The sequence below is a fragment of the Silurus meridionalis genome, chromosome 3, assembly GCF_014805685.1.
Source record: "Silurus meridionalis isolate SWU-2019-XX chromosome 3, ASM1480568v1, whole genome shotgun sequence".
Classification (NCBI taxonomy): Eukaryota; Metazoa; Chordata; class Actinopteri; order Siluriformes; family Siluridae; genus Silurus; species Silurus meridionalis.
In genome coordinates, this window is record NC_060886.1 from 8,103,696 (window position 1) to 8,175,784 (window position 72,089).

The 72,089-nt window shown below is 37.7% G+C and overlaps 2 protein-coding genes and 1 long non-coding RNA gene across 5 annotated transcripts; 2 read left to right on the top strand and 1 right to left on the bottom strand.

Annotated features, from left to right (window-relative positions):
- The first annotated feature begins 523 nt into the window (after nt 1-523).
- Nucleotides 524-28,399, top strand: LOC124381408 (nectin-1-like). Its single transcript, XM_046843016.1, is given in 10 exon segments — nt 524-668; nt 1,305-1,421; nt 1,424-1,645; nt 6,333-6,638; nt 9,805-9,913; nt 12,442-12,587; nt 13,680-13,790; nt 13,877-13,919; nt 14,008-14,037; nt 27,718-28,399. Coding segments are annotated over 7 exon segments (1,155 nt in total). The 3' UTR covers nt 13,790; nt 13,877-13,919; nt 14,008-14,037; nt 27,718-28,399.
- Nucleotides 28,400-33,317: 4,918 nt separating this feature from the next.
- LOC124380206 lies at nt 33,318-36,353 on the bottom strand. Its single transcript, XR_006924628.1, has 2 exons — nt 34,744-36,353; nt 33,318-33,484 (listed from the first exon to the last, which is right to left on the bottom strand). It is a non-coding gene; the product is annotated as an uncharacterized LOC124380206 (long non-coding RNA).
- Nucleotides 36,354-50,690: 14,337 nt separating this feature from the next.
- Nucleotides 50,691-60,489, top strand: LOC124383388. 3 transcript variants are annotated; one of them, XM_046845990.1, is made up of 8 exons: nt 50,691-50,787; nt 51,379-51,615; nt 53,392-53,718; nt 53,796-54,131; nt 54,227-54,358; nt 56,668-56,745; nt 57,829-57,857; nt 58,006-60,489. In XM_046845990.1, exons 1-8 carry the CDS (start codon nt 50,712-50,714, stop codon nt 58,090-58,092), a joined length of 1,302 nt encoding a protein of 433 aa, XP_046701946.1. In that variant the 5' UTR covers nt 50,691-50,711; the 3' UTR covers nt 58,093-60,489. The 3 variants fall into 3 exon arrangements, with proteins under 3 accessions (XP_046701946.1, XP_046701947.1, XP_046701948.1); XM_046845991.1 differs by having other exon boundaries at nt 58,009-60,489; XM_046845992.1 differs by having other exon boundaries at nt 50,692-50,787; nt 51,384-51,615; nt 53,651-53,718.
- The last annotated feature ends 11,600 nt before the right edge of the window (nt 60,490-72,089 follow it).

Below are 72,089 nucleotides of genomic sequence, written 5' to 3' on the forward strand. Positions count from 1 at the left end.
TCCTGTATGCCCTTCTCATGTCATGCTCCGAGATGGTGAACGTGTTTACATTCCCATGTCTCTCAGCGTGCATGCTGTTTGTGCCGCTAGCGTGGTTTGCTGCAGCCTCGAAGCGATCGTAAAATATGTTTAGCTCGTCTGCCAGAGAAGCGTCCAAATTCCCCCCCATTCTGGAAGATGGTGTTCTGTAGTCCATGGTTGTTCTTAGTCCCTGCCACAGGCTCCTAGAGCCACCATGTTGGAACTGTGACTCCAGGTTCCTCCTTCAACGCTCTGCGTACACTGTAAGACGCAGCCTTGTACCCGTCCATGTCCCCGGTGGCGAGCCCCGTGTTGTAGGCAGCGAAGCGGAAACTCAGAGCGTCACGGATGGTTTTATCCACCCACGGTTTCTGATTAGGAAACGTTTTGATAGTGGTTTTCTGCAGCGTAACATCCGCTAGCTTCCCGATAAATCCCACAACCGATTCCGTAAATATGTGACGTCATCAGAGCTGCGACTGAACATGTCCCAATCTGCGTCATGCAGAGCGGCCACCGATTGGCCAGTCCTGTGCGCGAGCCTCTGAATCGGAGCTTCCTGTTTCAACCTTTGTTTGTAAACAGGCATGAGGAAGCATCGCATTTCCCGATTTCCCGAACGGTGGACCTGATTGTACCTTGCAGCTGTTTCTAGTTGCTGTTCTTACCTGTGAGAAACGCTATTAAATGAAAAGAATACATTATTGGGGATAAAATAATACTTATATTAAAACGCAAATCAGTGAGAGAAGCAGAAAAGACTTTGCTGGCCCTGACGGCTAGTCACTGATAAACAGTATGGGAGTGACCAATTTCAAAATGCAAAGTCTCAAAAAATGTTTCAGGATGAACTAATTAACACGTTTATTGTGCATAATTTAAGATCAAACGATCTTTAAAAGTAGAATAGTCCAATCCAGATGGTGGCGGTAATGCACTTTCTAGATCGGCAAACCGCAATAAAAAAAATATATAAAACTGCCGCAGTGGAAAAAGCCTGTAATTCAGTAAAATATATCGTGCAAAATGTGTTCTTGCGTGGCGGATTGGCGAGTCATTTTGTTTGTTATTTCATCGTGTACCAGAGTCAGAGGTAAAAATACTTTCTAATTTACACAAAACATCATCACGATTTTTCTCAAATACGCGCGTGCATTTTGCACAATATAAGTAATTATTGAGGGTTTTATCAACCCCAGCTATTAGGGTTGCACAAGCCTTAGTGCCGGTCCCAAGCCCGGCACTATTTGATATTGATGTTTTGTATTCTGATTTTTTATCAGCTATAAAAGTCATTGGTCAGGACGTGAATGTGACAGAAGGAGATGATGCACAATTATTCTGTCAAGCGGTTGAGACATCAGATAAACTAACAAGTATCACCTGGCAACGACGAACAAATGAAAACCGGGAAACAAAGACTTCTTTGCTGTTACTTCTGATGGGAAAGAAAGACAATTGAATGGATTGGGGGACAGAGTTAAATTCACAGGAAGCATCTCAGGACTCGACGGCTCAATTATTTTAGGAAATGTTAGTGTTTTAGATGAAGGAACCTACACTTGCGTCTTCAGCGTATTTCCAAGTGGACCATATGAAAAAGAAATGTATCTCACAGTACAAGGTAAGAATCGCTATACTACTTTAAACTAAAGCTGCATTGTGTAAAACATGAAACATGTAGTGCAGTTTAATGTGATCTTTTCCACTCTAGGTTTGGGTCACACAGTGTGATTAAAGCCTTTGTGTGGTGAATGTTAGATGTATATGTGAAGGATAAACCTAAACCAATAATATGAATATGTACATATTTAATATACTGTGCCAAAACATAATCGAGTGGAGCAATGATTTGCCTTGTGATGAATAAAGAACAAAACATTAATTTACACGGTGTTAAATTATACTTCATGTTATAATGCACATCTCAAAGGTGCATATAATAAAACCACAAATAATTCATGCATTTAATTATTCAATTTACTTCCTGGTGGTTTGTCTCAAAATTGATCAAATAAGCTGCCAGTTTATTTCAGTTTTAACTGCATGGTCTCTTTAGCAATAGACATGAAACAATAGACACATGAGACACAAAACAGCTACAAAATATTAATGACAGATCAAAGCTTCTAGCAGTGGGTTTTGTTTCAATTATTGTCGCATAATGATGTCATCTTTAGGGTAAAAATGTCATCACTGGGCTGACTAAACAGAACCTGAAGCAGAGCAGGAAAATCTAGACATCAGTCTGGAACAGACTAACTTGTACAGATTTAACACACATGCACAGAAACACGAACATATTCGCTTAACAGAACACTGCATTTTGTAATAGTTGGGATTAAATTAATACATTTAATAAACTTTCTTAGTACAGGCATCTAGTAAAATGTGAATGATGAATAAAGTGTTTACATGAACTTGAGTTTATTTGAGGTATACATTGACTTTTGCCATCTCATTCGTTACTTTTTAGTCATGCAAATTCAATAAAGGAATGAAGTTAAATGTATAAAATTTTAAAGTCTAATTTAGGGTGTTTTCATATATAGTTCGTTTTAAAAGAATAAAACCCAGTTCACTTAAAGTGAACCAGAAAGGGAACAAGCCGAATGTGACCTTTTGGTGTTCACAATCTAGAGAACTCAGTTCTTTTTTTGGTCCTCTTCAGCAATGAAGAGATCTCAGACCCTTTCTTGTTCACACCACAAATTTATAAGAACTCAGACCCCAGCTTTCTGTGCAGCAGTGGATTTTGGGGATTCTTATTATATTGGGGATTCTTAATATATTTATTTAACCCAGCCATTAGGGTTGCACAAGTTAGTGCACTTCAAGTGCCAGTCTCAAACCGGACAAATGGTGATGGTTGCTTTAGGAAGGGCATCCAGCGTAAAACATGCCAAATCAAATGTGCGGATCATGAAAAAGAATTTCATACCCGATGGGTCGAGGCCCGGGTTACCAACGACCGCCACAGGTATCGCTAGCCAACAGGGTACTTGTGGAAATTGGGCTACTGTTGGTCAAAGGAGGAGAAGGAGAGGAGGAAGACGTTTACAGAGACGGCAGGGAAAGGAGCAGTGTAGGAGAGTGGAGGTTCAGGTTGGTACTTTAAATGTTGGTACTATAACTGGTAAAATGAGAGAGATAGCTGATATAATGGAGAGGAGAAAGGTAGATATGTAGATATGTTGTGTTCAGGAGACCAAGTGGAAGGGGAGTAAGGCCAAGAACATTGAAGGTGGATTTAAACTGTTCTTTCATGGTGTGAATAGAAAGAGAAATGGTGTAGGGGTGATTCTGAAGGAAGAATACAGTAAAAGTGTAGTGGAGGTGAAGAGAGTTTCTTATAGGGTGATGAACATGAAGCTGGAAGCTGAAGGGGTGATGATAAATGTCATCAGTGCTTATGTTCCACAAGTGGGTTGTGAGACTGAGGAGAAGGAAACATTCTGGAGTGAGTTAGATGAAGTGATAGAAGGTGTACCTAGGAATTACTGATTGGTGATTGGGGCAGATTTAAATGGGCATGTAGGTAAAGGGAACAGAGGTGATGAGAAGGTGATTGGTAGGTATGGCTTTAAAGAGAGGAATATGGAAAGGCAGATAGTGGTAGATTTTGCTAAAAGAATAGAAATGGCAGCGATGAATGCGAAGAACAAGAAGGAGGAGGAGCATAGGGTGACGTATAAGAGTGGAGTAAGGTGCACACAGGTGCAACCTGAAGGAGATTGGACACTGTAAGGTGTTGGCAGGGGACAGTGTAGCTAGACAGCATCGGATGGTGGTCTGTAGACTAGTTTTGGAGGTGAAGAGGAGGAGAGTGAGGACTGAAAGAAGAATAAGATGGTGGAAACTGAAGGAGAAAGACTGTAGTGTGAGATTCAGGGAAGAGGTCAGACAGGGGCTCGGTGGTGGTGAAGACGTGCTGGATGATTGGGCAACTACTGCTGAAGTGATAAGGGAGGCAGCTAGAAAGGTACTTGGTGTGACATCTGGAAATAGAAAGGAAGACAAAGAGACGTGGTGGTGGAATGAGGAAGTGCAGGACAGCATAAGGAGAAAGAGGTTGGTGAAACAGAATTGGGATCCACAGAGAGATAAGAAAAGTATGAGCAGTACAAGGAGATGCAGCAGCAGGTGAAGAGGCATGTGGGGAAAGCCAAGGAAAAGGCATATGAGGAGCTGTAGTTGGAGAAGAAAGGAGAAGTTGGACACTAAGGAAGGAGAAAAGGATTTGTACCGATTGGCCAGGCAGAGGGACCACTCTGGGAAGGATGTGCTACAAGTTAAAGCAATAAAGGATGGAGATGGAAATGTGTTGACTAGTGAGGAGAGTGTGTTGAGAAGATGGAGGGAGTATTTTGAGCAGCTCGTGAATGAGGAAAATGAGAGAGAGAAGGTTGGATGGTGTGGAGATGGTGAAGCAGGAAGTGGATAGGATTAATAAGGAGGAAGTGAGAGCAGCGATTTAGAGGATGAACAGTGGAAAGTCAGTTGGACCAGATGACATACTGGTAGAAGCATGGAGATGTTTAGGAGAAATGGCAGTGGAGTTTTTAACAAGATTGTTTAATAGGATTTTGGAAGGTAAGAGGATGCCTGATGAATAGAGGAGTGTACTGGTCCCAATCTTTAAGAACAAGGGAGATGTGCAGACCTGCAGTAACTACGGGGGAATAAAGTTGATCAGTCACACCATGAAGTTGGTGTGGGAAAGAGTAGTGGAAGCCAGGTTGAGGGAAGAGGTGACCATCTGTGAGCAACAGTATGGTTTCATGCTGAGGAAGAGCACCACAGATGCATTATTTGCTTTGAGAATTTTGATGGTAAAGTATAGAGAAGGTCAGAAGTTGTTTGTGGAGCATTGTGTGTTTGTGGATATAGAGAAAGCATACGACAGGGTTTCGAGAGATGAGTTGTGGTATTGTATGAGGATGTCAGGTGTGTCAAAGAAGTGAAGATGTGAAGATGGTGCAGGACATGTATGAGGGCAGTGTGCAGTAGGAATGGCAAACTGGTTCAAGGTGGAGGTTAGACTGCATCAAGGATCGGATCTGAGCCCTTTCCTGTTTGCAGTGGTGATCGACACGCTGACAGACGAGGTCAGACAGGAGTCCCCGTAGACTATGATGTTTGCCGATGATATTGTTATTTGTGGTGAGAGTAGGGAGCAGGTTGAGAAGAGCCTGAACAGGTGGAGGTACATGCTGGAGAGAAGGGAAATGAAAGTCAGTAGGAGTATTGAGAGGGAAGGCAGTGGAGTGGTGCGGTTGGAGGGAGAAGAGGTGGAGAAGGTGGAGGACTTCAGGTACCTGGGCTCAAAAGTGCAAAGTAATGGAGAGTGTGTTAGAGAAGTGAAGAAAAGAGTGCAGGCAGGGTGGAGTGGGTGGAGAAGAGTGATAGCAGGAGTGATTTGTGATAGAAGAGTATCTGTGAGAGTGAAAGGGAAAGTTTATAGGACTGTGGTAAGACCCGTGATGTTATATGGTTTAGAGACAGTGGCATTGAGTAAAAGACAGGAGGTGGAGCTGGAGGTAGCAGAGCTGAAGATGTTATGGTTTTTGTTGGGAGTGATAAGGATGGACAGGATTAGAAATGAGTTTATTAGAGGGACGGACAGTGCATGTAGAATGTTTTGGAGACAAGGTGAGGGAGGTGAGATTGAGATGTTTTGGACATGTGCAGAGGAGGGACATAGGGTATATCAGTAGGAGAATGCTGAGGATGGAGCCACCTGAAAGGAGGAAAAGAGGAAGGCCAAGGAGGAGGTTTATGGATGTGTTGAGGGAAGACAGGTAGGTAGTTGGTTTGAAAGAGGCAGATGTAGAGGATAAGGGGGGTATGGAGACAGATGATCTGCTGTGGCCACCGTTAATGGGAGAAGCCGAAAGAAGAAGAAGATGATTCTTAATATATTTATTTATTTCCGTAGACTCTCCACTGTCCATGTGCTCATGTGCTTCTGGCACTTGTTTTTATGGGTTGAGGAGAGTCGGCGTTTAATGTTATCATCTTTCCAAATTTCAGTAAGTGCACAACACTACTCTTGGGACCACAGAACTCCATGACCTGCCATAGTGAAAAGTTTTTTCTGTTGTTACAGCAGTGATGTACAAACGGACCCACAAACGAACTGCACTCAGACCATCTCCGGAGGTTCGCTTTTGCTTGCTTTTAGGGGGGTCTGAGATCACCTGTACACACTGAACTGCTCTGAGAGCGTTTGAAAGGGTTATATGAACTAGGTGTGAAAACACACTTAAACTCAACTGTTGTCATGCTTCTTAATTTCTTAATTTTTTAAGTTGCTCCTGTGGTCAGTGTGGGTACAGATGTCCATCCTGTTTCTGGTCAGACTGAGGAGATTTTAGCAACCTGCACTGCAGCCAATTCAAAGCCTTCAGCAGAGGTGTCGTGGAATCTAGGTACTTTAAGAGACTCTTTTAAAGTACATACTAATCACACTGTGGACTCTGAAGGAAGACACACTGTTACTAGCAACCTGATTGGCACTGCATCCAAGGAGCTAAACCAGAAGAAGGTTCAGTGTTTGGTCTCACATCCTGGATTAAAGGAGAAAAAACTACTGGAATACACATTGAACATTTACTGTAAGTTACCAATTTGCTCGCTTTTTTCAAATCAGAAACTTAGTCACACAAATGAGTACAAAGCTCTTCTTATTCTTTTCATGTTGTTCGAAGTAGTAATATAAGTGTCTGTTGTACAGGCAGTGTCAGACAGATTGTCTAAATATATTTTTGTCACATGCATTAGCATAAATAGTACAATTTGCAGTGAAATATTTTTAAAAATGGTCTGTGACATCAAATGGAAAACAATGAAAAAATTAGTGAATAAATTTTCACTATGAGTTTACAATATAATAAAATATAGAATTAAAGTAGTGCGTCTTTAGCCAAAAAGCAGTTTGAGGTACTGGGTGTTGTGGTATGTGGTATGTGGTAGAGGGTGTGGAGGTAGATGGTGTGTGGTCAAAAAATTTAGTTTCTAGTCATTGGTTCACTCTCCTGGATGAGGGCATGTATTTCTCACAAAAAGAAACTCATCATTCTTTGTGGTTGCCTTCAGGGACCAGAAGCATTAACCTGACCCCCCCACAAATATCTTATTTAGTTGTTTGGAAGACTTTGGTACTGTCTTTCAGACTTGGCCAGCACCACTTGTTGCAGATAGACTGCCGGTTAGGAAGCTCAGTGTGGATGTCCATCATTTGACCGTCTTCATAAGAGTGTTGATGCGACAAAAACGACATGTCCAGCGTGCTATTAAAACCAAGCTATTGAAATCTGTCTACTCTCTGTGAAGTAGAGCAGTTTCCAGTCTTGAATTTCCCTCTGGAACTTGACTCAAGCCCTAAAGCTATCAGCATGTAGGATCATGGCACCCAGTCAGTATTTCTTTACAACTGAAAATCAGAAGTTACCGTAATTTCCGGACTATAAAGCGCACCCATATATAAGCCATATATAAGCAAACTGAATTTGACAAAGATTTTTATTTTGACCATAAATAAGCCGCACCTGTCTATAAGCTGTGTCTACACTGAAACTAATGAACTTTACACAGGCTTTAATGAAAGTCTGTTAAACGGTGTAACGTGTGAAATATGTTGTGGCTCCTTTAAGAGCAGAGTGGCATTTTGGGAATAGCCTGCCGCCGCATTTTTTCCGGTATTACTGCATGTGTGCAAGACCCAGGAATATGTCCTTATTATTTTCTGATGCTCATTTCTAAGTTTCTTTGACTAACCCTTAACGCTGTTGCCAAGAAAAATAAAAAAAGCACGAGTTTTGGAAACCTGTATGTGCTTATATGATTTCTGTTGCAACTGGAGTTAGCGAGCTCTCCCTTCACCCAGACTCAACTTGTTACAGCGGCTTGTATCTAAACAGTAGCCTACCAAAAAAGTAATTGTTTACTGTCTTCCTCCTCCTTTCACAACTATTTCTCTCTGAGGTTTATGGATGTGGTAAAGGAAGACATGCAGGTAGTTGACGAACCATAATGGGAGAAGCCGAAAGATGATGATGATTCTTAATAAATTTATATTTATTTCCGTGGACTCTCTACTTGCTAATGTGCTTCTGGCAAAGATTTTTCACTTTAATGTGGCCTTGTAGTGCGGTTCTGTTAATATCCCCTTTCTTTCAACAAAAGAAACACTTGTTTTTATGGGTTGAGGAGAGTCAGCATTTAATGTTATCATCTTTCCAAATTTCAGTAAATGCACAACTCTTCTCCTGTGACCACAGAACTCCATAACCTGCCATGGTGAAATGTTTTTTCTGTTGTTACAGCAGTGATGTACAAACGGACCCATAAACGAACCATACTCGGACCACCTCCGGAGGTTCGCTTTTGCTTGCTTTTAGGGGGGTCTGAGATCACCTGTACACACTGAACTGCTCTGAGAGCGTTTGAAAGGATTTAAGAACTAGGTGTGAAAACACACTTAAACTCAACTGTTGTCATGCTTCTTAATTTCTTAATTTTTCTTAATTTTTTTTAAGTTGCTCCTGTGGTCAGTGTGGGTACAGATGTCCATCCTGTTTCTGGTCAGACTGAGGAGATTTTAGCAACCTGCACTGCAGCCAATTCAAAGCCTTCAGCAGAGGTGTCGTGGAATCTAGGTACTTTAAGAGACTCTTTTAAAGTACATACTAATCACACTGTGGACTCTGAAGGAAGACACACTGTTACTAGCAACCTGATTGGCACTGCATCCAAGGAGCTAAACCAGAAGAAGGTTCAGTGTTTGGTCTCACATCCTGGATTAAAGGAGAAAAAACTACTGGAATACACATTGAACATTTACTGTAAGTTACCAAGTTGCTCGCTTTTTTTCAAATCAGAAACTTAGTCACACAAATGAGCACAAAGCTCTTCTTATTCCTTTCATGTTATTCGAAGTAGTAATATAAGTGTCTGTTGTACAGGCAGTGTCAGACAGATTGTCTAAATATATTTTTCTTTGTCACATGTATTAGCATAAATAGTACAATTTGCAGTGAAATATTTTTAAAAATGGTCTGTGACATCAAATGGAAAACAATGAAAAAATTAGTGAATAAATTTTCACTATGAGTTTACAATATAATAAAATATAGAATTAAAGTAGTGCGTCTTTAGCCAAAAAGCAGTTTGAGGTACTGGGTGTTGTGGTATGTGGTATGTGGTAGAGGGTGTGGAGGTAGATGGTGTGTGGTCAAAAAATTTAGTTTCTAGTCATTGGTTCACTCTCCTGGATGAGGGCATGTATTTCTCACAAAAAGAAACTCATCATTCTTTGTGGTTGCCTTCAGGGACCAGAAGCATTAACCTGACCCCCCCACAAATATCTTATTTAGTTGTTTGGAAGACTTTGGTACTGTCTTTCAGACTTGGCCAGCACCACTTGTTGCAGATAGACTGCCGGTTAGGAAGCTCAGTGTGGATGTCCATCATTTGACCGTCTTCATAAGAGTGTTGATGCGACAAAAACGACATGTCCAGCGTGCTATTAAAACCAAGCTATTGAAATCTGTCTACTCTCTGTGAAGTAGAGCAGTTTCCAGTCTTGAATTTCCTTCTGGAACTTGACCCAAGCCCTAAAGCTATCAGCATGTAGGATCATGGCACCCAGTCAGTATTTCTTTACAACTGAAAATCAGAAGTTAATTATGATTAATATAAAAGTGACCATGTAAAACAGTGCAGTACCTTAATTTATGTCATGTTTAGTAAAAAACAAATTAAAGTATTGATTTTTTCCAGACCCTCCACAGTTGGTTTACATTAATTTAACAACTTCTCAAGGGGAAACCCGTGAATTTCAGTGTGATGTAGATGCCAATCCAAAACCATCACACTTTAATTGGAGCAGGTAATGGAGCTGAATTCCTTTGTATTTGTTTACCAGAAAGACTGCATTTGATCTATTTTAAGGACCCATATTAAATGGCTTTTCAGATATAACAAAGCAGTACCTGCATGTTTTGGAGACTTCCAGCAAGGTTATTTAATTTAACTGTAGTAACAAGATTTTTCTATATACTTTTCTTGAATTCTAGTATTATTTTGAAACAGTATGCTAATAATTATATTTTTAATTATTTATCTATATTAATAAAAATCTGAACCAACCAAGTGTGACCTTTTGTAGTCAGATCACTCTGTACTCTGTCTTCTGTGGGTAATGTAGTATTACAAATAAATGTATTGTCCTTATAGAGACAAGATGATAAAAGCCACTGCAAAGTTGCTGAAGAATCTGTGCAATAAGACGTCTAACAAAATATTTAACTTCAACATGTCCTTTTCATTATAAATGAGTATATTGATGCAGTTTAAAAGTTATTTCCAGTAAACAATTTACAACACAAATATTTGAAACACCAGCATTGTCACCATCACTCTGCCTATGGAACTGTCTTGATCAATGATCTCCCATCAATGTCATTTTTTTTTCAATAATATTAGCATTCTTTTTATTTGTGTATTTCTAGTTAAATGAAAACTGATGTTACACTCATACTTGAGTGTTTGCTCAGTGTTAAATGTGGTAGATGTTCCTGTAGGAATGAAGAGCCAAAAAATAGGAGATTAAACTTAAAAATGTAAAAGGCGTAAAATTGAAAGTCTGTCAGATTAGCTTAATTCACAAGGCACATTTCTCATCATTGCTTCAATACTTCAACTGCAAAAACTGCTGGTGGTGTAGCAGAACTAAAGTTACCATATACAGTATACATTACTCATAATCTTACACTCCAGTGCTCATGTTAGTTCTCACTCTCCAGTGTTCTGTATTGTTTAGACTATAATCACACTCTTGATGTCACCCAAATGAGGATGGGTTCCCCTTTTGATTTTGGTTCCTCTCAAGGTTTCTTCCTCATAACATCTAAGGGAGTTTTTCCTTGCCACAGTCACCATGGCTGCTCATCAGGGATAAATGCACATTGTTCACCTTTTAAATTCTGTAAAGCTGCTTTGTCTGTTGTGAAAATGGCTATAGAAAGAAACTTGATTTGACTTGATAAAGGCTACTTTAAGCAGAAGAAACCTTGAAATGTGTGAATTGTCTATTCACAATGGGTCATAGTGTTATTTAGAGTTATATACAGTGCCTGTCAAAAGTTTGGAAGCAAAAATGTTTATTGTTTTTGAGAGACACATGCATGTTCCTTTTGTTTAGATGCAACAAACTAGGTAATTTACAGTATGAAGATTTTATTTGACCAAACTAATATATACAGTCCATTTAGAATGTATTCAGACCAGCTTCACATTTAAAGATCGTATGTTGCAGCCTGATACTACAATTGTTCAAATCCATTTCTTTCTCATTCATCTACACTCAGTACCCTTTAGTGACAAAGTGAAAACTTAATTCTTGAAATTTACAACACAAAAAAACCCGAGGCTGTAATTGCTGCCAAAGGTGCTTCAACTATGTACTGAATAAAGGGCATGTACATTTTTTATATATACATGCCCTTTATTCAGTACATAGTTGAAGCACCTTTGGCAGCAATTACAGCCTCGAGGGTTTTTTTTGAGAAATACTTTACAGTTCTTCTTTTTAAAACATGCCAAAGGTCTTTTTTACTAGTTGGATATTTCTATCTGACCTTGCGATCCAGTTCATCCCAGAGCAGTTCAATAGGATTTACATGCAGTGACTGGGCAGAGGTTTCTGTGTTGGACACGATTCCAGCTAACTGTTTGCTCTCTAAATTACGCTTGCACAGACTGGACATATGCTTTTGGTCTAGCCTTAGTCTAGAATAAATTGCATGGTGCTGAAATATGAAGTGGTAGCCATGTTGGTTTAGTATTTCTTTATCCAGAATAAATCTACAACCTTTCCTGCTCCAAAACAACCCTAAACTATTAAGCTTTCACCTGTATCTTTGACTGTGGTTGTGGGTTTTTTTTTTCTGTTGTACAAATATTCTTCTTTTAGAACCATAAATGTCAAATTTGTTCTCATCTGTACACAGAAATTTCTTCCAATCGTACAAGTTCTAATTATTGTGTTTTGCAGTTTACCTTTATTTCTTGCATATAAACAAAAAGAACATGCATGTGTCAAAAAATATATATATTATTTTGACAGGCACTGTGTTATTATTTGTGAGTGTGTTTTCAGCAGTACACAGTCTAGTCACTTTGCTTTAATTTGAAAATGTATGTTTATTTAAATGTATTTGGGGAATAATACACAGCAGTTTAAATATAATACATGGTTTGATTTATTACATATTGTATTAATTATTGAATAAAATAAATAAAATGTAGAAGGCAGTTTCTCACAGCATAATGCTTGTCTTCATACTACTAAGAAAATCCCACCTACACTTTTATCATTCTCTTAATTTATCTTATTTTAACATTACTCTCTTTTAGAATTTCTCCAGTGAGAGAGACGTTTTCCAACGTTGATAACAGACTGATTATTTCAGCAACCCCTGAATTTAACGGCCATTACTTGTGTATTGTATCTAACCAATATGGGGACGCTATAGGTTCCCTCTATGTGAATGTTATACCAGGTGAGTATGTATACAACCTGTAATTTCTTTAGACATTTAATAATTGTAATTGTAAAAGTCATTTGAATCGCTGTTCACATGTGGTTAACTTAATAAATTCACAGTTGAATGAATGCGTGCTGGTTAACCAAATATAGTTTTAGTAACTACTTACACACGGACAGACTACATTTATTCTTTTTTTAATTTTATTTTATAGAACCTTTTAGTTTAAAGGACCAAAAGAAAACTCAATATGCTTTGAGCACACATTAATGCTCAAAAGTGATGTCTGGAAATGGGGTATGCAAAATATTTGCTTTTTATGACCTTGCAGATTCGAATAAACCATCAAAAGTTGTATATTGGGAAGAAGAAAACACTAATCTTGGTTAAGGTATTTTATTAGCAATATAACAGCAAAATACAAGCTACAGCTATACAAACAGATATCAGCAAATACAAATTTTAACATGAAATCTGGTTTTATTCTAATGTGCAATGAAAAGCTTACAAATATGTCAGAAATCTAATATAATTTTAAGCAGTTCTTTAATATTTAGTTGGTCTTCAATTGTTTTTGATTACAGCAACTGTTTTCTTGGGCATTGACTCGATAAGATTTGCACATGTCATGCCTAATTTCTTGCTGAGCCTCCTTAAATTCTTTCCATAGCTGAGCTTCTTTGCATGATTCGCATGATTATCACAATCAGGGTTTAGAATTCCTAAAGATTTCAGGGGACTAAGGAGAGCACTTCAGGATTTTAAAATGCCAGGCAGCAAGAAGCAGCCACAAGTGTGTAAATTCTTTCAACACCTGCCACAGACATGCATCCCCATACCATTACAATTCCTCCACCATGCTTAAACAGAACAACTTTTGGAGAAGTACATTTTCTCAGGTTGGTCATCACTTTTGGGCATTACTGTGTGTGTGTGTGTGTGTGTGTGTGTGTGTGTGTGTGTGTGTGTGTGTGTGTGTGTGTGTGTGTGTGTGTTACGAGGGTTAACCAAATACAGTTTGAGTAACTACTTACTAAACTGCAACTAAATACAGTTAGCTCACGTTAAATGTAAGCTAATGTTTTTTCTTTCTAAATGCCATTGCAGCTACAGAAAGCAAAATTTGCTGGACTCTGTTCATCATAGTCCTCATCGCTCTGATTTGTGGTTTTGTCGTTTGGAAATTTCAGTTGCATCAACACATTATAAAAGACTGAGGTGAGTTTAGTAATTTTAGTAATGTAGTATTAAGGGCAGATTATTCACATATAAAAAGTTTTTTAAGCGAGTTTTTCCCCACTTAGGCTTAATAGCAGTGATCCTGTGCCGACTGATTCTGGAGAGGAAGTGAGTATTTTTATTTAAATTCTATTTATTGTGCTTTCTTCACTTAATTTGCTGGTGGTTAAATCATTTTCTATTTTCTATTTTCTAGATGAGCTGATGTTTGGGATCAATATTAAAGGTCAGTATAAAAATCACAAGGTCTATTGGCATGTCTGCTGTCATGAAAATGATTTTAATTACATGACCTCAAGTCATCACAAGTTGAGAGTTAAGATAATGACACCTATTCTGTTTCCCACTTTATTGATAGTTATGCACAAACAACTTAAATATTGTTTTGTTTGAGGTTTGTGTAAGCATCTTAGTAGGAATTAAATTTTTATTTGTGTGCATTTTGTTGCTTTATCTGTCTGTTTATTTTTTATTTCTTTTTTTAACGTTATTGTAATTATTAATTTACAGTAATTATATTTTTGTAAAATTTAGGCATATGCATGTTGCCTTTTCCTAAATCCTCCACTGCCAAGCAGCAAGCAAAACAAGTTTAAAACAGAGCGCACACTCTATATTAAAATATGCATTGGTGTACAAATGCATAAGCATACACTGAAAACCACAGCAGTGACTAAGATGTACTTGTTTACTGCTGCTCTTATTTGCTGCTTTCAGATTTTGTTTTTATTCGCACCGTTTTAATTGAATCATTACAGTAACGCAGAACAGATCCAGTGTGACTGCAAAAATCAGTTTACACAATAGCACTTCATTCAACTATACAGTTTTCACAAGAAGAGGATTATACAGTTTTTGTTTACCATGTTGATATTTTGCGATTAAAAAAAAAAAAATAAATAAAAATTATGTCCTTGTGCATCAGTGTGGTACTTCCATACTATACATCTTCGTTTTGCATAACTTCCAGGTACAGTTTCTTTGCGATTCAGTTGAGTTTAATATAAAATGCTCCCATTGCCTTGGCTGACTTAGGACGCACACTTTTTCTTGCTGATGGTTGACTCTGTGCTATTTTCCCAAGCGGCTGTATCTTGCCATCACCCTCACCCACAACTTGAGCAGCCCAACTCATCGGTAACTGCAACAGTGGAACACATTTTTGATTGTTTTTATCGATTAGTTGTTGCAGCCCTAATTAAAATACCAAACTAATGAAGAAATCTTGCTGTCAGGAGATGAGGGAGCAATTCCTTTTTATTGCAATTGAGCTCACAGGAGAAATCTCTTGATAAATGCAATAGGCATGAGTCAGCTGTCACATACAATATACATATATACACCTTTTCTTTGTATTTCTTCTTTTCTTTTATTTATCCTTATGTCTATTTTCTTTTTGTTTGTTAGTCTTCCTGTCCTCTGAGTTGATATGCTCATGCTCAGCTTGTATACCCATAAACGTTCTATTTCTTGTATTTTTTTAACATTGGCTTTACAACCATCTGTCTGATTGGACACCTCTTGGAGCACACATATTGCACTTGCTGTTCATTTGGCTGTGTACTTCATTAATCTTAATACATTTCTTCTCTCATCCTTTTTCTATTCTCGGTTTCAGCTCTGCTTACTTGATGAGTAGCATTGACTAGTCAAGATTTCGCTAGGGATGTGTAAAATGTGGCCATTGTTCCCTGCAGTGATCTGACTTGACCTGCACCAGACATCCAGCTTATTGTGAAAAGCTGTTTCACATGGAAAATCACTACTGCTTTGTCTGCATGTCACAAGATTGTAGGCATAGATGATGAGGCAAGGACAAGGCCACAAAAAATGTGAATATCATGGGAAACATTGCAAATATATGGAGTCATGGGTTATGCCTGCAGCATGAGCAGTTGCTTTAAAACTACACAGGAAGCCATGATTTTACTAAAATGTCATTACAATGTAGCATTAAGGTGTATTATCAATCAATCTGGATCATTTAGATTGTTTCAGTGAATTAAGTTATTGAATATCTGAGCAGTTTTGTCCTATCATTTAATTGAACTGTTTCAGCACAGTCTGTGTGAATTATTTTTTTTTTTTAACCTCCAACACAGCATTTCTTTATCTCATTACAGTGGGATAGATAGGTCAGCTCTTCTGCAGTTAGTTCTTGTAGTTGGAAGAGGTATAATAGGCAAGAATAAGGATCTTTTGACAAGGACTAATTGGCTGGACCATTTGTTCTGACCAATATGGCAGGTCTTGTTTAATGTTTCTGTTTTGTTTTGTATTTTATTTCTGCACTCTTCTTATAAAGGTGGATTGTGATACCTACACCTTTGCCTTGTGGAGTTTTACATTATCCAGAGCAACATAGAGTGGTGGTTGATCTATAAACTTGACCAGCTCATCCTATGTTTTGGCAGTTAGTTAACTGATCAGACCAAATGAGATTTTCCAGCAGGGTAATTCATGGGGGTTTCATTGGCTCTTATCTCGTGATATCTAGTTTCTCTTAAGTATAGTTTGAAAGTAACTCCATAATAGGCAGCTGAAACACAATACGTTATTCAGCACACAGACATAGCTTTGTTCGGTTGTAATCAAAGAGAAGGGACTTTCCAGCTGAGCAGTTTTTACCATTAATTTAAACTCTTAAAATTCTGTAAAGCTGCTTTGAGACAATGTCTGTTGTGAAAAGCGCTAACGAAATAAACTTGACTTGACTTTTTGAGCATTTGTGTGGGATATAATGTTGCAGTGGTGTATACGTATTTATTTTGTACAGACCTACTACTCCCAATCTTTTTCCCTTTTCCTCTTTTTCTTATGTAATATATTAGTCTGTACATATATTGTGTATATTTCTGTTTACCTTTGTGTATAGACAATGTATAGAAATGTAGATAGTGTGAGAATGGAGTGGAACATACAATAGACAAGCTACCACATTAACTTGTCCACAACCGTATACAGAGTTAATCATCTGTTAAATAGCAAATGGTTTATTTATTTATTTATTATTATCATTTTTTTTAATTGTTCATTCAAAAATGAGTTAAGTCAAGTTTATTTCTATAGCTCTTTTCACAACAGACATTGACTAAAAAGCAGCTTTTATTATTAGTATCATGGTGTCATGAATAGGGATTTTCCATTATAAGATAAACATTTGTTAGATGTCTGTGACACACCCCAACAGACGCCACACCTTAATAGAACCCATATTTTATATCAGTTACCCACACCTGCTTACAAATAAATTCCTGGCTTGATCTGTGGAAACAGACGTTTCTTTTGAATGTGGCGCTAAAAATAGCTTATTTTTTAAACGATTATAGTTCTTTAGGGCTGGTTTGGAGCTGGAATCATTAGCTTTTTTGCTTTTCATAAAACCTGTTATAAAATCTTTAACTATTTAAAATGTACAAAGTTTTTTGTCTAAGTGCTAATAGCTAAATTTAATCCAAATGGTGAAAGACTACTCAATATATAATGGCATGAGCTAGGTTTTTTTTTTTTTGACTGATGGTGTTTTTAGAACATGACCTAGTGAATTAGCATCTGGATGTATTTATTAATAGAGACTTTAAAGATCTTCTGTATGTTGCTCTAGATAAGGATGTCTGCCAAATGCTGTTATCCATCTAATTCAAATAGTGTTTCAAACTATCAGGAGTATGAATGTTTCACACATTAGTTAGTGTGAATCAGCATGTTAATGACTTTTGATCGTGTTAACACATCTGTCACAGTGTTTATATTACCACTACATTGTTGATGAATTGATCAGTATTAGAGTGTAGTTTCATTAGAACATTTCTTCACCTCTCATATACATTTTTTTCAGACTTTTTCCATCAAAGCTCGTTTCACATGCATGCAAAACAGATTTTTCCATATCAAATGCAATCAAATTATGTGCAAATCTTGTATAACACAGCAGAAGATTTGAGCAACCACTCCCAATAGATTTTGTGGTCATGCATGGTTTCATCATGGAACCTATGCAATAGATTATTATTATGCAACACAAAATGTGTCAAACTAAACTTAGTGCAATACTTTTCAGATGCCTATTTGCCACTTGGTAAATTATTACCTAATCTTCTAAACTCAATTATGGTGCTCCATGAATTACATTTCAAATAATGTCTTTCAGCTTGTACATATCCAAGAGTACCTAAAAAAAAAAAAACATTTGCATACAGTGTTATGTTCCTGAATTGCATATAAATAAAACTTGATTGTCTAACCCTTTGAATGTGCAAAAAGTACATCGAGACATCAGAAAGGTGAATGGCGAGCTGTTAAAATGATGGCTGTTGGTCTGCAGGCTCTTCAGATTTGTTTTAGGTTCTGTGCCAACCAGTTGTTTCTCTGGTTTCCGGTGAGTGCTATCAGTCATTGGCAGAGGTGGCAAAAGTACACACATCCTTTACTTAAGTAGAAGTAGAGATACTCATGTTTTGAAATACTCTGGTAAAAGTTGAAGTAGTGACTACACTATTTGACTCAAGTTAAATTAAAGAACTTTGGGCTCAAACATGTGATTAAGTAAAAAGCAGCCATTACTACTACCTGTTTTAGTGTCCCTGTGGTAACTGGACCTCACGTCATATTAATATTAAGGCCGTCAATCAATTAAAACATTTAATCGTGACTAATTGCATGATTGTCATGAGATAAATCACGATAATCACAACTTATTCGCACATACCGGAGGAACTGTACCTCTTCTATTTTTCATACAAATAACATAATCATACCATTATGCTGATCAAACATATCATAATTTGTTTATTTAAAAGTAGACATTTTGAATTTACTGTTCCCGCGTTAGTGCCGTTAAATTAATTTGCGTTAACGTGTTCATTTTGACAGCCCTATTTAATATATTGATGCAAAACGAATTTCAAATTATGTTTTTATCTAAGGAATGTATCCATCCTGAACAACCACCATATAGAGCACAAGCAAAGAAATAATGATCAGGAATGTCTCTATTCTGTCATGTTTACATCATTAACTCCATCTATCTCATGCACGTTAACCCCAGACTTCGTTGCCTTTCGCAATGCACGTATTTCCTTCCGTAAACTAGTCTGGGTCTATGGTGGTAACCAGGAAATTACACACCAGTGGTAGATTTTAAAAGTCACGCAATGACCAGAAATATGTTGATGGGCTGAAAACGGTGCGCAGTGAGAAGAAAAAAAATAGACACTTCACTAAATAGATTAAAACTAAAGTCTGGTTTGAAAATGTACGCGGTAGAAAGTACAGATATTTGTGTAAAAATGTAATGAGTGAAAGTGAAAAGTTGTCAGAAAAACAAATAAATAGTGGAGTAAAGTACTGATACCAGAAAAATCTAATTAAGTACAGTAACAAAGTATTTGTACTTCGTTGCTTCCCACCTCTGGTCATTGAATTAGTTAAATCAGGAACCAATGTTTGGTGAGGAGGTCTGAGGTGTTCAGTTGGGTTGAGGTCAAGGCTTTGTGCAAAACACAAGTTATTTTACTCCAACCTATTTATTTACAGGGTCAGTACTTGGGCACATTGGCAGCATTTGGAGGCAAAGACAAGAGACTGTCTAAGTGTATAAACCCCTCAAGATTATTTTGTTACCTGAAATAATTTTTCTTTGCCACTGTCACCCTTGTGATTATTCATTTATGTGTAATTGGTCCAAAGAATTATTATTTAGTTACTGGAAAGAAATTGAAATTGTTGAGACCCTGTATCTGTGATGATGTGACCTGCAGATTAATGGAAATACAGCTCAACATCAGTGGGTGGGAGGATAGGTAGTACTTGTTAATTAATGACAATAGGATTAATGATGCGCAAGAGCAGGTAGTGGTGACCGCAATGGATAAAAACTTGAAAAGGACATGTGCAAACTCTCCTGGTACCTGGACAAAATTCTGACCCAGATGAAGCCCCCAGTATAATTGATGGGCAAGAAAAGTATAATTGGTGAGATTTAAAAAATTCGATTACAGTTCATTTGTTTGGATTTACTTTACTAGGGATCTGACTGCATCGAGTACATTATACATGCTGTGTGGAGGAAAAGCTATCCGCTATTGCCATGGCCCAAGTAGGCTTAAACACCATGTTCATATGACACAGACATCATTTCAAAACAATAAATGAGAATGAATGAGAGAGCTCTCAAAGCTTGCTTCCTAGTAGCTGAACTTGTAGCCAATGCGTAAGAGATTAAATTGTGGTTATGCTGTATTAGTGTCATTTTGTGCAGTTTTTGGTTGGTTGTGTTCCATGCCTCAAAAACGGTTGAAAAACACTGATGTAATGCAATTAAATCGTGAAAAATGAACAGTGACAGTGATTTTGTTTATAGTTTCCATGGTGGGCTCATGCTGATGGTTTGATGCAAATGCAAACCATGTTTTTATACACCTCACTTTGTGCACAGGTGGACATGCGTTGTCATGTTTGAACAGGTTTAGAAATACGGTAGGTCAAAAATGATGATCCAAGTTTAAAGAAAACAAGGTTGTTAAGAGAATTTGATTGGTATGTTCATAGAATGGAAATGCAGCTTTAACTTGATCAAAATAATGGAAATTTGCATAACATTTTAATCCATTGGTCGCTCAAAAGAAGTATCTCGTGGTCAAAGCTGACACAAAAAAAAACAGTTAGTCAGTCTTTTATTTATAATCTCACAGTTGAGGATGGGTTCCCATTTTGTGGCTGTTTAATTTTAAGTTTTGTTCCTCATACCATTGGCTTGTTCATCAGGAATAAATAAACGTAAATTTAAATATGCAGTGCATCTGAAAAGTATTTGAAGCACCACTTTTTCAACGTTTTACAGCTTTATTCCTAAATAGTTTAAATTCATTATTTTCCTCAAAATTCTACAAACAATACCCCATAATGACAACGTGAAAAAAGTTTTTTTTAAATCTTTGAAAAAAATCTTTTTTATTTTTTTTAAATCACATGTACATAAGTATTCACAGCCTTTGCTCAATACTTTTGGCACCAATTACAATTCAAGTCTTTTTGAGTTTGATGCTACAAGCTTGGCACACCTACTTTTGTGCAATTTCTCCCATTTTTCTTTGCAGAACCTCTTAAGCTCATTCAGGTTGGATGGGGAGCATTGGTGCACAGACATTTTCTAATCTCTCCAGATATGTTTAATCGGGTTCATGTCTGGGCTCTCTTTGGGCCACTCAAGGAAATTCACAGAGTCTTTCCACAGCAACTCCTTTGTTATCTTGGTTGTGTGCTGATGAACCGTCACCCCAGTCTTAGGTCCAGAGCACTCTGGAGCATTATCAAGGACTTCTCTGTACATTGCTGCATTCATCTTTCACTCAATCTTGACTAGTATCCCAGTTCCTGACGCTAAAAATCATCCCCACAGCATGATTCTGCAACCACCATCCTTCACTGTAGGGTGGTAGTGGCCAGGTGATGAGTGGTGCCTGATTTCCTCCAGACATGATGCTTGCCATTCAGGCCAATGTGTTCAATCTTTGTTTCTCATGGTCTGAGAGTCAGTCAGGTGCCTTTTGGCAAACTCCAGCCGGGCTGTCTTTTACCGAGGAGCGGCTTCTGTCGGGCCAGTCTACGTTAAAGGCCTGATTGGTGGAGTGCTGCAGAGATGGTTGTTCTCGTTTGGAAAATTCTCCCCTCTCTACAGAGAAACTTTACAGAGGAGCTTTATTTATTTATTTATTTATTTATTTTTTTTTGAGTGACCACCAGGTTCTTGGTCACCAACCAAATGGAGGCCCTTAACCCCCCTGATTGCTTAGTTTGTCTGTGTGGCCCACTGAGTTAGGGTTAGGGTTCAGGACTCCACCAGGTTGGAGGTCAGATGACCCAATACTTTTGAAAATAGAGTGTATAAAAAGAATAAACTGCTCTGTCTGAAAATGTTGTTACATTAAGGAAGTTCTGTTTGCGGTGTTAGAGACTGTGGCAGTTCTGTTTGTGGTGATAAGAGACCGTTGCTCCTGAACAGACATCTGGAAAAGAGCCAATAAAGAGTTTTTTCAAATGTCATGCACATAAAAAAAAAAAAAAAAATGCATTTTATACCTTATTTCTTTCCCTATTTTAAAAAAGAAATGCCTTTTTTTGCCATTTTTTCACCTTTATAAGTAAAATGATCTTTAAATAAATCAGGAGATAAAGTGTAACAAACTGCTGATCTCACAAATTATGATGCTGAATTTCTCAAGAACTTTATCATTTAATCATCTTTAGCTGTACATAATGGACATTTGCATTCCTAAAAAATACATACAGAAATTTCCGGACTATAAAGCGCACCCTTATATAAGCCTTATATATGGCTTATATACAAATATTTTTATTTTTAACATAAATTAGCCGCACCTGTCTATAAGACTAAGTCTATAAGCCTATAAACCTGTCTACACTGAAACTAATGAACTTTACACAGGCTTTAATGAAAGACACTAAATGCAATATGTTGCGCTTCTATTAGGAGCATAGCAGTATTTTGTGAATAGCATGTCACTGCATACTTCCAGTATTACTGCGTGTGTGTGCGTGTGAGACTGAGGATTATGTCCTTATTATTTTCTGATGCTCATTTCTAAGTTTCTTTGACTAACCCATAACGCTGTTGCCAAGAAAAATAAAAAAGCAGGAGTTTTGGAAACCTGTATGTGCTTATATGATTTCTGTTGCAACTGGAGTTTTAGTGAGCTCTCCCTTCACCCAGACTCAAAGCGCTACAACGGCTTGTATCTAAACAGTAGCCGACCAAGTAAGTTATTGTTCACTGTCTTCCTCCCTCCTTTCAAAACTACAGTAGTACTTTAACCTACGAGTGCATTAATGTACGAGTTTTCCGAGGTACGCGTGGTCACTCGGTCGATTATTTTGCTTTGTTACGCAAGCAAAAACATTTGAGGTACAAGCTCGAGACGCCGCTGCTAGATGGTGAAGAGAAGCCAGAAAGCGAAGATTGTGACGAAAATTAAGATAAGCAAAGAAGAAAAAGTAAAAATTTTAAAGTTTAGGGATACGTAGTGTACAGTAGTGATAGTAAAAAACGAGTTTTCCCTCTGCCTCCGCTTATCGAATCTACCCCCCTCTACCCACACACACCCCACTGGCGTTTTCGTTAGCTCAAGTTGTCTCATCTTCAAGGAAAATACACTGAATAAAACCTTATTATATCTTTACATACTCTTTCTATTATGTTTTATACAAGATTTGTTATTAAGAAATGTATTTTCCAATTTAATAACATGAAACATTTAAACGGGGTGTCATTTTGAGGGTTGGAACAGATTAATGCCATTTTAAGTATTTTCAATATGGAAAACTGATTTGATGTGTGAGCAAATTGAGATACGAGCTTGTCCATGGGGGTCAAGGTACGAGTTTGTCCATGGAGGTCAAGGTACCACTGTATTTCTCTGGGGAGTTTATCTTGTGTCATCGTCGTGCGCCACGGTTGGAAGTTTATTCTCCCGAAGCCGTGCAGCTCAGAAAACAGGTGAAGTGCGTTTTTTTTTTTTTCATTTCTGTTCGGAAATTTCATTGGTCTAATGTGTATGTCGCTCAGTTTTTTTGGCTTAAAGTTTGTGAAACCGGGAAAAAGCCAGGAAGAATCCATAAATAAGCCGCAGGGTTCAAAACGTGGGAAAAAAGTAGCGGCTTATAGTCAGGAAAATACGGTAAATAAAAAATAGACAATTGTTAATATATTTGCTAAAAAGTGTTATTTTTTACTGCTATTTTGTAATTTTTACAGTTGCTATAAGTCAAGTCAAGTTTATTTGTATAGCGCTTTTCACAACAGACATTGTCTCAAAGCAGCTTTACACAAATCAACAGTGATGGTGAATGGTGTGAATTTGTCCCTGATGAGCAGCCGTGGCAAGGAAAAACTCCCTTAGATGTTATGAGGAAGAAACCTTGAGAGGAACCAGACTCAAAAGGGGAACCCATCCTCATCTGGGTGACATCAAGAGTTTGATCATAAATCTTTCAACAATACAGAACACTGGAGAGTGAGAACTAACATGATAACTGGAGTATAAGATTATAAGTGAATATAACTCGATACAGCCAAAATAACTGGCAACAAAAGTGCGTACACACTGTGTGATAACAGCTGTACATCATGTAACCAGGCAAAGCCACATGTCCTATTCATCCTGTTCATGTTTTTGTTCCGCTTGACAGAACCCTACAAATTTGTGTATCTTGTATTAGAGCAGTTAAAATTTGGTGCTTTGAGTACAATTCTCTCATACTGACCACTGGATGTTCAATATGGCACCTCATGGAAAAGACTCTCTGAGGATTTGAGAATTAGAATTGATTCCCTCCACAAAGATGCTGAGGCTATAAAATGAACACCCTGAAACTGTTACAGTACATTGGCCAGGGTCATATAGAGGTTTTCCAAGACGGGTTCCACTCGGAACAGACCTCACAAGGGTTCATCAAAGAAGTTGTGTCCTCGTGCTGTGCATCAGGTGCAGAAACTGCTTCGAAAAAGAGACGCATGTGTGCTAACAGCTTTGCTTTAGAGGTTGCAGAAGCAGAATGTCTGCTTGTCAGTGCTCAGACCACACACCGCACACTGCAACACGTTGGTTTGCATGGCTGTTGTCCCAGATGAAAGCCTCTGCTGGTTCACAAGAAAGCCTGCAAACAGTTTGCTAAAGACAGCCTGTCCAAGATCATTAATTACTGGAACCATGTAAACTTGTTTGGCTCAGATGGTGTCCAGCTGGTGTGGTGATGCCCTGGTGAGTAGTTAAAAAAAAATTGTGTCTTGCCTACAGTCAAGCATGGTAGTGGTAGCATCATGGTCTGGGACGCATAGATTGCAATGTGTGACATTCTGAAGCAGAAAATGATGCCCTCCCATCAGAAATTGTGCCAAACGACAGTTTTCCAACATAACAACCCCAAACTCACCACCAAGATGGCAACTGCCTTGCTTGGGAAGCTGAAGGTGATAGAGTGGCCAAGTATGTTTCCACACCTGAACTCTATTGAGCACCTGTAGGGCATCTTCATGTGGAAGGTGGAAAAGTGCCTTTTAACATCCAGCAGCCTTTACCACAATCTGCATATTGACTAATTTAAAGTATATCAAATTTCCATTTCTATAGTATTAACTCTTGAGGACATATAATAAAATAGTTGCAGAAATATTATGTTCGTATTTGCTTTTGAGAGATAATGTAAATTCTGAGCAGTGATTTAAATGTGGATGTGCTTAGGCACATTACTAACATATAAAGATCATATTCTACAGTAGTAGTTTTATTTAAACAAAATCCCCTTTTCTAGCTGAATTTAAATGAATATCTGCTTATAGCAATTCCTGCATTTCACTCATTATACCTAATCATCTGATCGCAGCAATTCACTGATTAACAGAATAATGTGAGTGAATTGTCTGAATTGCTATAGAGTATTAAAGCAGCACAGTTCAATCCTTATACAATATTCTAGATCAGGGGTCACAAAGGTTAACATTTGTTATCTGATTAGTATGTAAATGGCCTATTTTGCATGTGTGTTTTAGTCAGTCAGTCATTCATTCATTAATGTACAGTTCTTTACTTTGCATCATTATCAGCTTCAGTTTTGCTGTCACCTCTGGTGAAGTGGATGAGAGAAGCATTCAGTCAACAATGTGTATATCGGCACAATTCACAGACATAATAATTTGTTTCTGTCGCGCCCACTGTCTGTAGCCCAGTGTTTTTTTTTTTATTACAGCCTTTTGGGAGTATGGTATTATGGGATTTGGGGCTTACCCAAGGCATCTGTAATAGTCATCTTAATAGCATGCTGCATCACACAAAAATACAGGCTTGATACAGGATTCTTTTAGATACACCACAAAAGATAATACAGTGTGATAGTTAAATCTACAGCAAAAAATGATCTAGACTTGTCTTACTGTTGATATCAGATATAGTTAGTGTTAACTGTAACACAAATATTTGTCTATTCCCATTTTTGATTCAACTTAAAAAAAAAAAAAATAAATAAAACAGTTTAAGTTAAATACTGTAGAATTACATGTTTAATTTGTTCCTACATTAAAAAAAGCATTAAAGCATCTAACTTCAGTTCAGGTTGTAACAGTTTAGTAACGCACAGTTGAGTGAGTGTGTGCATGTGAGTTTCAGTTACAGTTTAGTTCTGTGTATTGAGCAGCCTGATGTGTTGAGGGAAAAAACTGTTGCACACTCAAGATGTGAGGCCCAAATGCTTTAAAACTGCTTTCCTGATGGTAGGAGGGTGAAGAATGTGTATGACGTGTGTGTGGGGTCGTCCACAATGCAGTTGGCTTTGCGGATGCAGTGTCTGGTGTAAATGTCCATGATAGATGGGAGAGAGACTCTGATGATTTTCTCAGTTGTCCTCGCTATGTAGAGTCTTGCTATTCGAGATGGTGCAATTCCCAAACCAGGCAGTGATCAAGGTGCTCTTAATGGTTCCCTCTGTAGAATGTGGTCAGGATTGGGGGAGGAAGATTGGCTTTCCTCAGCCTTGCCAGGAAGTAGAGACACTGCTGGGCTTTCTTGGTGATCAAGCTGGTGTTGAGTGACCAGGTGAAGTTCTCCACCAGATGAACACATTTGGTGCTCTTGACGATCTATACGGAGGGTCCATCGATGATCAGTGGAGAATGGCCGCTCTGTGCTCTCCCATTCCTTTCGGTTTTGTCAACGTTCTCAGCCACGTCTCTGTGAAAAACAAAGATGCAGCAGTGTCTGTACTCATGCCGAATAGCTTTTGCTGGAGTCTGATGAAGTCCAATGTAGTCAAGTCAAGTCAAATTTTATTTATATAGCGCCTTACACCAACCAAAAGGAGCACAAGGCACTTTCCAGTAGAAAATAACAAAAAAACAAAAAAAAAAGTGTATTTGTAATACAATGTATTATCCAGAATGCAGACATTTGCTTGCAGGATGGATGTAGAGCTGGCCAGCTAGGGTTAGCCTTTAGCCTAGCAATGGCCTTGCATTAATTAATCAGTCACTGTTTATCTAAAGCACAACAGTTGCAAAGAGTTGCTGTAAAGAGAGTGCTCCTGAATGCATGTTGCTGAGCTACACATTTACATTTACATTTGTGGCATTTAGCAGACGCCCTTATCCAGAGCGACGTACAAAAGTGCTTTGAGTCTCTAGTAATGAATAAATCTACACTGGTACGCAAGATTACAAACTTAATATAAATATAACTTGAATTCTACAAACTTGGAAAGTGCTAATGTAGGTATTTCAGGAAGAGGTAGGTCTTCAGTCGTTGTTTGAAGATAGTCAGGGACTCTGCTGTACGGACATCTAGGGAAAGTTCATTCCACCACCTCGGTGCCAGAACAGAGAAGAGTAATAACTCTTTATAAATCTAAATCATTACTCTGCTGGTAATGATTTTAAACCTCAGATTTCCAGACATGTGCATGATTGCATATTATTCTGAACTTATACTTTCCAGTGCTTATGAAAGGACTCTTTTCAACACATTTAATACTGCTTATTATATAAAATGTATAACTAGTCTTATTTTAATTCAATTCCTTTTTATTTGTATAGTGCTTATAACAATGAACATTGTATAAAAGCAGCTTTGCACAGATAATGTGGTGATAAAGAATTAATAAAAATGTTCTTTATAAGTGCAAGTTTGTCCCAGATTAGCGAGTCGGTGGAGACTGTGGCAAGTAAAAACTCCCCGAGATTATATAATCTGAGTGGCACTGAATGTCCATTTATTACATATAAATGTACAGTGATGATCAGATGCAAACTGTAGTCAGTGTATCAGACTGTTGACATGAACTACAGTTCAAATCCAAATCCTCAAAGCTCCTGTTCTTACTCTGTAATTTCTTTGATCCCCAGGCCGTTGGAGTGGCCTCCAGTCCAAGAGAACACCATACAGAGGCAGGCCAGGACGAAGTGGGCAGAGGGAAGTCCAGATGAAAGTGTACCTGTGGACATATTATAAATAAAACACAGTGTCCATATTGTTGAATTTAACCCAGCCATTAGGGTTGCACAAGCCAGTGCACTCTTAGTGCCGGTCCCAAGCCCGGATAAATGGGGAGGAATTCATTAGGAAGGGCATCCAAAAAACATGCCAAATCAAATATGCGGATCAGAGGATGGCTTTGGAGGTGAAGAATAAGAGGAGGGATCGAGAACTGAAAAAATAAGATGGTGGAAATTGAAAGAGAAAGACTGTAGTGTGAGATTCAGAATTTCTTTTCTTTCTTTCTTTCTTTCTTTCTTTCTTTCTTTCTTTCTTTCTTTCTTTCTTTCTTTCTTTCTTTCTTTCTTTCTTTCTTTCTTTCTTTCTTTCTTTCTTTCTTTCTTTCTTTCTTTCTTTCTTTCTTTCACACTGCTGGCATGCTGAAGGCTCGTTTCTTGGATATGGGTGTAATGTAAAAATTTTAATTGTTCAGAACCACTGAACAATTAATTGTAAAAAGTATTTTTGAAGTACTAAGGCGTTATTTTGTTCAAGACTCTTACAAACATATTAATTCACCTGATTTAAAATAAAATGTTTGTTCATCAATTAGCTAATGGTGTCTTACTAATTAAAAATTTTAAAATACATATTGTATGAAGTGACTTAAAAAATATTTCAATGATTAAACATGACTAAGGCAAGAGCAGCATAAATATGCACCTAAAAAGTAATTTGACTTAAAAGTAAGTTTACTTTGCTTGAAGTCTCCTCTTCATCTTCATCTCTTCATTCTCCTCTTCGTCTGGATCAAATATTCCTGCATAAATGCCAGAAGTTTAAAAGCTATAAAGCATGACTGGATCAAACATGTACTGTATACTCAATGTTAAAAAAACTTGCATTAAACAATCACAATGACAGTTTTACTCAGTTGCTTAGGAGCGTTTCTCAGATCAGTAATGAAATTCTCAAAGATTCTTGTTCAACCTCCACATAATTTAATAACTTGTGCACACCATAAAAGCAATTCTTGTTCCTTTGATCAAATTGTGAATGCTTTCGTACATTCATTCAATAGTTTGTGTACAATTGTCTGCTGTTTCCTACATTATCAGTTGTTTGTCAGGTTGATCAAAATATATTACACTGGTTTTACCTAAATAGTCCATTTTCAGAAATTGTAATTCTGTGTTTTGCTCCGTTTTCAATGAAGGTTCATGAGATTCCTCACCTGTTTTAGAGAACCAGTTGATCATTGGTTGATCTGATGCCATTCACTCGCCTTCATTGGTGAAATTCAAGATTCATTTGCACAATTCATCAATTCAAGTCGCATTTACCAAAAAATAAGTTGAATAGAATGCCGAGATGTTTTGGAGGTTTAGACTATTTAGGTGAAACCAGTATAATCTATATTTTGATCAACATGAACATAAACAACTGATAATGTAGGAAACAGCAGACACTTGTACACAATCGATTAAATGAATGTACTAAAGCATTCGCAATTTGATCAAAGCAACGAGAAATGTTTTTATGATGTGCACAATTGACTAAATGAGAATTTCATTTCTGATCTGAGAAAAGCTCCAAAGCAACTGAGATAAACTGTAATGCTCAACCAGTCAGGACTGTTTTGACAGCAAAAGGAAGACATGATTATTCTGGTCATAATGTTATGTATGTATTGGTGTAAATCTGCAGCATTAATTACAGTGGGGAAAATAATGTTTGAACACCCTGCTATTTTTCAAGTTCTCCCACTTAGAAATCATGGAGGGGTCTGAAATTTGTCATCGTAGGTCCATGTCCACTGTGAGAGACATAATCTAAAAAATAAAATCCAGAAATCACAATGTATGATTTTTTTTAACTATTTATTTGTATGATACAGCTGCAAATAAGTATTTGAACATCTGAGAAAGTCGATGTTAATATTTGGTACAGTAGACTTTGTTTAAAATTACAGAGGTCAAACGTTTCCTGTAGTTTTTCACCAGGTTTGCACACACTGCAGGAGGGATTTTGGCCCACTTCTCCACACAGATCTTCTTTAGATCAGTCAGGTTTCTGGCCTGTCCCTAAGAAACAAGGAGTTTGAGCTCCAAAGATTCTCTATTGGGTTTAGGTCTGGAGACTGGCTAGGCCACGGCAGAACCTTGATATGCTTCTTACAGAGCCACTCCTTGGTTATCCTGGCTGTGTGCTTCAGGTCATTGTCATGTTGGAAGACCCAGCCTCGACCCATCTTCAATGCTCTAACTGAGGGAAGGAGGTTGTTCCCCAAAATCTCGCAATACATGGCCCCTGTCATCCTCTCCTTAATACAGTGCACTCGCCCTGTCCCATGTGCAGAAAAACACCCCAAAGCATGATGCTACCACCCCCATGCTTCACAGTATAGATGGTGTTCTTGGGATGGTACTCATCATTCTTCTTCCTCCAAACATGTTTAGTGGAATTATGACCCAAAAGTTCTATTTTGGTCTCATCTGACCACATGACTTTCTCCCATGACTCCTCTGGATCATCCAAATGGTCATTCGCAAACTTAAGACGTGCCTGGACATGTGCTGGTTTAAGCAGGGGAACCTTCCGTGCCATGCATGATTTCAAACCATAATGTCTTAGTGTATTACCAACAGTAACCTTGGAAACGGTGGTCCCAGCTCTTTTCAGGTCATTGACCAGCTCCTCCCGTGTAGTTCTGGGCTGATTTCTCACCTTCCTTAGGATCACTGAGACCCCACGAGGTGAGATCTTGCATGGAGCCCCAGTCCGAGGGAGATTGATAGTCATGTTTAGCTTCTTCCATTTTCTAATGATTGCTCCAACAGTGAACCTTTTTTCACCAAGCTGCTTGGCAATTTCCCCGTAGCCCTTTCCAGCCTTGTGGAGGTGTACAATTTTGTCTCTAGTGTCTTTGGACAGCTCTTTGGTCTTGGCCATGTTAGTAGTTGGATTCTTACTGATTGTATGGGGTGGACAGGTGTCTTTATGCAGCTAACGACCTCAAACAGGTGCATCTAATTTAGGATAATAAATGTAGTGGAGGTGGACATTTTAAAGGCAGACTAACATGGGTGCATGGTAAAGAAAAATGCTTGATTTTTTTTGTGTCTCTTTTTTTTTTTATTAATTCACACTTTATTTTAGGGATCAGAAATTAGAAAGTAAGAAATTACTAATAACTGCTTTTGTTAATGACTAGTTTTAGACATGAAGGCTATTACAAACTATTTATAAAGCCTTTATTGTTTAATCACTTATTTTTGTCTTATAGCCTTTTTACACTTGTTTCTGTCATAACGATGACCTTATTAGCTAGGAATAAAAGTTACTATAGTATCTTATAAAGTGCGTATCTTGCCTATACAAGTTCCCAGTTCACTTTGTGAATTTGTAGTTTAGAAGTATGAAATAAATATTAAACGTGTTCCCTGTTCTCTGTGCATATTTGTTCAAACTTACCTGAATAAGTATTTGCACTTAAACTTAAATTGTTACATTTAAAAACATATGTAAATTGTTTGAAAATTAACTGTGAATACTCAAGATGTATATGAATGATTTCAGACTTAGACTGATGACTCAGTTCTTCAATACAGTATTTAATGTCTATTTTTTGTGTAATGCAAAAAAAACAAAAAAAAAAACAAGGGGATATACATTTCAAACTAGTACAAGTACCAGTACACCATTACAGCCCATTCTCCCAAGCCTTCTCCGAATCATTCAGGTGTTTGTTGGCAAACTTACGATGGCCTGAACATGTGTCTTTTTGAGCAGAGAAACCTCTGTGTGTTACCAATGTGTTCTTGGTGATTGTAGTCCCGGCTTTCTTGAGATCTTTAACAAGCTCCTCCCATGTAACTCTGGACCGATTCCTTACTTTTCCCAGAATCATCCTTACCCCATTAGGTGAGATTTTGCATGGAGCTCCAGAGCAAGGGCGATTGACTTATCTTGTATTTCTTAAATCTCCATATTATCGTGCCAACAGTGGTTTCTTTCTCACCAAGCTTTCTGCTGATGGTTTGAACAAAAGAGATTCTGTGACACATCTTTTATGCACATAAGGAGTTGATATTAGGAGTTCTTTCCAAAAGAGAAAGGACTAATTTGGGTCCGTTGGGGGCAAAATTCTTGATGATTGGTAGGGAATCAAATACAATTTATAACCTTTCAATAATGATATTTTGGGGGGATTTTTATATTCTGTCTCTCTCTTGTTAAACCTACCATAACTATTCTAGACTGTTAATTTCTTTGTAATGGGGGTAGACTTATAACATCATCAGAGGATCAAAACATTATTTCCCCCACTGTATTTGGTACACAAAAGCATGTTTAAAAATGATAGTATGCAATAAAAAAAATAGAGGACATAATTAATACTTGACTTAAAATAGGGCATTCAGGTTTTAATCATTCACTACATATTATAGGAAAACCCAAAACAGGACTACATTCATTCAGTCAAGAGGAGACAGTGGAATATGAACTGTTTCACTTTAAAGCATATGAAAATGAAAAAACTATACAGTAAAACTTCACAGTACTCTTTAAAATAAGACATGGAATAGTACATTCAGCAGTAATAAGTTATCTAAGATTTAACATGTTTGTTTTACAGAATAGAAGATAAAAAAAAAAAAAAACCTGTGAAGTGAAATGTACAGTTCAGTTCTGTGTGTTGAGAAGCCTGATTGCTTTAGGGCAAAAACTGTTGGACAGTCTGGATGTGAGGCCCGAATGCTTCAGAACCTCTTTCCTGATGGTAGGAGAGTGAAGTGTGTGTCTGTGTGGGGTGTGTGGGGTCGTCCACAATGCTGTTAGCTGCTGTTAATGCTGCTCAGGATGCTCTCTCCTGAAGTCATCAATCATCTCTTTGGTTTTGTCAATGTTCAGAGACAGGTTGTTCGCTCCACACCAGGCTGTTAACTGTTTTACCTCCTCTCTGTATGCTGACTCGTCGTCCTTGCTGATCACAATGAGACTCTCGACTGCGGTCGTGTCATCGGCCAACTTAATGATTTTATTCAGACTTTTCATTGCTAGACAGTCGTGAGTGTTAAGTCAAAGATAGAAAGTAGTCTTTATGCAGGTCTCATAATTAAATAATTGTTTTATATATACACGTTTATTGTTCTTAAGCACTTGATGGGAACATACAATATTATTGGTGCTATTCTTTCATTGTTTGGATGTCTTCAGTATTTATATATAAACCAATAAATTAACTGCTACTGTATATAGATGCAGATCAAATAATTAAAAGACAAAGTAAAAGGCATTTATTTAAAACACATCAGCCTTACCACTAGTGAACGGCCGATACGGGATTTTTTTTAGTTGCCAATAAAAGCTGATTTAAAAATAAAGGCATTTTGGCTGATATGAGGCTGATATGATGCATGTAAATGAGACATGCAGAATACTGGTTAAAACTATAAACATTTGTTTTGCATAATATTTATAATATATTCTCTAAGGTACATCACAAATATTTGCTAGCTGAGACATGTAAAAATAAAAAAAGTTTTATTGCAGCTTCACCTAAAACATCTACACAAATGTAATATTTATACAATCTAAACAAACAATTTAACACTTCCGTGAACATGTTTTAGTGCAGCTTTTCCTTGTCTTTCTAAAGTATTCCCACAGGGGATTTGCTTTCTGTCTAGCCATCTATCAGAATGAAAAACAAAATGCATTTTAGTTTTTCAGTCATATAAATAATTACTGTTTCTTACTGCAGGTTAAAGATAACATTTATAATTAATGAACAAATCAATATTTATAAATGTATATAAAAATTGTTTGTATTTGTATTTTATGAACAATTCATAGTAAAAACAAATCTCCTATAGTTAGTTTACAAAGTAATACGTTGTTTTACTTTATATATGAGATATTTTGTGAATAAAAAAATATTATGTCTGTTTTGTTTTGCTTGTCTGTTTTGTTGTATAAATAAAATACAAACTTGCAGGTTTATAATTACATGCTTGATTTAGCAGCATATATCTTAGCATCTTCTCAGACCGCAACATACAAAAAGATATATTACACTCGATATTACACCAATTATAGATCATCTAAATACAACGACTATTACTGATAAACATATGAAGGAATCTAAACATATTATTGTTACTTATAATACAGTTCTCTTTTATCCAACTCGCACGACTGAGCTTTCATTCTGGATCGCACAGGATTTAGAGTCCACTAAAACAGCGTCTTGTTTAAAAGTGACTGATAACAATGTGTATATTTGAGGAAGATACAATTTTGATTGTATGTGATACGTTTTATTTTTGTTTGAATTTATATCACGTGTGTGTCCCAAATTGGATTCAACACTGGGCTGCAGAACTGCCATCTCTCTGTACTGTTTGAATAAGACTTTGCTTCACGCCGGAGTGTTGTAGTATGACACAACATAGTATTAAGTTAGAATGGCTCAGAGTGGCTTGTCTCAATTTTTCAAAAACATCATACCAACCGAAAGATTTATGGACCACTACTTATCACCTTCGCTTATTTATACTACAAAATATTTAACTGTACTTCACAATTTTTAAACCCTGCTCATTTTCTGTAACACTTACTCAAATGTTTTTTTTGTAATTAAATTAAAGTTACTCTACTTTTACATTTCAAGCAGCAGAAGCTGTGAAAATCTTCCTTTCACAATGCCCTTTTTATAACCAAGATCATAGCGATATCTTTCATCATTTACTGTATTTGTAAAGTGTTTCAGCAGTACATGGTCTAGTATCATTTAAGTGGAATCGAAAAAACTGGTTTAAATGCTAATGTATGCTTGGAAACATTGCAGATGTTTGCAAAATAAACTAATTTGAAAACAGTTTCCACAGTATGTTTGTGTAGTTTGATGTGAAGATAATCACATGTTTAACATTGTTTAACAAATACATTACCTTCTAGAATATTTCCAGTGAAGGAGCCTTTTTCCAGCAGTGTAAAAGACGATGATTATTCACTCAATTCCAGATAATAACGGCCTTCACTTTTACGCGGTGTCAAACCAATATGGAGAAGCTGTAGGTTCCCTGTATCTTCATCATCTTCTCTCATTGGGGGTCACCACAGCGGATCGTCTCCATACCCCCCCGTCCTCTACATCTGCCTCTTTCAACCAAACTACCTGCATATCTTCCCTCACCACATCCATAAACCTCCTCCTTGGCCTTCCTCTTTTCCTCCTTCCTGGTGGTTCCATCCTCAGCATTCTCCTACCGATATACCCTCATGTCCCTCCTATGAACATGTTTCCAAAACTTTGTCTCTCAATGCTGCAGTTGTCTCAGTTGGTTGTGCATCTTTTTCTTCCACGCTTTTTCCTTGCACTCAACTTTCGGTTAACATACTTGGAAACAGCACCATGCGAATACATTACAGGGAGCTAAAAAGAAACCAAATGGTCCCAGAGGATTTGTTACATAATCCAGATTAGCCAAATAGTTATTATAAGTACAACTGTGATAAATTAATACATTTTAAAAGTGGCTATAATATCATAATGTTCTATTGACCTGTTTGCCATCATGAACATGATGATAACTACAAGCAGCTATAAAGGATTTCAAAAAGGAATGTATGATAATAAATTCTTACTAAGAACTAAGATGGAACAACCTTATTTCATTACATCCCACAGCAGAGCTAAATGAAACCAATGTTGGCAGACAAGTGACTCCAGAGATACCAGCTGAGGTAGAGAAGGTTAACATCAACTACAATTCTGGTACCTTAAAAGGGATTTAAATTGACACCAGTCCCTTTTTATTTTACAGATACGAGCGACATTTCACATAACGAGTGACACAGAAAGGGGCGCTGGGACTTTCCGTGCCAGTGTTATGTCAGTCTGTGTTTAGCACTCGTTCAGCTAGCGTTTTTCAAATTTCTTTCATTTTTGTGCAAAGTTTAATAACCCTTGCAAAAATGTCCCAAAAGATGAAGATGATTTACTCTCCTTAACAATTTATAAGTAACTTTCTTTAAATAAACATTACACATAAAACATTTGAGTATTTTTTCGGCATGGAGCGCATTATCGTATTTTATATTCATTTATATGGGAAAAATTGTTTCGCATTACGACTAAGATTCTGGAACGAGTTATGCGAGGTTCCACTGTACAGCACTGAGTAAAAACCTTATATATTCTATGTACAGACTATTTACATTTTTTTTAACTATCCAAAAGGGTGTCACCCAGGAACTCTGTATTTGTAAAGTACAGTTTTTATTTAAACTTCATTCAAGAAAGAAAATGGGTAATTGAATGATTGTGTAATGAATAATTGTATTTTCTTTCACACACAGCACACAGAAACAAGTTTCTAACAAAGTAACCAAAACTGCCTGTCAGGTGATAGACAGAACTAACAATGCATTTTTAAAGTTAAAATGAAAGGAAATGTGGCTAAACTGGTATATTGTTGACACATGATCTCACACCATAACAGTGTTTTAGAATGAATAGAATAGAATAGCCTTTATTTGTCATATATTACACAGTGGCAGGCAGTCAGGGCCAGCAAAGCCTTCTCTGCTGACCTACATTTACAACCGAAATCTAATATTTGTTCAATGAAATTGTATTAATTTATTCCCAACAGTTTATTCTCTTCATTTTGTAGTGTTTCTCTTGGCTGCACTGCTTCCAGTGCGTGTATGTGTATGTTCGATTTTTTTTGTCCAATCAGTTTTCAGCCACTATGTGCTGCCATGTCAATCTAATCTGCCCAGGACCTTCAAAGTCAGTACTGCTGGCCTTTATATCATATTCTCCTAAAGAATTAGCTCTGTTTTCTTAACCAATCAGCTTTCATATTTGCTCTGTACACATGAATACATCTGAGTTAGACTTTTTTATGCCTATGGAGGAAGAGAAATTGATTTGGTCACGGATATACTTAAAAATCCATTTCGAATAAAGCTAGACATCGTGAGGAGGTCGGCCAACCCTAAAGCTAGCTAGCTCGTCTCAGCCCGGGAAAGGGTTTGTTCACCACTTCCAGACCAGTGAATACGAGCGGTACCACTGGATTACAGCCTCTAAGGAGCACTGCAAATTATGAGTCTGCATCTCTGGTGAGTAGGTTGTATATTATTTACATTTTAAATGTTTTTGTCATGTTATTAGACAAATATTGATTCTGAACTGCTCCAATGATGTAGGTGCACAGTCACGGTGGTAGTGTAGAGGTTTGGGGTCTTAACTGGGTTTCTTGCTTTAGTAAAATGGTATTCACCCTCTATATGTGAAATGCCACTTTCTCTATAATGCCAATTGTTGTTATATTGAGTTTTTATTGTATTGATGGTTTCTATAATTGTGACATGATCGTGGTGGTAATAAGTGGTGGATTAAGTCGGTTAAGTCCCCACTGTAGGCCCAGGTACCAAATGCACAGCTCGCCACTGACATTACAGCAGAGGGAAATTCGTTCTTTGCATATCCCAACGTGCTCGGAAGCTGGGGTCAGAGTCATTTGAATGGTATGTTGTGTGCATGTGTGTCAGTTGACACATTTTGCATGTTGTATTAATTGAATATCTAGCTTGACATCACATTTATGCCATTTGTCAGACACCCATATTTAAACCCATGATCTTTTTATCAGAAGTCCATGTATCAGAAGTCCATCTTTACTACTAAGCTACCCAAAAAATAACCAAAATAAAATTTTAATAAGTAATCACAGGCTCTCGGATGTTTATATTTCATACAGTGCATTAAACCCCCTTTTTTTCAAATTTATGTTGCAGTTTGATACTACAGTTGTTCAAATTGCAACAAAAAAATATTCTTGTAAGCGTTTTAAAGTTACTGTTTTTTCATTTCTAGATGTGTGCATGGTGGATTTTGGTGCTTGGTTTGAGGCTTGGCGCATGAGTAAAACAAATTTTGAATGATTACAAATTAATATTATTTTATTTATTTATTTTTTATAGCTGAGTAATAGATGGGCGTTGTGAATACGTGTGTTGCACTGAAGGTTTAAATTTCACCTGTTTTATATTTGTTTATTTATATCTTTAAATAAATAGAAACAGAAACCAATCAATATAATAAAGTGTATTAGATTCATTTGGTTTATTCTATTTTAATTTTTATAAAATATTCTACAATACTAAACTGTTTAAAATATTAAACTAAATTGTTTTCAGAATGTAAACTGTTGATGTTGATGAAAATGTTGATGGTCATAAAAATGTATATAAATAAACTGCATTAATAAAAAAAACCTCAAGCAATTTTATGTTTTGCTATTCTTCCCACTTACCATATCGAAATTGAACCGAATTGTCACTTAAAATCCAAGGTACGTACCGAACTGTGAATTTTGTGTAATGTTACACCCCGTATATATATATCATTTTTATTATTATTTACATTTTTTTTCCTCTTAGTTTTCCTGTTGTCAGGTCTGATAGTTGGGATGTGTCTATTACTGAATGTTGTTATTATTATTATTGAAATTGTCCAGTTAAGGCACCTAGGCACCTAAGCTAAACTTCAATTTTTATTGCAAAAGGTCTGAATACATACATGTGATATAATGAATACTCCTATGTGTGAATATTATATATGTGATATTGATTTTTTTTTTTTTTTTTTAAGAAATATACAGACATTTGTATAATTCTGTTTTCACTTTGCCATTATGTGGTAGATTAATGAGAAAAAAAAAAACAATTTGAAAGATTGTAGTATCAGGCTGCTGATTCCTTATTTTTTTATTCTCTAATCCAGCTGATAGCTACTAAACATATTGTTTTCAAAACACAAAGCATGTTTGGTTTACCTACTGTAGTCAGGGGTGATTCAAGGTCAAAGTTCTTGTTATCTGATTAGTTGTTTATTCTGTACACAATCAACGTTGCTGACTCAACAAATCCCACCTGGCGGAAACATGTCAGGCTTCTACTAAATGTTGTATACTTAAAGTAAAAGCTTTTAATGCACAATAAATAATTGAAAATTAGCCGGAATTAAACAAATGTACTCCTGATACTTTCCGTTGCCAACATTTGCTTGTATACTTCTGCTGCAAAAGTTTGGGGGAAATTTGGAAAAAGGGAAGTTCAACTGTATATTAGAGGTCAACCGATACCAATAGTTTTTTTTTTGGAGTTGGTTATACAGTACGAGAGTCTACAGATGAATCATGTTTATTTGGAGTGTCTCTTTTATTCATCTTTTTTATTTATTTGGAGTGTTACTTTTTGTTTTAGTTTAAATTAATGTTTTATTTTTCTGAATATTTATCAGTATAAATAATATTTTAATTTAATTTAGTAAATTTTCATGATTCAGAATTATTATTATTTTTTTTTTATAAAGTTCAGCACTATTTTACATTGAGTGTTATGTTTTTGTTTTTCCCTAGTCGACTGTTAGTCATGTGTTCTGTCAGCATGTGAAACTCAAACAGCTGACAGATGTTTAAGACATGTGAAAGCGGGAGTGATGTTAAAAATAGGATATAAATATTTGGTGTAACAGAGCATCATCTGTTCTTCTTTTTGGAGTTTATTATATCCTTATTGCTGAAATGGTTTTATTGAGCTCATTTGCTATTTGCCAAAGCCAGTTTTATGCACACTGTTCTTTGTCTTTCTCAGTTACTCTGACTACCTTAAATCATGACTGGGTGTTGTTCTATAACTTCTGTAATTCACTACGTTCTTAGCAAGCACTAGTGTTAAGACTTCTTTATAGCATTTACAAGCAAGTTATTGTTATTGTCAGCTCGCTTGAGCACAACAGGTGTTACACCAGAATCTGTGACCATCGTATGTTGTGACCATAGAGGGCGCTGTTGCTAAAAGGCTGCTTAAAATTACGGAAGCGCATTGCATTCACACAAAAAAAAATAATTCACAGCCAGGATCTCATAATTATGACTTAAGCTGGGGCAGTCTGTGGCAGCGGAGCGTTTTAGCGCATAACACCGGATCTGACGTTACTGCATTTTTTGCTCGGAAGCGCCTCCTTGCGCAACAATGGAGACGTAGAAGCTATTATATGGTATAGCTTGATAACTGTATATGTTAGTGTTAAGATGGTCCCCACACTGATTCTCTAAACACAGTCCTATTATCTGTTCAGTGTCTATAGGATCTTTATGATGTGAGTATGTAAGGTATACAGGAAGTCTTTATCTGGGCTCACACATCTCCGGTTATTATTGTCTTCTTACCCAATCAGTAATAGTGATGGGAAGTCCGATTCTTTTTTGCGAATCAGTTCTTTCGGACAGTTCGTTTCAAAGAACCGGCTCAAAAAAACGGTTCACCAGTTCTTTCACGTCCTTACGTCATGACGTCATGCATATGCAAATATACACACTAAACACATTTAAATAAAGTCATGTCTATTGCATGAGGGCATATATTAAAACATTTCCATTTAATATAAATTCTACTTGTGAAAGTGTCATGATTTACTCTAATAATAGTACATTTATTCCTTCCTTTTAAACAATCAGCTGGTTTTAAGGAAAAAAAAAAGGAATCATTTTTGTGCAGCATCCATGATTATGATCATACAAACATAAATAAATACAAAAGACACAGACATTTATCTCATCATAAAAGCAATTTAATACTTTAAAAATGCTTCTTTCGCTCGGTTCATAAACTGTAATATAGCTGACCCAAACAGATCCTCTTACAGCGATCAGAAAGTAATTAAGTCATAAACATATTTCATCTTTCTGGTGTTTATTAAATTACTTTAAAATATACAATCCATTTCGTCCCGCTGAAATTACACGCATGCTCAGTGTTGTTGTTATATGTCGGACGTGTCGGTTTTTGATTCTGTGTATTGGAGATTCAAAAACTAGCAACCAGTATATGAATCGAGTCTCGAGAACCGCGGTACCAGCATGTGTACTGTTTGGTTAGCTGCGCATGCTCCGTGTTAACAGCTCATGATCGTTCTCAGGATGTCGGACGTGTCGGAAAGAAACGGTTCTTGATACAGTACTGGTGACTCGAGAACAGCAGTATGTGTGCTACTCGGAATCGGCAGGTATGCGCATGCTCAGTGATGATCACTTGTTCAGCAGCATGTTTCAGTTTAATGTGTGTACTGTTGGAGAAACTAGAGAAGAACCCCATTCTCAGGGATATTGATTTATTTTGAGTCGGATAGACGGTCATACACATTCAAAAGTGAGTAACTTAAGTAATTTTGTTGATTAGTGCTGATTTGAGACGCGAACTGTTTTGAACGATTCAGTCCGATTTGGTGAACCGGTTCGAACCGTTTCAAATGAACGATTCGTTCACGAACCGGACATCACTAATCAGGAACAGTTTTAGCTCAGGTATTTTCCAGTGTGTGTGTATATATACTTGTCTGTTATCTGCATTAAATTAAAGAAAAACATATACACCATTCTGTGTGCTGTGTGATTGTTGCCCTGATCAGAAAAGGCACCACGGGCATCACAGATCGCATGGAAAACCTCTCCAAGAATGAAGTTTTGTTTGGTCATAATAAAAATCTAACAGTATATTAGTTTAATTAGCTACTGGACATTTCCTCACTGACCTGCCCCTCCTGATAATTAATTTAGGGGGCGGTTGGGGTACTCCTTACCTGTTAGTGGGATTTCTGGGCGTGGTGACTTCCACACTGAGGATAGGTGCAAAGCTAGCCTATCCTGTGTCAGTTTGAATAGTTTAGATATTTTCATTAAATTGAGTTTTCCCACTAATGTGCAAATATTCTGGAAATGTTTGGAAAAATAAATTATGGAAAAAAAGTGATTTTGATAGTGAAATTATGTAGGCTGTCACGGACCACATGCAATGCCGCCGCGGACCAACAGGGGGCCGCGGACCACCGGTTGAAAACCCCTGGTCTAGAGAAGTTCGCTACGCAAACAGCGTAAATACGATGGTCACAGATTCTGGTGTAACACCACCTTCACCACCCCCTTGCACATCAAGCGCTTCAGCTCCCGTCTCGGCTCACTGACTCGTCTCACTGAATCGGCTCACTGAATCGGCTCTCCTCCATGTGCTGCAATAGCTGTTTATAATAAACTTATTCTATGTAAATATATCAATGAAGAATTCTGCTAATGCTTCTTTAACTGAGACTACATAAGGTTAGGACTATTATATTGGGTTATACTCAGACATACAAAGGGTTTTAGTGTGATTCCCACTGTGAAGTATGGAGCATGCTGGTCACACTGTTGGTAAAACAGTCACTAACTGGGAACATGTACAGTCATGGGAGGGGAAAAAACCTTGAATGACTTTTGATGACAAATCCTGACAAATGTTCTATGGGCCAGACTGGTCTGCCAAGCATATCCTCAAGGTTTCATAAGGCTTGTCAGACAGAGGAGCTTATTAAAGATACAAGGAAACTTAAAGAAATGAGAAGCACAATTTGAATCATTACTGACTTATTATTATTTTTGCTATGACTATAACTAATCAGCTGAAATAATAAGCAGAATATCTTTCATTCAGATTGAATCATACAGTCAGGTCAGAAGGATGGTGGTGTATCCATCCCAACATCACCAGTACCCACAAACATGGCAACTGCTTTGGGAATTTCTATTCAAATTCATTGTGTCTTTTTTATGCCATAAACATCACATGGCATTTCTAAGTATTTTTAGAGCACTAGGGAGGAAAGAGAACAAATGGCAGAGTAAAATGTTCCCTTAAATGTTTTAAGCAGCATTAGTTGATTTATGGATGTTAGACGACCATTCCACTGGCTTTGGTTAAATAAAATAAAATGATAATAAATTGAATTAAATTAAATAAAATATAAATATGTCTCAATAAGGGTCTAACAATGTCTGTGTTAAAAAATGTTTAACACCGACATCTAGTGGCAAAGAATAGATTTATTCCTGCATTTAGTTGCTGTGTATCTGTACAATGCAATGACAATAGTTATATCTATCTATCTATCTATCTATCTATCTATCTATCTATCTATCTATCTATCTCTCTAAAATATGCTTTTTAACAGCTTACTTTCCAGTCACGCACATTACATACAAAACAATACTATTCATAGCTCAGTTTTTTAAATAATATAAAAATAATAGTTTTTGCTTAGAAACACCTCTCTTTTGCGTCCAGGTAGCACATATCAGGTGAGTGGGTTTTGGTATGAAAGTGTCTTAATCTCAAATCATCAGATTAATTTGTAGGATTTTAATAAATGTTGAACATATGATGTTCACTGGTCTTAAATTGGCGTTTTCCCTCTTGCATTCCGAATTCACAAATATTTCCACTTTCTGGTAAAATTTCACTTGTTTGGAAGTAAAATTAGTTTCTGCCATAGTCATAGATTAGGGGTGTCAAACTCAGGCCTGCGGGCCAAATCTGGCCCGCGGTGTAATTATATTTGGCCCGCGAGATCATATCAAATGTGTATTAGAGCTGCCCGCCAGTAGCGCATACACCGCTAATACTACAAATCCCAGAATGCTTTGTTAGTGCGCGGGCGCGTCAGTCGAGACCGCTGAAAAACTGCGCGCTGAAAAACTCTGCGTACTCAGCGCTGAATTTACCCGGTGATTTACCGACTTTGAAGCCCAGAAATGCAGATTTGATCTGTTTAGTAATCCGTTTGTGGTTGACGTGGAAAACGCACCAACCAACCTCCAAATGGAGCCGATTGAATACAGTGTAGAGTCAAGTCAAAGTACGACTCTGTGTGTGCTGCACAGTTTCCATGTTTCCTCCCCGACACACTGCTCCAACTCCGCGCCCAAGCTGCTCAAATCCTCTCTGTGTTCAGCAGCACATATCTGTGTGTGTAACTGTTCTCTTTAATGAAGATGAACAAAACAACACAACACAGGAGTCTCACTGATGAACATCTTCACTCTATCCTGAGGATTTCCTCAGCTCAGAGCCTAAACCCAAACATGATGCACAGCTCAGAGCCTAAACCCAGACATGATGCATTTGTATCTAAGAAGAGATGCAGGTATCTGTCTTCAACCAATCAGAGTAAATCAGAGTGTAGCTACTGAGCTCGAATGAATGTTGTCTTTATGCACTTTTTCTACTCCAAGGCTGTTAATGGTTGAATGATTGCTTTTTTTAATTGAAGGAAATTATTATTATTTTTGGTTGTTTTGTTGTTGCCCTGTGAAAAAAGGTTTACATTAAAAAGGAATTAGAAAGGCTACAGAGAGAGAGAGAGAGAGAGAGAGAGAGAGAGAGAGAGAATAAGAAACTAATAGCACTGATGTGTGTTTTATTTCAAATGTAATTTCTCATGTATTTATAATATTAAACTTTGGTTGTTCCAGATTCAATGTTTATGCAAAACATTATGTTTCCATATGAAAAGGTTCAACATTACACATCTGGAGAGACGGAAAACATGCACAATTGCAGTCAATTTTTCAATAAATATTGATTTTGGCCCGCGACTTCGTCCCAGTTTTTAATTTTGGCCCACTGTGAATTTGAGTTTGACACCCCTGTACTAGAAAAGTGGGGGGAATTGTTGCCTGTTGGGAATTAAAATAGATGGCAGATGTATTGTATTGTGTGTCAACTACTTTGTAATTAGGCTTATTTTTATGCTGTCTTTAGTCAAAAGAAAAACAGATGGCAAACCAGCTACTTCCTTATTTTTGTAAAGATTCTGAATGATCTACACGTGACACAGTATGGGTGCGTTAGAGGAGACATACATACAACATACATATGTTACATACAGCAAAATATGTTTTCAATTGATTTTTAATTAACAACAATTTACAGTTTTATATATTAAAACATTTATTTAAGTTAGGCTTGATAAGTCAAGTTCTCTTTTTTAGGAAAAGGTTTACCATACGCAACATTTTACGCAATACGGCAATTAGCGACACCCTGTGGAGCTATAAGGAATTACATACATAAATCAACCCTACATTGCAGGTTAGTTTTGTCTCATTTTAGATTTTTTTTTTACACCTCTGAAGGAAAGCAAAGTAAAATATACACCAGGAGTGGAATCTGGTTTGTCTGGTATTTTGATGGTGAATATAAAGCATGTTCTACACTACAGCCAGTCAATGTACTACAGAAACTCAAGAGGATCAGAGTGAAGCCGGACTGGGACAAAGGAAAGCTGACCGGCTCAGTCACACACACTGTATAATTACTTTCTGACAGGATTCTGTGCTATGTTTCTGGTTGTTAAAGTATATTGTTCAGGGCTTCAGCAACAAATGAACTGTAAAGTGCTGTTGTTCTAAACGCCAGAGACCTGGCCGATCAATGGCACCTGCTGTAAAATTGTCTGCGCTTACTTTTCCAAAGCTTTAAAACATAAAACAGGCACATTCCATATGCTTTTGATATTGAGGCTAATGTTGCACTGTTTCTATTGATCGAGGCACTAATGGGAATATTCACAGGTGATGTACAGCATGTTGCAAATGTCAATTAGTAAATTTGCAGGCCACCCCAAAAGCACCATAGTGCTCAGTACTCTTATCTGAGGCATCTATTGGAAAGAACTATGAGACAATCAGGTAATCTGAATGTGTAGAGGTGAAGCACTTCATACATTCATGCACAGATACAGTGCCTTGAGCTCCTTGAATAATGAAGAATGGTAGATAGAGGAGATAGTCCTTCTGGAACGAAAAATCTAGGACTGGAAGTGAATTAGAAAAAAATGCATTTATTGTTTAGATGTTATTTATTGAGGATGTTGACTATGAGGTAAGGGGCATAAAGGTGGGACATCTTTAATAATTATATAAGAGAAGTAATAAGAGAAGTAGATAGAGGAGATTTTTGGAAAGGGAACAACTACAGTAGGACTGGAAGTGAATTTGTTGTTCAGAGAGGGAATATATATAAATAAAACAAGTTGGCATATCCTGGAGAATCCAGAGAACACTGGTGTATGAAGAGAAGCTTTGTGCTGTAATGTTGAGCTTAATCATTTAAACACTGCTCAAATGATCTACCCACTGTGATAAGCAATTTTTATATTTTGGGAAACAGAGATTTTCTGGTAATGCAGAGTGACTTAATGATTGTGAATACTCTGTTCTGAGATCTTTTACTTTTACTTACTTTTATTTTACAGACTGTACAGAATTGTATGTGGGTTTGATTACAGAATCTGTTTATTGTTTATTTTATGTGTAGATGGTAAGGTAGCTTTGTCTGATACTTTGCTTCTTTGTTATATTGTTAAAATCAGTCAGATAACAAAACTGTGATTGTATATACGCTTTTTATGATGCATTTCATAAACATAAAAGAAGAATTCTTGCCACTGCTTTTTGTCTGTTCAGCATTTTCCAGTGTGTTGTTTCTTTTATTTCAGACCCCAAAATGGGGTGTAATGTACATCATAAGCACAATGAACACACAGTGAATTAGTGCAAGGTAAGAATGAAAATATTTTAACACAGGACACAATACACTCATTCTCACACACACAAGTTAAGTAAAATTTTTTCCCTTTATAGGAAAAGTTTGGTTTGTTTGGGCACTGGGCATAGCACAACTAGTGAAAGTGAGGCACATAGGGATGTTCATGATTAATCACTTGTACCGGTAACTATTTAGTTACATGGAGTTAGTCCTCACTTTACTCATCCTCTATTTTCTGGGACAAAATGGGCAGGGTTTCAGGCATTAGTGAGTCACCGTTGCCCCTATCCAATTAAAAAAGGTTAGAGAAAAAGACACCTGCACCATGGTATAATAGTTATACTTATTACCTCAAGAGAGCAGCCCATAATCTGGAAAGAAAATAGGGAAAATCTAAATTGAAGGTTTTTAGAATTGCATATAAAGACAGTATGCTCAGCTACAGACAGGCCCTAAATGCTGCTATAGTTGAGCACCGTTTTTAGTACAGTGGCTAAAATAACAACAAATCAGATATCTGGAAAGATAATTTCATCACAGTTTAGTAGTGAGGACTTTATGAATTTCTTCACTGAAAAAATTTAAAGTAATAGAAACACAATTTAGGAGGTCCAACCTCTGACAGCACCTCGTGATCAAGTCTCACCTAGAGCTCTACAATTACAATGCTTTACAAGCACAGTATAGGACAGGAAGAGCTGTATGATGTTATTACCAAAGCCAAATGTCTGTCCAAAAAACATGTCTGTTAGATCGTATTCCAACTAAAGAAACTGAAAGAATTGTTACATACAGCTGGTGAGACTTTTCTCAATATTATTAACTCCTCACTATCTTTAGGTCACCTCCCGAAACCCCTCAAGTTGGCAATTATTGAGGCCCTCATTAAGAAACCCAATTACAGACCCATTTTAAACCTTCCATTTATGTCTAAAATTTTAGAAAAGATTGTGTCTGCCCAGTTCTGTTCCTACTTACAAGAAAACAATATCTTTGAAGAGTTTCAGGCCCCATCATAGCACAGAAATTGCTCTAGTTAAAAAATCACACCTGTTTTGAGCTTCAGACCAAGGCTACATCACACCTGTTTTGAGCTTCAGACCAAGGCTACATCTCTTTGTTGGTTTTACTAGATCCTAGTGATGCATTCGACACTATAGATCATGACTTTCTCCTGGATCACTTACAGAATTACATCGGCATTCAGGGACAGGCATTAGGCTGGTTTAAATCCTACCTGTCTGATCATTACTATTTTGTAGATTTAATTGGAGAACTAGGTTAATGAAAGTTAATTATGGGGTGCCACAAGGTTCAGTTCTAGGACCTTTGCTTTTCACAATATACAGTGGTGTGAAAAAGTGTTTGCCCCTTCCTCATTTTTTTTTTTTGCATGTTTGTCACACTTTAATGTTTCAGATCATCAAACTGATTTAAAATATTAATAAAAGATAACACAAGTGAACGCAACATTCAGTTCTTAAATGAAGGTTTTTATTATTATAAACAAAATCTAAAGCTACATGGCCCTGTGTGAAAAAGTGTTTGCCCTCCTGTTAAAACTGTGGTTTATCACACCTGAGTTCAATTTCTCTAGCCACACCCAGGCCTAAATACTGCCACACCTGTTCACAATAAAGAAATCTCTTAAATAGGACCTGCCGGACAAATTGAAGTAGACCAAAAGATCCTCAAAAGCTAGACATCATGCCGAGATCCAAAGAAATTCAGAAACAAATGAGAAAAAAGTAATTGAGATCTATCAGTCTGGAAAAGGTTATAAAGCCATTTATAAAGCTTTGGGACTCCCGCGAACCACAGTGAGAGCCATTATTCACAAATTGCAAAAACACAGAACAGTGGAGAACCTTCCCAGGAGTGGCCGGCTGACCAAACTTGTCCAGGATATTCCTGACAATTTGGAATATCCTGGACAAGTTGAAAAAAGACTGTACTCAGAGGAGCTTTGTGCTGTAATAATGAGGGAGGTGGTAGCTTACATGAATAAGAAATGCAGACTTATAATTTTCACTGCTCCTCAGAGGTTGTAAGCCAGTGGTACTGCTTGTATTCACTGGTCTGGAAGTGGTGAACAAACCCTTTCCCGGGTTGAGTCAAGCTAGCTAGCTTCGGGGTTGGCCGACCTCTCCTCACGATGTCTAACTTTTCTTGAAAATGGATTTTTAAGTACAGTGGAACCCCGTTGTACGAGCATAATTCGTTCTTGAAAATTGCTCATGTGTCCATTTACTCGTATGTTCGAACTGATTTGTAAATGACTGAATGTAAAAGTGATTTAATCCGTTCCGAGTTCTCATCCGATCAGTTCGAAGCACAAGTATTTGTAGCCTATTTTTAAAAACAAATACACCGCAAATTACCATAATATAAACATAATTTAACACTTACTCAAGTGATATTGGTTGATTGCGAGTGTGAGACGCACACCACACTCATAACCTGCTTGGTTTCCATGGTAATTATATTTACTTTCGTTTTCACAGCACCATCACTGGTTTTCTTGGGAGACATTTTTCAAGATTTCTAGTGAAATAAAAATATAAAACTAAAAAAGGTTACTGTGGGAGAGTGTATGAATACGGGAATAAGGAACGCCACAACAGGTCAGGTGCAAAGGCTTCACAACCACTTTTATTAGTTTTTTTCGTGTCGTTCTGCTTAGTGCCCCACGCAGCACATCTCTGGGGGGCGGGGGCGCGCACACACACACACACACACACACACGGTCTCCTCCTTAAATGCACCCTCCGATTGCTTGAAAAGAGAAAATCATTAGGTCACATTAAGTTCAGGTGAGGCAATCCCCTGCCTATCTGCTCCTGGACCCACCCTCCATTCACTAACCGCCGCTCGGCCACGCCCCCGCTGCCACAGTTACGTTTTTGCTGCACTGAACAACAATTTTGCTCGCGCCTTCGAAATTTGCTCGTGAATCAGGGTAAAATTTTGCGAGCGAGGTTGCTCGTATCTCCGTTTGCTCGTACAATAGGTTGCTCGTACAACGGCGTTCCACTGTACGAGGCAGATTTGAAGGGGATTGTTCAAGGAAAGGAATGTCAAAAGTCCCACTAAGTAACATGCATAGTAAAAGAAAAACACTATTGTAAATTATATTTTTGTTTGTGGACTTGTTTAAACTAAGAGTTTGTGTGTGTGAGACAGTGCACACAATGTTCATTGTTGAAAATGACTGTCCTGTGGTCTTAGAACTGTAGGAGTCAATTTCTGTCATTATGTTGGTGTGTGACATTTACAATAAATCTGGCTGAGCAGAGGTGTGTGTGTGTGTGTGTAAGAGGAAGGGATGGGTGATGTTCATGTGTGCCCATGTGTATGATGTGGCTCTTTGCGGTAACACAGTAAAAAATGTGACTCTCGGTCTCTGACTGGTTGGCCACCCCTGAATTAGAGGATGGAAAATACTGATGAATAAAGTGAAAAAAAGCTGAGTAACAATAAAATAATTGCAGAGGAAAAATACCAATAAAAGTAACAATAAAATAAAGCCGAGTAAAAATTAATTAATTTGAAATCTGATTGGTTAACAGACTTATTTATAATAGAGACTAAAGTAAAAAGGCCAGCAGTACTAACTTATGGACAGACCTGGACAGATTAGATTGACATGGAAGCACATAGAGGCTGACATTTAATTGGACAAAAAATGTAACATCCACATACACGTACTGGAAGCAGTGCAGCCAAGAGAAACTCTACGAAATAAAGAGAATAGACTGTTGGGAATAAATTTAATACAATTTTACGGACCAAATATTAGAATTTAGGTTGTAAATGTAGGTCAGTGCTTCTGATAGTGTTTAGGCCAGCAGAGAAGGCTTTGCCGGCCCTGACTGCCCACCACTGGTATATTGTATGTTTGTGCCACATACTTCTTAAAAAGCTATCACATCTTCTCTTCCTTTGGTTGCTCTGAGCACATTTACAGAACTGTTTTTTTTTTTTACAAGATAATGGGGTTTATTAATTCATAAAAGGATGAAGAACGTAGGATCAAGAACTCAAGGAAGAATCAAAGTAAGATTTTCGTAAGTCTTGATCATATACCGTATCTTATCAAATACTCCTCATAGTATTACAGTAATTACAGTAACTAACGCAGAACTAATGCCAAAGTTAAAATAGCCAGTGAGTTTACAACCTTCAACATTCTGAAATCTGATTTACAGATTTATCATTACCAGGTCTGAAGTGATGAAACCTAAAATCAGCCCAGAATTAATGGATAAATTATTAAATTAAATGGCTTTACTCAAATGGTTTCTTTTAAATTAAAATATACTATACTATTAAATGAAATAATATTTCATTTTTTTTGCACAAATCTCTTCATAGGAAATGAAAGCAGAACTTTTAAAAGAGTAACTTCTGCTTTCATTTCCTATGAAGAGATTTGTGCAAAAAAAGGCAAATTGTCCAGTTCTTCAAAAAGAACATAACCATGCAACTCTCAGTGTTATACATCTTTACTTGGGTATTGATATTCTGCTGCAGAATTCAAGCATTGTCAATTGAAGGTGAGTTTTTTTTATTGATAATATTACTATTACATTACATAATATTATTATTATATATGCCGTGATATATTAGTAAAGTGTTTCCAGCTTTTAAAATTAGATTCAAGTCATGTAACTGCCCATAAATCTTATAGTACACAATAATCAGGTTAATAAAAATTATGATATTATTATTATTATTATTATTATTATTATTATTATTATTATTATTAATAATAATAATAATAATAATAACACAATAATAATAAAACATGCATGTTGAACATGTACAATCGTTTATGTAATAATTTGTCAGGATTAAAGTAAAAACAGGAAGTGAAACTAATTTGCAAGCTGCAGGTGTGCTTCAGTAACAGTGTTCTTTAAGAACTGAGGCACAGGATTCAACTGAACTCAAGGTCTGTTACATAAAATTCTTCTAATGTCAGGCCAAAAGTCAGGAACAGACAACCAATTCATAAAAGTGTAAACTAAATATTATTACCCAATCCTTCTGCAGGGTACTTTAAACAGCAACATGACAGATAAATGTGTTAGTAAAAGCTTTGCTCTGCCACAGTTGTTCTAGATAACACTCTTTGTTTTGAAAAGCTCAGCGTGGAGCTGATGTGACACTGAGCTGCAAGGTGTCTGACATCCCAGAACGCTCCATTGTGCAATGGGAACGAAATGAAGTTCCTATTCTTGACAGCACACTGTTCTACAACAGGACAGCTTACATCATTTTACACAACGTCGACCAACGCAGTCAGGGGGAATACCACTGCATACTGAAATCCCAGGGAAAGAAAGAAATTTATAAGACTCAAACACTGGTAGTGTCAGAATGTAAGTATATTGTTTAAATATGAGCAATTTATTTATTTTTATACTCATATTTCACTTGTGTATTATTGAAATAGAATAGTAAGTCTGTAAAATTTTCAATTAAAAAAACTTTCTTTTACTTCATACATTTTTATCTGTTAAAACCTTAAAAATACTAATTTTAAGTCACAAAAGTCTAAACTTCTTTTGTCCAGCCAAAGACTGCATTTCATTTGTCCATATAATGTTCATCTGTTGGTGGTCAGCTGTGAGGTGAAATCACTGGTACAGGGGGTTAGAAAACCAAAACTTAATTTACAAACCATTTTCTACAAGATTCTTTATAAACACCAAAAGAGTTTTCGCTCCCTCACATGATGAACTTGTGTTAATGCATCTGGTGTGAATGAAGTTGCATGTCCATCGCAACTTTGCAGCAGCTTTCTAATTCAGCCATTAGAAGGCCTTCTATACATACCTTGTTTGTTGATTGCATACTTAAACACATTCTTGCTAAAAAAAAAGAGTGAGACACCTTGTACTATTGCGATCTATGTGCATTTGAGGATTGTTGAGCCACCAGATGGAAGTGTGGAACTGCGCACTCTTGACCCTACCTTATTAAAACATTTCAATATGCTGGTGTTAACAATGGGATAAAATATCTCCTTGTCATGGACTCCAGGAGGTGGAGGTACACACTGGAGAGAAGGGGAATGAAAGTCAGTAAAAGTAAGACAGAGTACATGTGTGTGAATGAGAGGGAGGGCAGTGGAGTGGTGTGGTTGCAGGGAGAAGAGGTGGAGAAGGTGGAGGAGTTCAGGTACCTGGGGTCAACAGTGCAGAGTAATGGAAAGTGTGTTAGAGAAGTGAAGAAAAGAGTGCAGGCAGGGTGGAGTGGGTGGAGAAGAGTGATAGCAGGAGTGATTTGTGATAGAAGAGGATCTGCAAAAGTGAAAGGGAAAGTTTATAGGACTGTGGTGTGACCTGCGATGTTGTATGGTTTAGAGACAGTGGCATTGAGTAAAAGACAGGAGGTGGAGCTGGAGGTAGCAGATCTGAAGATGTTGAGGTTTTCGTTGGGAGTGACGAGGATGGACAAGATTAGAAATGAGTTTATTAGAGGGACAGCTCATGTAGGACGTTTTGGGAACAAGGTGAGGGAGGCGAGATTGAGATGGTTTGGACATGTGCAGAGGAGGGACATGGGGTATATCAGTAGGAGAATGCTGAGGATGGAGCCACCAGAAGAAGGAAAAGAGGAAGACCAAGGAGGAGGTTTATGGATGTGGTGAGGGAAGACATGCAGGTAGTCAGGTTGAAAGAGGCAGATGTAGAGGACAGAGTAGTATGGATATTCCCTGTGGCGACCCCTAGCAGGAGCAGCCAAAAGAAGATGAAGAAGAAGTTTTATATAGGTTTTTACATGAAAACATGACATTAACTGAACTTCATGATTCATGAATTCATTTTTTCTTCTGTTTTTAGTATTTGTTGTATTTAAAAAACAAACTCAACCAAAATTGTTTGCATTTTTTTACACTACCTTTTAGACTGTGTTCTCTAAATTACATAAAAAATACTTTAAATTGCATAAGATGTTGACATATTAGTTATGCTTTTTGAAAGGTGTAGGCAATTTTCTAATTAAAATCTTTTTGCCTGATAAGATTCACTATGCTATGTAAATACATCTGAAATTAAACTCATGTCCTGTGGTGTAGGTCATAAATATTAGTTGGCAATAAAGGTTAAGAAAATACTTAAAAGTGTCTTCTGTGCTTGATGTCTTTCTAGATGCACAAAGTAAAAAGTATATTCTATACAGAGAATGCTCCAATAGTAGTAGTTTATTCCTCATCTGCAAGTCCAAAACATCTTACCACAGAGTAGCATGGATCCGGGTGCTAAACAAAACAAAAGAAGTAATGATAGCTGCAGAAAAAGAAAAAAATCTAACAGTACATGAAGCGATTGTACCGGGGGAACATTCATCCAAATTCTACAATGGAAATGATTTCGTCTTTCATATCTCACCTGTGAAATTCAATTACAGTGGAGCATACCGATGCCTTGTTGATAACAAGAACACCTATTCATCCATAATGCTCCACACTGTAAGAGGTTTGTAACCTTTATGTACACTTTTTCAGTAGTATAAAATACTGTTATCTCTTTATTCTGACACACATGAATCACAGTTTTTGCAGAGCCCGATGTTCTAATCAGGAATCAGTCAGTGCTTCTTACCTGTGAAGTGTCAGACATTACAGAGAATGTTATTCTGGCTTGGCTGAGGATGGAGGGAAACATGGCAATGCTAATAAAACAGGGAGTCCTGACACGAAAAGACAAAAAGAGAGAAGTCAGTGTAAGTCTGAACCGTGTCTATGAGGACCAGCTTTTCTACCAATGTGCTGTGTTTAGTGAAAACAAACTCAGAGCTCTGGCCCCAATAAAGCTCCACCTTGTGCAGTCATTAAGAGAAGGGCCTCAATCAGCTATACCAAAACATACCACAGTTCCCACCAGACATGGTAATGCTCTTTTATGTGTGTTCATTAAAGCAGCAGTATTAGGTTAATTGTGATTTTCTTTTTTTATTCATGTACAATTTGGTTTGTATGCAAAGCAATTACAGGAAACACTGTGGAAGAGAACATTGACACCCAGACTTTACTCGTTGCTGTGTTCACTTTGTTCGGGTTTATGGTGGTTGTCCTTGGAGCGCTGGTGTTTTACAGACGAAGAAAATCTTCCACAGGTAACCTCACTTATGTACCACTCCTATCGATAACAGGTTTAATAAAATTTTTTCCAAATCTATGTTCAGATTTTACATTTTAGCTCTATTGATGTATTGATGCAATGAGAATGTTTAATTAGGTGCAAGCAATATTTAGTCAGGAGAGCTTAAAATAATTGTAATTAAAGGTATCCAGTCAGGACTCCACCTGCCACGCCCCCTTCGGCCCCCTTCGGCGTGTCAGGTGCTTTCTCGGGTTCCGCGCCGCCAAGCGCGGCTTTCGCCTCCCGTTCATCGCATAACATTTAACAACAAAAGGCATATGTGCACTAACTAACAGCACAGATTCACCAGTATACAATACAACACCTGTAGCAGCTGTAAGCCTTGATTTTTCCGCCACTTCCGCGAGTTCTTCTGGCGGCTGCACCGAGATAACCGACGTTAAATGGCAAATTTTTCCCCCTTGTGCTCGAGATATCAGGGTTCAGCGACATAAAAAACATAACCGATAAAAAATGCTTAGAAAAAGCGAGAATTTGGCGGTTCCATTTCAAAAACGTCGACTTAATAGGGTTGTTGAGGTAACCAAGGGCGAGATAACCGGGTTCCACTGTATTAACTAATGAATCTATGTACACTCACTAGAAGTAACCAAATGTGGGGGTTTAGTTTTATCCAACATTAAATGTGTTATAACAGCCAACTTTTGTATAAGTGAAATAAAAACTAAAGTAAAAAAAGAAAGAAAATCTGTAAAAACAATAAATTGTTGCACATGTTTTCACACAATGTAGAATGTGATTGTGGTGAGAATGTAGCAAATCATTTTTTGACACTTTCTATGATGAGAAGATTGATTAAATTTGCCAAACCTTCACACCTACCCCAACTTCTACAGTACACCCCCCACCCCATCTCACTAACAAATTTTTTCATCAACAGAAGAACACTGCAAGTCATCTTGTCCTATAATTTCACCACCTGCCAATTGTGCCCTCCCCTTCACTGCCTTATCTCTACTATCATTAATATCTCCATAAAATCTGCTTGTGTTCCTGCAATGTGCACAGAGAGCTAGCGTTATTCCCATCCTCAACAAACCCACTCAGTGTGCCTTATATATCAGCAACTGGTATAGTTTCTTTCTTATCTTTCCAGAATTCTTGAACACATTTTCAATGATCAACTGTCTTTCTATTTCTCAAAGAACAACCTTCTATGATCTCAGCCACCCTGGCCTTAAAGTAGCACATCCAACAGAGACTGCCCTTTTGGCCGTCACTGAGAGGTTACATGCTGTTAGATCTGCCAAGCTGTGATCAGTCCTTATCCTCCATGACCTTTCCACAGCATTCGACACGGTCAACCACAAAACTCTTTTGTCCATCCATAAATTGATGGCACAGCTTTGCTGGCTGGTTTGCTTCCTACTTGGAAAGTCGGTCATATCAGGTGACATGGAGATGATCCACATCTGCTCCCACATACTTTCCACTGGTGTCCCACAAGGCTCAGTACTTCCTTATCCTGTCCTCTTGGCGATGTCATATTTTCACATCGATTTTTCCTATGCAGATGACAGTTAATTAATTCCTCCTACCGACACTTATGTTTCCACTTGGACCTTAGCATGTCTGGCAGACATCTCATTGTGGATGGCAGTTCATCAACTGTTGCTTAAGCCTAGTAAACCAAAATTGCTGTTTATCGTAGGTGATTTATCACTATGTCAAGGTCTTGTGACCTCTACAACACCTCTACAACTATCTGATCTTACTCTCAGTCACTACACACAACCTTGGGTTAACCATAGACAATTAACTGTCCTTTTTTCCCCCAACCACTGCTAATTTAACACACATCAGGAGAAATTTCTGTCCACAGAGGCCACTCAGGTGCTTGTTCAGTCCCTGACTGGTCCACTGAAACTTTTACCTGGCAGGTCTGCCTCTGAAAGACAGTCAACTTCTTTAACTGATCTGGAATTTAGCTGCACAAAGTTCTCCCACTCCATTCCACCAACTCCTACGCTCCCTCCACTGGCTTTCTGTAACTGCCTACACCAGAAACTCTCTTTCTAACTATGTTCTCTCCCAACAAAGTTTAAGACTGATGGAATTTTTAGTTTGTATCCTAATGAACCAGCATTAGAATGTATTTTTTGATTGTATATTGATTGATATGTATTTATTTTAAATGTATTTATCGAGTTATTGAGACTTCAAATCACTTCTGTAAGTCACTCTGGATAAAGGGTGTCAATGTACAATAATGTATGATTTTGTATCACAAGTTGTATACAAGCTGTCATTCTTTGTCTTTAGATGCCGGCATGGGAAAAGCAGAAGATAAAGATGAAGAGGTCCACTATGAAACCATTACCATTGTGGAACTTGATCATGGTAAAATTAGATACAGTGAAACCCCGTTGTACGAGCAACCTATAGTACGAGCAAACGGAGATACGAGCAACCTCGCTCGCAAAATTTTACCCTGTTTCACGAGCAAATTTTGAAGGCACTAGCAAACCCACGCTGCCGGTTCCCCGTTTTCGGCTGCTGGTTCCCCGTTTTCGGCGGAGGGTCGCATCAGTCGCTTAGTTGATGACGTATCTTTCGGTCGCTCTAGTTGTTCAGTGCAGCAAAAACTTAACTGTGGCAGCGGGGGCGTGGCCAAACGGCGGTTAGTGAATGGAGGGTGGGTCCAGGAGCAGATAGGCAGGGGATTGCCTCACCTGAAGTTAATGTGACCTAATGATTGTTCTCTCTTTTCAAGTGATCGGAGGGTGCATTTAAGGAGGAGAGCGTGTGTGTGTGTGTGTGTGCGCAAGAGACGTGCTGCGTGGGGCACTAAGCAGACCGACACAAAAAAAAAACAAATAAAAGTGGATGTGAAGCCTTTGCATCTGACCTGTTGTGGCGTTCCTTATTCCCGTATTCATACGCTCTCCCACAGTAACTTTTTTTAGTTTTATATTTTTATTTTACTAGAAATCTTGAAAAATGTCTCCCAAGAAAATCAGTGATGGTGCTGTGAAAACGAAAGTAAATATAATTACCATGGAAACCGAGGAGGTTATGAGCGTTTTGTGCATCTCACACTCGCAGTCAACCACTATCACATGAGTAAGTGTTAAATTGTGTTTATATTACGGTCATTTGCTGTCTATTTGTTTTTAAAAATAGGCTACAAATACTTTTTAAGTGCAGAAATAAGCGATTGGATGAGATCTCAAAACGGATTAAATCACTTTTACATTCATTCCTATGGGGAAAATCAGTTCGAACATATGAGCAAATGGACACACGAGCAATTTTCAAGAACGAATTATGCTCGTACAACGGGGTTTTACTGTATCAGTTTCTACTCTAAACTCTACTGTAAGCCATAAAGTTGTTTTGGTTTGTGACTACACCACTGCTGTTGTAATAAACTGTATAGTAGCTGCTATATAACTTACAGTAGTGTTTAAATGATCTTTGCAGGAGCTTGTGGGAATATTAAAAGGAACAAGGTAAGCAAAAAATTATATATTACCACCTAAGCTCTTGCAGTTTATACAGTGGCTCATAAAATGCTGTGCATGAGATGCACTGATATTTGTGGTTTAGTAACTGTGCCAATCATTGTGTCTCTATGTTTTGTCTTTTGTGTGATTGAAGCAGATACCAGACACCATTGATTCAGTCATTTACTCAACAATCAACTACTCAACAAACAAAAGTGAGGAGTTAGAAGGAAAATGTTAGCTGTAATATACAATGGAATTGGCAAACCTGCAAACTCCAGTTCTCACTCTGATCTGCTTTCTATTACAGAAATGTATATTATCCATATATCTTGTTTATGTTCAAATGAAATCCATCTAATACTTATCTGTAGCTGTATTCATTTAAAAGAAAATTTATAGTGACCACATCACTCTTGTGTTATGTATTTTATACAGCAGTTAGTTCCAGTCCACTAACATGATTGGTCAAGCAGCTTTCAAGGTGTGCTGATATTGTCTATAACTGCACCATAATGTTTCGCTGTGTGTTTCACTCTGCCTCCTCGTGCTCAAAACAAAAATTCAACTTCCACACACGAAACGATACTGTTGATCTAAAATATGAACGGTCCTCAGATGAAGATAAAAAAGCAGAATGGATTGTTTGAACAGGAATGTACAAATCAAAGTGAGCTAGGGTGACATGCTGTTGTGTAAATACAAAGCTTTTTGGGGATCTGTTACCACTAGTGTAGCACAAATAAACTAAAATTTCACCTTATTGTTAAATATCACTTACTCAATATAGATTGTTTCTAAAAAATCAATAATTAGAATAATACATTTTGTATTAATATCACAACAAAATAACAATATTGGCACATTTATGTTTACATAGCCCTTTTCCAAAGCAACTTATACTAATTTCAATTATACAAATGAACAGTTGAGGCCTTGCTCAAGGGCCCAGCAGTAGCAGTGGTGCTGGGATTTGAACTTACAACATCTCAATCAGAACTCCAACAATCCCTGCACTCCCCCCAACCCCCTCAGTATTGTAAATTGTTTTGTGCAGACTTAAGTTAATTCCAAACATGACCATTTCAGTTACAGGTTTTAAACACCTGCACATTTGTTGAAGGAGGTGAAGAATTTTTGGGCTTCTGATTGAAAGCTTGTGGGTTTAAATCCCAGAATCACCATGCTGCGTCTGGTAATGCTCAACCCTTAAGCAAGGTCTTTTACTCTTTACAACTGCCCAGCTGTATGAATGAGGTAATAAAAGTCACTCTAAAAAAAGGGCCGTCTTCCAAATGCCATAAATGTAAATGTTCTGTACTGTAGGTTTTTACTAATCTTTATATTCTTCATCATTTAATGCATTTTTAACCTGATTTCCTGCACTGTTTAACAAAGTCAACTCAGGAATCCTAGTTGCCTTTTTGAACAGGAATTCTGAAATTTTTGATTGCATCATTGAGCTTTTAGTTATAAAATGATTGGGCTTTGTGTCTGTCAGCTCTGTTAAATGAGGAAATACGTATATTCACTTTAAATTAGTTTTTACTTGTTACCCATTACCCACTTGCTACCCACTTGCTCCTCATTTATTAGTTTTGTGAGTTGCTCAAATTTAAAGTTGCTTAAGTTAGATCAGGACCTTAATGTAACCTACCTCCCCTGCTGTGTTAATTCTACTGACTATTTATCTATTCTCTGTGCACTCCTCATATACTGATGCACTGAACTTCAGATTTGATTTATTTGAGCAACCTAAAGAAAGCAGACAATGCAGTTTGTTTGAAATCTATAGTCTTTCGCTTGACTTCCAACCACAAGTTTAGTTATTCTACTAAAAACATTCTTGGATGAGTGTATTGTTAATAACAAAAAAAAAGAGAAGACCACACAGAAACCTTTTCTCTAGTAGTGTTTAATGTACAAGACTTTGTTGTGTTAATAGGGTCACAGTAGTGGGTCCAGTTTAATGGAATCTAGTAAATTAGTAATGGCTTAATTTCAGCGTAACATTATTGAATCTAGTTGCTATAGCTAGCTGAATGTGGAAGAACTTGTCCGAGGAAATGATGCCTGCGGGTGCAGATGTACTTTAACGTAGAAACAAAAGGACCAAGGCTGGGTGAAGAAATTGAGCTAATCAACGGCTGATTACCCCAGGGAGGGCAGTAGAGGACAAACAGTGTAGACGAGTTGGTAAATGATGATTAAAAAAACCTTCAATAAACCAAATTTAGGAAACAATACGGATTATCTGTGACATTGAATCTTTTGTTGACGTATAAATGTTTAATACATTTAAAGTTGACATCAATTTTTGGACGACTTAAACAATGCCCTTGAAATGGAATTTAAAGTGATTAAAAAATTTCTAAACAATACAGACCAGCATTAATTATGTATTATTTGTATTAACATATTAATAATGCAGAAAAGGCATAATAAGGATATTGGCTGTAATGACATAATAATGGACACTGGAGGGCGATATTGTTATTAAAATATTGTTTTGAAAGTGGCACCTTTCTTGGACTTTTAAGTGTTTACTGAATTTACTTAAAAGCTGATTGTGTATAATATGTAACATCCACTGTTTTAAATGATTATATGGCATATTTATTTCCTCGATAGAATAAACCGGCATAAACTGTTAACTATCTTTGCCTGAATTATTAGAATATCTGCATGCGCTTATGATGATATCAGTATATCATACCATATATTTTACCAAACACACACAGACACACAGACACACACACACACACACACACACACACACACACACACACACACACAATTACTTTATATTGGAATAATTATTAATACATCAAATTAATCAAAGGGTTATATCAAAGCCTTACCTCATCATCAGAAACGGCAAGGAAAACTTTAGCTATTTTAGTTTTCAAATAAAGGCTGCAGTTTTTGAAAAGGCAACATAAAATATCCATGGGGACCTCTCAAATATTGCCACAAGGTCAAGACTGTCAGATATTTTGGTCTTTATAGGGACATTTGGTGGAGACTAAACCATGTTTACACACACACACACACACACACACACACACACACACACTCCATATATTGTAAGCTGCATGGATGGTGTTATAAAAACAGATATAGACTGTAAATTGCGTCACTGAGAATCCTGAGCTGTTCCTGTTGTTTAACAGCAGATGGCACTGTTGCATTACAGGAAATAAAGCCTAATTGTGTCATGCATATTACAAGAAAGTTATGCTTAGCTGATACACGACATGATAAATTATTGTAATGAGATTTACATAATACCTTTTACATACACATTGTACTGTATGACTATTAAATGCACAATATTTAATAGGAGACAAATATATGAGAAACAATGTTTTCCTAATGCAAATATACATTTTTTAATGAGTCCCAGTCTCTCTGTCTCTGTCTCTCTCTCTCTCTCTCTCTCTCTCTCTCTCTCTCTCTCCTGCATCAGTGCACTTCGGTATTCAGTCCTTTAATTTGAAATATAAAGGTACAAAAATGTAGAATTGGAATGTCTTTATCAACAAAGCACAGCGCTCTTCATGTGTCCAAGGTTGTTCTGTGTTACACAGATTTGTGCTTCTATTCAAACATGTGTGAGGAGCAGGGGAGTTGGTAAGGTTCTTGCTTGCTGTCAAGGTCTTCCAAAGTAGAATCCTTCAGTATTGAATTGAAAACCACAAAAAAAAAAAAAAATTCATTCACCAAAGCTTCATAAAACAATGGTGTATGGAAAGAAGGAATGAAGCAGGTGTGGATAGAAAAGACGGTATGTGAGAAGAGCCTGCCAAGGCCACCACATGGCCTGCTTCACACTCTTGTCTCCAGTTATTTGGCCCTCAGCGAGGAGTAGATACCACATCATGCTACAGGGAATTACAACTGAGACTGCCAGAAACGGCGTGAATATAGGTTGAGTCATTGTATTCCCTTTCTGGAATAGTGCATGATTTGTGTTTTTCACCAAAGTATTGCAGCCAAACAACACAGAATTTTCTGCGACAGGCTGCACTTCGGTCTTCTGACCCGTACACGTCAAAAGTGATCTAAAACCGAAGCTTATGCAATCTTCCATCTGGAATGATGGGCAACATCCATCTCATAAGTGGATATGCTGAAGGAAATGATAAAACACATAAACTACTAGTGCTTTTTATCAGATAATAATCAGGTAATAACTCAGTAGAGGTGAAATTTATGTTTTAAGGCCACTTTGGAGGGAAATAAACCTGTATCAGTCACAGCATCAGCACTTAAAGTTGGAGGAATTCATTCTGGGGGTTTTATTCTTACATCTACAAAGTTGGACATGTGAATCCCTTCATGATTCATCAAAGAAGTACATGGAATTAACCTGACATAAGTCTATGTCTACCTTCATGTCCTATGTGTACATATTAAACCATATAATGGAAAATGACCTGAGTGCATTGTGTGTTTGTTTGGCCTGCTTCCATGTGAACTCATTACTAAGGTAAAATCCTTCCTTTGACTTCTTACATCTTCTCATATCTCACAAATCTTTAATAAATCCCCTTGTACTCCCTACTATAATTTCACCATCCGATTTCATCTACAGGAGGATAAATTCCATCCTCAATCTCACTTTCTCTAATGAATTCCTCCTTATGTGTCGAGGGAGTTTTTCCTCACAACTGTCACCTTTGTCTTGCTCATTCGGGGTCTAGACCCAGATTTCTCTAAAGCTCCTTTGTGACTATGGCTGTTGTTAAAAGCACTATATATATATATATATATATATATATATATATATATATATATATATATATATATATATATATATATATATATATATTTATATATAAAGTGGAAACTAAAAAAAAAAAAAAAAAGAAAATTCAGTTCTATATAGTGTTCCACAGGGACGGGATGAGGAACGCTCTGTCTAAAGTTTTTTGAGACTTTGGTGCATATTACCTTACTTACAGTAACCTACATAATATACATTTATAGAGCTTAGGCATTATGAAACCTAAGAAATATAAGGCTCTCGCTGTCATTTTAAGATATTTGTCTACAAACTATCAATAATTTTAAATGAGACGAAGCTTGTAAACATCTCAGATATATCCAGTGGCATGGGAATAATAACTTTATGACAAAATAATAGTTTTTAATTGAAAAGTCATATATATATATATATATATATATATATATATATATATATATATATATATATATATATATATATATATATAATTTTTTTTTCTCTAAACTTCTACCTTAAAAAAAAGAACCTTTTAAGAATTACAATAACTTTTATTACTACTACTAATACAACTACTACTACGAAGTATTAATTAAATAATGAAACATATGGAAATATGAGTGTGTAAATGAATTAATGAATGAATTAATGCACAATACGAATAACGTATAAATAAGTTAAAAATCAATTTCAAACTGTAATGCAAGCAGATGGGCATCTTTACGAATATTCTAATGGGTTTATTTCTCTGCAGTCTTCTGTGTCTCGGTGCAAAGCTGATACAGATGGTCGAGGATTAGATGGAGCAAGCAAATGCCAGCATGAACAAGGGAAGCAGACTTAACCTTTTTCTGTGACTATAAATGAGAATTAGACCACTTTCCTTAAGATCTCTGCTCTCTAACTCTGCAACTGTACATGAGGATGAATCGCAAGTTGAAAGAATTCAAACTCAACTCAATTGAAACAACTATTATTTACTATTAAGAGGCATTACTGAAATCTACATCTAATCTAATCACATTTGATCAATCGGGTTTAACAGAGAAAAGTCTGATCATATTTATTCATGTTATTTATTTGGATATTTAATAGACTCAGCCTTAAATGATATATCTACAGAAAAACACAAATTAAGGTATTTAAATGTAGTTTATATTGGCCTTTCCAGGGGTAGCTTCAGTGCTACAGAATAATGCATGCATAAAACATGCCTTTATTTGCCTTGGGGTGATGAAGCCACGTCTTTTGTCTTTTTGTTTGAAAGATAGTTTTATGTGGCATTAATTTTGTGGCATGAATATTCAAAGTGTATTTTTAAATTGTTTTTGTGTGTGTGTGTGTGTGTGTGTGTGTGTGTGTGTGTGTGTGTGTGTGTGTGCGTGTGTGTGTGTGCTGTAACAGGATGCTCGTTGCCTTAAGTGTGTTCAAGAGGAAATGGATCTTTGGTGGAAATCATGCTAATGTGCTTGTTAAGGTGTGGGTGGAGAACGATAGCAGAACTCTGACACATCTATAAATCTCACCCAGTGTGCTATGAAAAGAACAATATTCAAACATACACATAATGCCTGTATGCAATTATTTTGTATACATCAAGGGGAAAATCTCTCTCTCTTTTTTTTTTGCTGGCTTCAGTGCAGGGATAATTATAAATAAATGAGTAATTCCTCCATTAGTACTTGCAATTGTAATGTCTCTCATAATTACACCATAAAGGAGAGTATAGGTGTAACCCTATTTTTCCCTACATAGGAAATGTGTAGATGCAACACAATGTGTGTAAGAAAAAAGTCCCAAGTAGGAAAAAATGGTGAAGTGCAGACAAAAAACTGGAATAAGTGAAAGTGTTTGTGTAAGTGAAGCTATGCTAATAGATGCTTCACTAAGATGCTCAGCTTCTTCCCATCCTACCTGAGCTTCCTGTAGGTGCTGTTGCAGTGCTGCAGAGGAGCAAACTGAAAGAAACGTGTTTACGCTGCCTGAGGCTACTAAGATTTCCAGCTTAAAGGAGCATCTCGGCCTTTTCCACCAGCTTCTAAATGAGCATGGAGGCGCAGCAAAGGAGAAGCTGGAGCGCTGCAGTTAGTTAGCAGAAGATGAAGAAAAGGGCAAAGCAGCAATACTGACATTTCATTAGGACTGCAGTGGAGTTTTGAGAGAAAATTGGGCATGCCAGGTGATGGAAAGGCAGGAGGAACGGAGCTGCAAAAAGAAATTTCACACCTTAACTGATTCAACTGAAGCTAGAGGATAAGCTAATCATAGCAATGATCTATTCTTTACACCTCTGCCATACAGTATTAAATGAGTTATTACATTATAAACATTATGATCAGCGGGCGTTTGAAATCATTAACATGTTAAGTCTCCGTTTGTACCTACAGTAATACCTCAAGCAAGCGGTTCACCAAGTTCACTGTATTCTCTTTACTGGCTTCCTGAAGTTTCCCAGATTGAAATACACCTGGCAATCAACAACCACAATCAACCAATCATCCTTCCTGCCACAAGAAAGACAAGTATTAGGACTCTTACTTGAGCTGCTCTTCTGGTCTTCTGTGTTTTCTTTCCATTCTTTTCTAACTCCACCTAACAGGGTTTTAGCTTGATAGTATTCTTAGTCCCTGCCTAAGCACTCTGAATAAAGGAGTCTGCTAAATGCTGTAAATGTTAATGTAAATGTAGGTATCTACAGATGAGCTCTCTCTCATGAGCTCCATTATTTCTCCATTAGAGATGGAGGTGGAAATTGGCTGAGTCGATCACCTATAGACTACAGCAGCACTGAATGTGTAAGAGCTCTGCCAAGAATCTGTAATATAGTGTCTTGAGAGCCGTCTCCTACCTGTTCTGACACACACACACACACACACACACACACACACACACACACACACACACACACACACACACTTGCCATGCTACTTCCTGTCAGCCTGCTGTTAACTAGGAAAAACATCAGTGATGTGTCAGTAGCAGGCAGGAGGCTGTAAGTAGTCACCTCAGGAGGCATCTAATGGATTACGATCATAATTCATTCATTTGGTAATGAAGCAATGTAGTGTTGATATTTTTCTGCAAACAAAACCAGACATTTTTTTTTGTAACCAAACATTTTTTTTTTTTCCCAAGAATGAATGATGAATGAAAAACAGATCATATTCAGTCAGCACCACTGCACCACACTGTGACTAGAAGCAAGACTAGAAACATCACTGTCACGTTGCAGCATAACATTTGGCAGACTAAATTAATGACATTTCCAGGTGACATTAGCAGGGGAGGCAAGAAGGCAAGCTTTTGTAGGTTGTGCTATAGGAAAGCAAAGTGCTCAGCACATTTTATTGATTCTGTAATAAACAGCAAAATGATTTTACAACTGCCTGACTGTGTTATGAAATCCCGCTGGTGCCACATATAAATTCAGAACATTCGGACCCTGCAAAATGTAAACTTCATGTTACTGCTCACTAGCTGTACAATACGACAAACTGATAATGGTTCAGGCTAAATTGGAATGCGAGTGAGACTCGTTGAAGACATTCACATTACCATCATAAACTTCACCATAAAGTCACCAAATTTGTCTTCAAGTGCTCTGAATTTACTAGTGACAAACATCGATGAACACTTATGTAAGCCAACATGTCAACACAGTGATCATTGACCACCATGATGTTGCCTCAGTCACCACAAATCCTTTTTCTGTCCTCCTTTCCAGTGGACTCAGGGGTTTGGAGATTTGCCTACAGAACTGGGCGCAAACTCCAAACCCATAGAGAGAAAGGTCTCGGCATGGCTTCTCTCTCTCACTCTCTCTCTCTCTCTCTCTCTCTCTCTCTCTCTCTCTCTCTCTCTCTCTCTCTCTCTCTCTCTCTTTTTTCTGTCTCCCTTCAGTGTCCTCTGGCTGTGGCCAAAGTAGTGATTGGCCCGATCGACGTGATGACGCAGATTACTGGAATCTCAGGAGGAGAAGATAAATATTTAATGGCCGCTGCTGTGTGGCCTTGTTATGAACGCCAGTGTTTTGCTGTTAAGTGCCATGAGCCTGTTATTTGTCATTACACGAATGTCTTTCTTTCCTCGTTCTCTTTTTGTTCTTTTTCCGATGGCTTAGTCCAATTTCACTTTCGTCTTCACCTTTTCTACCTGCAGCTATTCCTTCTACTACCTGGACAAACCCGAGTGTTGTTATTGATCCTTCATCACTTTCATTTCTTTGTATGCATATCACAAATATCTGGTTGGCTGATTAATGTGATGCAATCAATCAACTTGTTTTCTCTCTTTTATTATGCCTTTTTCTTGCACATTCTCCTTCGTAGTGTCTTTTTCACTTTCTCTTTGATAAATGACTACTATGGTTATTTTTTTTTTCTCTTTATCCTTGGTTCTATTATTCTGCTTCTTTCTCTTCTCCTATCTTCATCTCTGGATCTCTTACTATAATGGACTTTTTGCTCTGACACCACAGCGTCCACTCCTCCTGGAGAGCCTTACTGCAGACATGCTCTGTGCAAAAGACTGGAAATTGATTTTTGGCGCAGACCCGAGCGCGAGCGTCTATTAAGCAGGAACAGGATCCTTCATTAACATGAAACCTGAGAAACTTAATGTCAAGCAAGCCTGGTGGGGGAGAGCGAGGATAAACTGACAAATTTGCTGGCCGTGATCGCAGAATATTATGTTTGTGGTGCCTTATGTGCACGTTTAAGGGGTAAACATTTAAAAAAGGAGGGGCAGAACAAGGTTAAATTCGGTTCATTGCATGATAGCAGTATATAAAATGTAGAGATTGAAAACATGAGAAGCAGAGCCAAAAAAGAGACAGAGAGAGGAGAGAGAGAAATATTGTGTGTGCATATAGGTGTTTGCATGCATACCACCCTGCTAATTTGATTTTGGAATTAAAGGCAAAAGCAGCCAAGTGAAATGGAGAATGAGAGGAGAAGAGGGAATGAGAGAGAAAGAGAGCGATGTAGAGAGAGAGAGAGAGAGAGAGAGAGAGAGAGAGAGAGAGAGAGAGAGAGAGTGAAAGAGGGGGGGGGGGGTGAAGGGAGAGAGAGAGAAATATTTATAATTGGCACTAGTCCCTCATCTGATAACATTAAGCCTGATTCCACAACAACAAACATAATGGCTTTTGCAGACGGTTCCAGCCATCATCTCAATTACGATGCAATATTTTCTCCTCCCTCGTCTCGCTCTCTCTCCCTCCCTCATGCTTTCAGCCTCGTTCAACCGATTGGTATTTTTTTCCTTATCATTTTAATGTGTGGTACAAAGCATGAAGCTGTTGTCAGCAGCAGCTGAGGCATGGAGCATGAAGAAGCTAGCATGCATTTCTGTGTGTTTCACTCAAACACACACACACACACACACACACACACACACACACACACACACACACACACTTGCAACATTAAGCAGCTATGTGTACATTTGGATGATGAATTTTGCTTCCCCACATCCCCGCTTATTCAGCAACATTATGGACAAATTGCATCAAATGCTGTACATATTAATGCTTACTCTTTCTCTCCCTCCTGCAGTTTTGTCAGTATAAATCTGAATAGCTAAGGCTCAAAGGCTTAGCCTTCTGTTAAATATGACCCTGCTTAAGCATTCTCTGCTCTGATATATGCATATTGGAATGCAGTTCACCAATTAGAACTCTTTAGAGCGCTTCGTTGGGTTGGGGCTGGAGGTGGTGATGGATGGTGGAAGAAGTAGGAGCGGGTGGCAACTGCAGCTGGTATCATGGTGGACATTCGCTCAGGCTGATCAGAGTTTAGCAGATAGTGGTGGGGGGGAGAGATAGGAGTGGTGGTGGTGGTGGGGGAGGCTTTTATTTTGCCATCCATCACTCGACTGCGTTTGCCGATCAATAAGGCCCATTAGACACTTTGTGCTCTCGGCGGAGCCCTGCTGCTCAGACCCAGAGCACCAAACACTGTGGCATTTTCAGTTTCAGCATATCGACACAGGCCAAGCGCAGCAGCACCCTGCACCCTCCTAGAACCTCAAATTAACATTGCTGCGTAAAATCAATCACCCTGATCGCCCGCACGTCTCCGAGTGAGTGTACTGTGATTGGAAGGGTTATGACATGGTACATACGCGCGTGATAAATATGTAAGGGACTGGCTAAAGAGGCCCCATGCATCAAGAGTGTTCAAGTAATGCGAAATTGATGCCGCTGGAATAGATCATCAGTGCACGAGCATGACGCTGATGGGGGGGTGGTTAAGATGCATAGCCCCCCAAGGTTCAGTGAAAAAGGGGGTCTCACGGCCATCTCTCACAGCAGTTAATATTACAGCTGGGGATGCTGGAGGGGTGTGCCAGTGATGGAATGGGAGAAGCTCATCCATTCGGAGCTTATGACAAACTGAGGGACCTCAAGGCCTCATCTGTTTTGAATGGCATTTGAAAACAAACGGTGGCTCATTTCCAGAGCACTATTATTTGTCACCGTTAGTGGTGAAGGCTGGTAGAGCTTAAAAATAGTAACTGCATAGCAACTGGTTTCCAAATCTGTGGGAACCAGATCTGGAGATCGTTTATGTTAACAGCACAAGCTAACAGTAATGTGTTTTTGATGAGAAAACAATGATGTATAACAGTATGTGGGTTCGTTTTGAGGCAAACGCACAGAGCCACTTCGATTTCATGCTCTTTGCCAACTGTTCACACATTATGCATCATAATTGTCTTGGCTTATATCCAATCACCACAGGTGGCATGGGGAACATAATGCTATATGAAACAATAAGGGAAAGCAACTCAAAAATCAGTGCTACATTATTTTACTATTATAGGATCAGAGAAAGGAATTTAAACATAAGATTCCTGCCCCTACATGTGGATCGTAAGTGTGTGCCCCTCCGAACCTGACTGATGTTCTCACTGTCGTGTCCGATGTCAACAGGATGTAAAATCCGCCTGCTACACTGCATACAAGCCAATTCCAAAAAGGTTAATTAAATCAGCGAGCCTAATTTATTCTAATTAACTGGATGTTCAGTACAGCAGGCAAGTACTCTCTCTGCTTCATCAGTGTTGGAAAAAATGGAAATAAGGAAGGGAAGAAATAGAAAGTGATGAAAAGCTTCCACATAGCTTCCAGTGCCTCATGTAGCAGGCAGAATTTTGGACAAAGATATAGAGAAGGCCTGTTTGAGGTGGGAATGTGTGTGTATAGATCATCCTGGTACAATGTATGGCATTGCATATGAGTGTAATTACTTTCTGCCATAGCTGCCTTTTTCTTCTCCTTCATGACAGGCACATCAAAAGCCAGAGTGTACTGGAAACCAGCATGCCACAGCAGACGCCATGAAATTAACCCTACCGGGGGATGGCTCACTCTCTTCTCCTTCACGTTCTGTCTGTCTCTCTCTCTCTCTCTCTCCCTTTTTTGCTTGTTTTTTCACGCTCTGTGGATCACCATAAGCCTCTGCAGTGTAGAGCCGGCGTGAACATTCCGCTTGACCTCCGAAGCCTTTCATCTTCTCTTGTACTCCAAACACACCGTGCCCTTCCTCCACTTGCTTCCACAGCACGCTGTTCAGGATCAGACCTAGAGGAAGCATGCTTGTCAACAGGGTGGCATGAAGGGATGCTAACAAATCGCATTCAGCAAACATACAGCTTTCGCTTTGTCACCATGGAGGTGTGGGACAGAGAGAGAGAGAGAGAGAGAGAGAGAGAGAGAGAGAGAGAGAGAGAGAGAGAGAGACTGTGTTCATTCAAACAAAGCTTGAACATGAAAATTTGTCTCTTGACTTGCACTAACCAAGCGAACATCCTTGATTCAGTTCAGTGTAGCACTCGCTGGCCCATCAGTTGACTAGCACTCATGACAACACCACTTACCAGCCCTCTAAAGGATGCTCTGGCCACACTAAAAAATGCATGATCTGCTCAAATCTGGCCATAAAAGCATAATAAACCATCAAGACGAAGCCAGAGGAGCTTCCTGTCCCTCTCATGCATCTGTCGCACCAAAATGAGCTGCCAGATGAGTCCTGCTGTCCTTCAAACTGACCTTGTTAACATATCAAACAAGAATGAAGCCTGACCTTGTTAGATGTGTGGATTTAATTAACTTTGCACACTTTGGAATGGCCTTCAGTGAAGAAGATGATGAGAGCCAAATTTTAAGCTTAAGTGTAATCAAAAAAAAAAACCAAAAAAAAAAACAAGCAGGACCTTGAAGATGACGAGAAAAACAAGTGTTGTTGCTGCTAAAACTCCAATTATACACTAGTAATATTTTTTAGCTTCCACAATTCAATTCAATTCAATTCAATTCATTTTTATTTGTATAGCGCTTTTAACAATGAACATTGTCTCAAAGCAGCTTTACACAGATAATGTGGTGATTAAACATAAATATGTTCTTTGTAAGTATGTTTGTCGCTGATGAGCAACTGTGGCAAGGAAAAACTCCCCGAGATGGCATAAGGAAGAAACCTTGAGAGGAACCAGACTCAAGAGGGAACCCATCCTCATCTGGGTTGCACCAAATGTCCATTTGAAGCAGATATACAATGTTGTGGGGTACAGTGATGATGATCAGAAGCAAACTGCACTCCCGAGTCAGTGCAGCAGACCGCCGACACCAACTACAGTCCAATCCGTCCTCAAAGCACCCGTTCTACTCCGAATTAAGAGACCGTCCGAGCTGCACAGAAGTGTGAAGATCCAAGGAGGGAGAGGGGCAGGAACACTGGTCACTGGAGCCTCAGGAGCATGTTTAACTCGACCGAAAGAGAGAGAGAGAGAGAGAGAGAGAGAGAGAGAGGGTGACGGGAAGAGAAGGATATGGATTATTAAGTGTAACTATTGGTGTACGAAAGTTAATGTCACTGTGCAGTTTGGACTCCGGCAAGACTCGCTATGGCAGCATAACTAAAAGGGAGAACCAGAAGGTAACACAGACATGAGGGATCTCTGGGATAAGAGACGACCCACCACACCACCGTCAACAAACCTGAGTGAACGTGTGAATGTGAGGGACGACAGCATACAAATATACCAGTTCACCAAACACTCTATATCCATGTTCCCTCCAGATCTGTGCCTTTACCTAAGAGAAATCTACTGATAAAAGGCTTGACTAAATAAATCGTTTTCAACCTCGACTTGAACACTGAGACTGTGTCTGAGTCCCGAACACTGATTGGAAGGCTGTTCCATAACTGTGGGGCTTTATAAGAGAAAGATCTGCCCCCTGCTGTAGTCTTCATTATTTGAGGAACCAACAGATAGCCAGCACCTTTTGATCTAAGTAGGCGTGGAGGATCATACTGGTACAGAAGTTCACTCAGATACTGCGGTGCGAGACCATTGAGTGCTTTATCGTCAGTAGTAATATTTTATAGTCAATGCGAGATTTGATTGGGAGCCAGTGTAGACTGATTAAAACAGGGGTGATGTGGTCATATTTCCTAGATCTAGTGAGGACCCTTGCTGCTGCATTC

Coding starts and splice junctions, on each gene's coding strand:
- LOC124383388 (XM_046845990.1), top strand. CDS start 50,712: ATGCAACTCTCAGTGTTATACATCTTTACTTGGGTATTGATATTCTGC. Junction 51,616..53,391: donor AACACTGGTAGTGTCAGAAT/GTAAGTATATTG, acceptor ATGTCTTTCTAG/ATGCACAAAGTAAAAAGTAT. Junction 56,746..57,828: donor CATTGTGGAACTTGATCATG/GTAAAATTAGAT, acceptor TGATCTTTGCAG/GAGCTTGTGGGAATATTAAA.